Source organism: Tenrec ecaudatus, chromosome 14 (assembly GCF_050624435.1).
Source record: "Tenrec ecaudatus isolate mTenEca1 chromosome 14, mTenEca1.hap1, whole genome shotgun sequence".
Lineage (NCBI taxonomy): Eukaryota > Metazoa > Chordata > Mammalia > Afrosoricida > Tenrecidae > Tenrec > Tenrec ecaudatus.
In genome coordinates, this window is record NC_134543.1 from 27,620,342 (window position 1) to 27,681,289 (window position 60,948).

The 60,948-nt window shown below is 52.9% G+C and overlaps 1 protein-coding gene across 1 annotated transcript; it reads right to left on the reverse strand.

Annotated features, from left to right (window-relative positions):
* Positions 1-25,995: 25,995 nt before the first annotated feature.
* Positions 25,996-60,682, reverse strand: LRRC74A (leucine rich repeat containing 74A). The gene is made up of 14 exons (XM_075531655.1): positions 60,646-60,682; positions 59,256-59,384; positions 54,983-55,155; positions 51,910-52,017; positions 50,248-50,344; positions 46,945-46,994; positions 46,465-46,546; positions 43,845-43,930; positions 43,188-43,382; positions 33,627-33,722; positions 30,714-30,860; positions 27,892-27,999; positions 26,967-27,052; positions 25,996-26,074 (listed from the first exon to the last, which is right to left on the reverse strand). Exons 1-14 carry the CDS (start codon positions 60,680-60,682, stop codon positions 25,996-25,998), a joined length of 1,473 nt encoding a protein of 490 aa, XP_075387770.1.
* Positions 60,683-60,948: the final 266 nt, after the last annotated feature.

Genomic DNA, 60,948 nt, shown 5'->3' on the forward strand with positions numbered 1-60,948 from the left:
GATCAGATGGCAGGCCAATGATGACTTTCAAGTGCAAAGAAGCAGAGGCTGACAAAACAGATATGCAGGATCCAGACCCAGCCAAAAGCAAGCAAGCTTTCCCACAGCAACCATTTATATGGGAAGCAGGCCATGCCCCTGAGGATCTGTCCCTTCAATTGATTGCATCCGGGCTATGATCTGAGCGAAGGTGTTGAGTCCCATCCTCATCTAACAACTGCCGGGCCGCTCATTGTCGTTGGGTGCTGTCGAGTCAGTCTGGATTGTGGTGAAACTCCATGCAACAGCGGGAAACACCACCCAGTCCCGAAACCACCTCCCAAGTGTTAAGCTCCAACTCCTCGTTGCCGTCTCTGCATCACTGCATCTTGTTGAAAGTCCTTCTCTTTTTGCTGCCTCCTCGACTTTACTAAGCATCATGTCATATTTTAGGACTGGCTTTTCCTGACAACACGTCCAAAGCACACGAGTCCAAGTCTCTCTCATCATCCTTGCTTCTAAGGAGCATTCTGGCTGTACTTCTTCCAAGACAGATTTGTTTGTTCTTTTGGCGGTCCATGGTATTTTCAATATTCTTCACCAGCACCATAATTGAAACAGACGGCTCATAGCACATCTCATTATGGAAGTAATTGCATGGTATTAGATCATATCATGGGGGATCACTAGGTCTGAAAAGCCAAACCATTGAGAATCCCGGCTCAGCCAGGTTGACACAAAACCCAACTATCACAGGACACAAAGTTCAAGACAGACTTTCTTTCTTTACTGTTCCAAACTGCTGTTTATTTTTATTATTTTAATTTCATTTTCCTCCCCGCCCTCCCCCAAACTGTTGTTTATTTTAAAGATGACTTTGTGAGATCACTTTGGCTTCAAAAAGTGTTTCCTGGCAAAAGATTCAGCGCTCTCTCCAAACTCAGTGTATCCACTCAGTCTGGTTCCCAATAAGAATTTGAAATCCCGCTCCTTTGTTTTTCTCCACTTGGTCAAGCTTCCTCTATCAGGTCCCTGATCAAAGTACTCAGTAATGACAGGCAGGCACCATTGGTAATGATAGCCGGGTACTGTCCATTTCATCTGGTCTCCTGGCAAGTCATTCTTCTTTCTTGCTGATGCCCTGCTTCCTTGATGCCCAAGTCAGAGGAGAAACTGAAAATGTCCAGTGATCCAACAGCTCTCTTGTCCAGAGAGCAGCCACCCTGAGCTGGAACCTCCCCGGGAAGAGCTTCATGTTGTAGGCAAGCCAATGAAACAGACGGTATCCATGGTGACATTTATATTGAGGGCCAAGGAGGACACTGAAGCAAGCCCCTCACAGATGGAGTGGGAGAGCGCCTGCCTGGGGACGGGGGTGGGGTTGGGTGGGTGTTAGTCCGGGTAGATAGAGAAACAAATCCAGGGAGACTCATATGTGTGTAAGAGAGAACTTTATTTCAAAGAGTATTTGTATATGAAGAAAACATTCCAGCCCAATCCAGATCAAGTCCATAAGTCTGACACTAGCCCAAATGTCTGATACCAGTTAATAAATTCCTCTTCAGACTCATGCAGCACATGTAATGACACCAAATGCAGGAAGATCACAGGCCAGTGGGTGGAATGTCTTGTGGATCCAGTGGTGGTGGAAGCATCTCAGCACTGGCATGGGTCTCCACGTGACTCCTGTAGCTCCAGGGCTCTGGCTCAGTCAGCATAACTCCATGCAGCTTGTCAGCTGGAAGATGAAGCAGAGAGAGAGAGTGTGTGTGTCCTGCCTCCAGGGAGGAAGACAGGAGTTCCCAGAATCCTCAGGAGAAGGTCATGCCCACACCGATGCTTCATTGGCTATAACCTGATTGATAGGCTAGGCCCCACCCCTTTGCTCAAGTTGACAGGAGATGATGTAACTGCTGCAGGGGGGATGAGATATGCTCGCAGGGCTGGGTGGATATGAAATCAGAAACACACACACACACACACACACACACACACACGCACACACGGCAGGGAAGGATCCTTCAGTCCAGGAATGGGGCCAGAGGAGGGGCTGGCTTCATTCTATTTACCCAACACACTTTCATGGTGAAAATACAGAAGAACCTCTTCCTTTGATGAGGGAGTCAGAAAGCTAGACTATGGTGTCCCACAGGACGATTGGCTTCCCTGACGCAGAGCAGGGAAGGGAAGGGAAGGGCAGAGCAGGGCAGGGCAGAGCTACTCAAAGGACGGACTCTCTGCCCACCTCCCCCATTTTCATTGAGCTCTTACAGATATTATAACAATGCATAGTTCAATTAGATCAAGCACGATCGTACAGTTGCTGCCACCATCATTTTCAAGACATTTTCTTTCTTCTTGAACACTTAGTGATCAGCTGCCCACTGCCCGCCCTAGGACATGCTCTTTGCGTGGAGTCTGGAGAGCTGGGGCCAGCAGCGGGTTGGCAGGCAGAATGAAATGGTGGGTGTCACTCGGACCCTGTGCTCTTGGAAAACAGATGGTCCAAGAAATTCTCCCACCCTCTGTGTTCAGGAAAATTGCAAACACTACCTTTCCCATCCCCTGCCTCCCCCCACCCCCCAAGACAAACCCTTGGCCACCACTGTAGGGCCGAGTTGTGGCCCTGCAGAGGCTGTGCATCTTCACTGGGGTTTAGAACCGTGGTCCTTGGGGTCGGTGGCACTTACTCAGCAGTGCCACCGGGACACTTTACCCATCACCTAGGTCTTAGAGAAGTCCTCTGTTTCCCTGTGCCAAGGCCACACAGAGCGGCCAAGTCCCCACGCCTTGTCTCTTGAAGAACCAGTGACATCCATCTGTCACCCCACTCCCCGACACCTGGGCCTTTTCTCACCTGTTTTCTTGATTGCTGAACACCCCCCTCACCCACAACCCCCCCCCCCAAAAAATCCCCTTTCTCTCTATCTCTTTGAGACGCTTGCCAGAATGTCCTTCCTATGCCAACCTCTCCGCTGAGGGGAGCAGTCCCCTCCCGGCTTTTGTTCTGGAGAAAGTCGGTCCTTTGCCGCATCTGGGTGGGTTCTTCATTTGGCAGATGGAGAACGGCATGCCTGGAGCTGGTAGCATGTCCCAGAAAGCCAGGGTGACTCCGGAGATGACGTCCTCCAGAGGGGGAGGCGGGCGCTCCGCTGCTCACCCCTCCCGTCAGCCTGGCGGGTGCATTTCCTTGTCCCCCGCCTGCCTGGCAGCTCCAGACAAAGCGGACTCACCCTCTCTGGGGGCCATAAGTCCCAAAGAGTCTCTGCAGGACCAACGCCAGGCGTCGCCAGGCGGCTTCTGCTGTTCCTTCTGGAGGCTCCAGGGGACAATCTGCTTCCGTGCCTTTTTTAGCTTCCCCCACAGACCTCTCTCCTTCACTGCTCCTGGGCCCACAGCCCGCCCCCCCTCTGCCCAGCACCCCCCTCCAGTCCAGGCTGCTGCTCCTTTGCTCACTCTCTGCCTTTGACCTTCTTGCCTCCCCGTGGAAGCGCCCACCTGCTCAGCAAACCCAGGACCTTCTCCCCACCTCACTGCCTTTTCCTGCCACATGAAAGGGACACATGTCTGGGCTCGGGGGACGTGCTAGGAAGCGGACTTCTGGGCTCAGACTCGGGATCACCGCACACAGCAGAGCAGAGCCATGCCGGGTCCTGCCCTGGATGGCGGGTGTGAGGCATCAGTGTGGCAGCCCCTGGGTGCACTTTTTGTGCCTTATGACCTGGGGGTAGGGGCGGGGGTGGGGGGCAGCCCTGGTGGTGCCATGGCCGAGCTGGGCTCGACCAAAAAGGCTGGCAGTTTGAACCCCCACTGGCTAGCACCTCGGGAGAATGTGGCAGGCTTGCTTCTGTGAATACTTCTAGGCTGGACACCCCCCGGGTGGTTCTCCCAGGGTCCTGTAGGTTCAGGTGGGTCTCAGCAGTGGAGTTTTTATTGGGGGGGGGTAGGGGGGCGGAGAGTGAGACACTAAGGGCTCATCCCCAGCACTACCTGTTGTCCTGACCCACAGGGTTTTCATGGCCTCGTTTTCAGTCAAAGACCGTCTTCCTAGTCTGCCTCCGTCCGAAATCGCCACTGAGACTTGTCCACCTTAGGCGACACCTTTGGGGGGTCATCGTTTAGCTTACCCCAGGCTCCATTGCCCCCTCTCAGTCTGACCAGGGAGATGGGGAAGAACCTGACTCTTGTGGGTCGGGCACCTCTAACTAGGGGCAGAGTTGTGAGGGCTAAGTGGAGTGGGGCTGGTGCTCTGCTTCTCACTTCCCTTGGTTGATGTGATAGGTAGGCTTATTGTGCCAACCTGACTGATGAACATATGTGGGATTAATTGAAGGGCGGAGAGATAAATGGCTCAGTGAGCCTCACATTTCTGATCTCTTGTTTTCTGATGGCCGGATCAGGGTGCAGCTGCCTTAGCCAGTTCCCTGCTTCAGCTGGAAAGGCTCACTTTCTGCAAGACACCCCTGAGGAGAAGCCGCATAGACTTACCCCGATGCAGCCCTGGGTGCTGGAGCAGCCACGTGGAGACCTCTGCCAGTGCTGAGATGCTTACACGTTCACCGATTCGGCTTTCCTCCTGCAGTTGGCGTCATTGTGTGTGTTTTGTGAGATGAAGGAGGACTTTGTGGATTGGTGTCAGACATATGGGCTAATGTTGGACTTATGGGCTTGGGCAGCACTGGGCTGGGATGTTTTCTTGATTGGCACTTACCCTTTATATACAACTCTGTCTTATAAAATATGAGTGTCTATGAATTTTGTTTCTCTAGTCTACCCAGAGTGACACAGTTGAGTAGACAAAGTAGACACCACCCAAAGGTCTGGTCAGGCCCCGCTCCCTGGGTCTCAGTTTCTCAGGCTGTGACTGGGACACATGTCAGGGGTGGGAGGGGTGTGCAGGATGGAGACCTGAGGAGGGATGTTGGAGGCCCTACCACCTCTTTCCAACCCCACCCCCATATTCTTTTCTTTTGTTGCTAAACCATTTTGTTAGACAGCATACCATAATTCAACAGTTTTTATTTCACGACCCAATCTGTTATTTAGCCAAGAGATGGCCTCATGAGATCATTTCAGTTCCAGGTTTCAAGAGCATTTTAGGGCGATCAGTTTAGAGAGTCCTCGAGTCTCAACTGGTCCAATGAGATTGGATTTAAAACAAAACACAGCAAAATCTGCATTCGGTTTCACATTTTTCTCCCAGGGTCCCTCTGCTGAGACCCTGATCAGAGTGGTCAGTAGGGCTAGCCAGGCACCATCTAGTTCTTCTGGCCCTGGGATAGATGAGGCTGGGGCTCATGTGGGCTATGAGTTCTACTGACCAGTTCCTTCTCTGAGTGAGTCCGGGTAGACTAGAGAAACAAATTCATAGACACGCATATATATATGAGAGAGTTTTATATAAAGGGTAATTGTAATTGTACATTAAGAAAGCATCCCAACCCAGTCCAGCCCAAGCCCATATGTCCAACACCAATCTATAAAGTCCTCGTCAGACTCATGAAACACATGCAATGACGCCTAATGCAGGGCGACCGCAGGCCAGTGGGTGGAAAATCTTTGGATCCAGTGGCAGTGTAAGCATCTCAGCGCTGGCAGGGGTCTCCACATGTCTTCTCCAGCACCCAGGGCTGTATCAGGGTAGATCCATGTGACTTCTCCTCAGGGATGTCTCACAGGAATCAGCCTTGTCAGTAGTGAGTCTCCAAGGGAGTGAAGAGAGAGTCTCTCCGGCCTCCCAATGATGGAAAAACCAGCTATCGCAGAATCCTCAGGAGAGGGCCATGCCCACACAGAGGCCTCATTGGCTATGGTCTGATTACAGACTAGACTCCACCCCTTTACTCTTCGTCCTCTCAAGTCCCAAATTGACACCAGATTATGTAACTACCACGGCTTCCTTCTCTCTCTTTTGTTCGGGTTGAGTACAGACCAATAGCTGTGTCTTCCGTGGTCGCTTGCAAGCATTTCAGACCCCAGATCCTTCGCACCACGTTGAGAGGTGGAACACACACTCTGTGAACTGGAGTCCCCAATTCATTGACTTGTTCTACAGAACTACGGTCCTAAGCCCTCAATTCCAGAGAACCAACCTCAGCAGGTGTTTGGTTGTGTCCAAGATGTATCCCTAATGGTGCCCTCCTGTGTGTTTTACTGTATATTGGGGATACATCATGCACACACATACCAACATGTAATATGCCTATAGTGACATCTATCTGTGTACACATATCACCTATTTATTCATTCCCACATACATCAATGCCTATAGTCACATCTGTGCAAGCACCCGCGTGTTCTCGGGTGGGGTTGGTGCTGTGGCAAGCTTTTATTTTTCATCTTTCCCACCAGTGTCCTGTTCTCTTGTGCGTGTCACCGCGACGTCATTTGCTGTGATCAAGCTGTGTACATGGCACCTACCTTCAACTCTCCCTACCTGTGTGAGTCTGGGTACTTTAAAGAAACACATCCACAGGAACTCAGGTATAAGAGAGAGTTTTATATAAACTGTAAGTGTACACCCAGAAAACATCCCAATCCAGTGCTGCCCAAGCCCACAAGTCCAACATTAACCCATTAACCCATATGTCCGACACCAATCCACAAAGACCTCCTCTATCTCAAAAACAGACACAATGATGCCGACTGCAGGAGGAAAGCTGAGTCATTGAACGTGTAAGCATCTCAACGCTGGCAGGGGTCTCCACACGGCTGCTCCAGCACCCAGGGCTGCATCGGGGTAGGTCCATGTGGCTTCTCCTCAGGAATGTCTTGCAGCTGAAGCAGGGAACTGGCTAAGACAGCTGCACCCTGGTCTGACCATCAGAAAGCAAGAGACCCGAGAACTAGAAAGACGAGGCTCGCTGAGCCATTTATCCCTCTGCCTTTCAATTAACCCCACATGTGTTTATCGTCCAGGTTGGGCACAATAAACTAACTACCTCACTACCTTCGTCACCGCCCAAAAGAACACATGTCTCCTGTCTGGAGAGTGATTCCCCACGTCTTTGCCAGGCCCAGCCAGGAGTGCATACCCGGTTCTGCCATTAGTAAAGCCCACCTGGGCACTGAGTCCCTTCCTAGCTGCTTCTGGATGGGCCTCGAGTCCTAAGCGGGTTGGGGGGGGAGTGATTGCAGAGTGGCCCTCTCCCTTCCAGAGACCACAAAGAGGTCTATCAAGGGAGTGAGAGCAGGCGGTCCAGCACCCACTGTCCTCCACGTTAGGGAGACACAGTGGAGACCTGTGCTCCATCCTGGGGCTATAGTTCCAAAGCGTCACCCAAGCAGACCCTGCGAGCCCGTCCAGGAGCAAGGAACTAGAAACGTCACATGAGCAATTATAGGAAGCAAGAGAAAAATTAACGTCTGTTGAGTGTCTAAAATGTTAGGGCACTTTGCTTAAAGGTCTCTAATCACCCCAGAAGCCCTTGAGAAGCACATTTATCCCGATTAAACAGATGAGCACACAGGAGCTCAAAAGAGTCAGGCAGGTTAGGAAATTATGGGCGGGACAGCACAGCATGGTCTGTCTGACCTTTCGAGTTTTGCTCCCAGGCTGCTTCTCTGCAAAGGCGTTTTGTCCAGAGAGAGCTTTTGAAGTAACTGCTGGCCGCTGACCCAATACCTCTTCTACATTGTCTCCTGTATCAGTGGCAGTGGCATCATTCTATTGGAGGCAACGTCCTGCCCAGATTTAAACAGACCAAGTTAGCCGGTCCTCTGGTGCAATGGGAGGCAGCCATGTGACAGTTCTGTGTCTTAGCTTAAGCGGCCAGCCCTGGCTGTGGCTGCCACGCTCAGCCTCATCCCGCGATCACACTGCCGTCTCCCCTTCCGTCAGTTACAACTAGCCCTCTGCCTCTAACAAGGAGACTCGGTCCCATTTGGGCCCCAGAGAATCCAGCATCATCTTCCCATCTCGAGATCGTTAATTTATGGACATTCCCTCACAGAGGGTTCCAGGGAGGAGATGAGCCTGTCAGGGTGCATTATAGCACCGTTGAAATATACAACTTTTTTTCTCTAGTTCTTTAATGCTGCACCCCCTGCCCCCCACTGTCATGACTAGCTGGCGAGATCAGAGCATGTACACAGGTTCAGATAGGAACTGGAAACACAGGGAATCCAGGACAGATAAACCCCTCAGGACCAATAATGAGAGTAGTGATACCAGGAAGAAAAGGGGAAGATGTGGGTAGAAAGGGGGCATGGGGAGGACCACACCTTGAGAAACATTCGTTCAAGATGGCGAAACTTTCAGAGAGGAGGGGCAAGGGGGTGGGGGCTTGAAGCCCCACTGCAGGGTCCCACCCCTCACACTCCCCGCTTTTGGGTTTGCCTCCTATGGTGGCTCTCTGTAGAGGAGGACTTTGGGGAGGCAGCAGGGCCGGGGGGAGGGGCATGCACCAGGTGTTCACAGTCATGTTCAGAACCCACAGTGTCCACGGCCAGTGAAGCCCAGGGGCTTAGTCCCTGACCGAGTGGTTGGAGGGCACAAATCCACCCAGAGGCGCCTCGGAGGAAAGGCCTGGCAACCTCGACCCCCAAAGCAGCCGCTGCAGATGCTGAGGAGCACGGTTCTACGCTGAGCCATGAGGTCTCCCCAGCAAGGGGTGCTGGTCACGCTGGGGTTATGTAAGCACCAGTCCAGCGCTTCGTTACAGGGAGGCTGAGCCCTGCACAGGGCGGGCAGGTACAGAGTGGAGGAGGGGAGGGTGAGTCCTATACAAGGTAGGTGGCATGGGGGAATAGGGTTGGGAGGGGCAGGGGGAGGAGGGGAGGATGGGCCCTACATAGAGTGGGGTGGAGTGGAGGAGTGGAGTTGGAGGGTTTAGGAGCAAGGAGGGGAGGCTGAGCCCTGTAGAAGTTGGGGTGTGGGGGGGTACGGGTAAAGGAGGGGAGAGTGAGTCCTACAGACAGTGGGATGTTGGGGGGAGTAAGGTTGGGAGGCTTAGGGAGGCGGAGAGGAGGGTGAGCCCTGCACAGGGGAGGGATCAGGGGTGGAGAGGGGCTGGCAGGAGGCAGCCTATGTTTCTTCTCCTCTACTTTCCTGGGCAGTTTGGCTCGAACCCCTCTCTGTCACCCCCCTTCCCCCTGCCTCAGGGGACCCAGCATCCCCTTGGAAGGCCTTTTGGAGCAGCTCTGGCTGTGAGCATGTCCCCTGGCAAAGGTCTCCATGTCCTCCACCCGCTAGTTAAAGTGGGCCCTCCCGCTGAGACAGTGCTCTTCCAGGGCTGGACAAGTGCTGGCAGACAGAGCGGCTCTGCCTGTCCCTGGGGGTACGGCCTCCTCCTGGACCGGTGTCCCAGGCAGCTGCCCAGTGGCCTCCCTGTGAACTAGTTCTCTGCCATGCTGGGGACAGTGATCACCAGGCAGACACGGACTCTGAGCCAGGCGTGGCACCCAGCTCTCTGCCCATTCTCATAACCACCCTAGGGAGGCGAGGAGGGGCTGTTGGTCCTGTTTTATAGAGGAGCAAGCCATGGCCCCTAGTGTTACTCAGCCTGCCCAAGGTCACACAGGTGGGAGGTGGTGGAGGCAGACCCGCCGAGCCCATCATACTCAAAGCTTGTGTGCTGAGCCAGGCCGTGCAGAGTCCAGGCAGGGCCCCACGGAGGGTCTCGGCAAGCAGGGAGCTGGCAGGCAGGGGCAGGACAGCTAGGCAGCCCTCAGGCCTTTGGGGAGGGGCTGAGCCCCAGCTCTTTGGAAGACAGTGGCAGGTACTGAGCACACACAGGGGTGACTTCTGCCAGGTGTTTTTTCACTCCGTCCCTCTTACTGCTCCTTGTCACCCTGGAGCCGCTCAACGATAGAGAAAAGTCACAGATTAAGGATCAAGGACTTGGGAGACATGGTCCAGGGGTCTTTAGGCAAAGGGCCCAGATCACTAACATTGTGGCGTTATAAACACACCTTCTCTTCAGAACCTGAACACACACCCACTGCTGTCAGGTCAATTCCCACTCCGAGTGGCACTCGTAAGACAGGATGGCAGAGCCCACCCCGGGGGTTCCACGGCTGCCCCCTTTGTGGAAGCACAGTCTCATCTTTCTCCTGTGGAGAGGCTGCGGGGGCTTGAGAAGCCCACCCTGCTCAGCTGGCAGCCAAGTGCTTCCACAAGGAGAGTAGCTTTTTACCAGATGCCAGAATCAGATCGCACACCACAGGAAACACGCCGTCACCACCAGCCGCCAAACCAAACCAACTCTGCCCTCTGACTCATGGCGACCTTGGAGGACGGAGCAGAACTGCCCGTGTGAGTTTCAGGAATGGTAGCTCGTTATGGGAGTAGAAAGCCTCATCTTTCTCCCATGGAGCAGCTGGTGGATTTGAACTGCCACACCACCAGGGTTCCTCCATCGCCAGCAGCCCCCCTCAAAAGCTGTTTGGGCAGAGAAGACTGTTCTTCTGTGCATGCCCCACTTTGTGTCATGGGAGAGGGGCCTACATGGGACCCTGCCTACTGCCAGTCTCTCTGGTCAGGCACGTCCTTGGGGAGAGGGACTAGAAGGGTCACTTGCCAAGAGCAGAAGAACCGGGACACACGGCTGGCTTTACTCGTGGGCGGAAGGGTAGGGAGCAGCTAGCGTAAGAGAGTTCCCTGTGCTACTGTGGGTTGCATTAGTGATGACTGCAGGGGGCCTGGACAGAGCACGTCTTAGACTGGTCCTCAGAGAAGCAAATATATGCATATTCCTATCTATAGACATCATCACAGATATATATTTCTTTACTTCAAGCAAAAGGTTCATGTGGTTTGAGGGTTGGGAAATCTCAAATTCATAGGTCAGGGGGCTGGTCAGAGACTTTTTATTTTGTTCACCATCCCCTGCCCCTCCCCCCCGACCTTAATTCTATTGTTGTGTTAGTCCAGGTTGACTAGAGAAACAAATTCATAGACACTCATATGTGTACGAGAGAGCTTTATATCAAAGAGTAATTGTATATTAAGAAAACATCCCAGCCCAGTCCAGTTCAAGTCCATAAGTCCGATACTAGCCCATATGTTCGATGCCAGTCTGTAAATTGCTCTTCAGACTCAGGTAACATGCAATGATGCCCAATGCAGGAAGATCACAGACCAGGGGGTGGAAAGTCTTGTGGATCCAGTGGTGATGGAAGCATCTCAGCGCTGGCGTGGGGCTCCACGTGGCTTATCCAGTTCCTGGACTCTGGCTGCATCAGGGTAGCTCCATGAGTCTTGTCAACAGGAATGTGTAGCAGAGAAAGTGTGCTCGCCTCCAGTGAGCTATTTATCTCTGTTTCACCTCCAAATGAGGTCATCAAGCTGTGACCTGATTCACAGCTAGACTCCACCCCTTTCTCAAACTGACTGGAGATGACGTAACTGCCACAATTGTGAATTGGGTGAAGGTTTACAGAGCAGATCCGTGTTAGACAGGTACTTCTGCAGGAAGTCCCAGATCAGAAGACTTAAGGGTTGAGGGAGAAGAAACATTGCTAGAGCCACCATTTCTAGATTGAAGGCAAGCCACACCCCTAAGAAGGCTCCTCTCAACTGCTTGGCTGTTCCATCAGATCTCATCATTGAATGTCATTACATTACACTATATGAGTGCATAACCCCCTCCAAACTGGAATTTTTCTTTCAAAGCTATGTATTTAAAATTGTTTTACAAAACAACTTTATTGCCTTCAACGTATTCTCCATTACACTTAATACATTTGTCAAATCTGTGATTCCATTCTTGGAAACAACTGTTTGGATGGCTGACAGCCCCTCTGTGGTAGTTACATTCTCTGATGTCAATTTGAGGATTAAGAGCGAAGGGGTGGAGTTTTTAGCCTGTCAATCAGATTGCAGCTTAATGACCTCATTTGGAGGCGCTAAGGTGATAAATAGCTCACTGGAGACAGGATACTCCCTTTGAGACATCCCTGCGGAGAAGTCACGTGTAGAGAGGCTGATAGAGCCAGGCCTCTGGAGCTGGAGAAGACAGGTGGAGATCCCTCCCAGTGCTGAGATGCTTACAATGCCACTGGATCCACAAGACTTCCCACCTACTGACCTGTGATCATCCTGCATCCGGTACCATTGCATGTGTTTCGTGAGTCTGAAGGGGACTTTATAGATTGGTATGGGACATATGGACTAATATCAGACTTATGGACTTGATCTGACTGGGCTGTGATGTTATCTTAATGTTCAATTGCTCTTGTATATAAAACTCTTTCTTTAAAAAAATCATTTTATTGGGGGCTCATACAACTCTTATCACAATCCATACATGCATCCATTGTGTCGAGCGCATTTGTACATTTGTTGCCATCATCATTTATAAAGCTCTTTCTTACACACATATAAGTATCTATGAATTTGTTTCTCTAGTCTACCCGAACCAACAGCACTTCCCTCGTTTTTTTTTCTTCCCCTCTTTTATGTTATCATATCCTTTCATGTCCCTCTTCATTCTCAGAAACAAAAAGAAGTCCATGGATTGAGGTCAGATGAGTCAGGTGCATGGGGCAAGAGAGGCATGCTGGGTTTTTGTGCCCCAAACTGGCACACTGAGATGACTACATGAGCATGTGCAGTGTCATGGTGGCAAAACCAGTTCCCCTTCTGCCACAAACCAAGCCTATTTTGTTGCACACTGTTACACAATCTTTTCAGAACTGCTAAATAGAAAACTTGATTGACAGTCTGACCTGGTGGCGTGAACTCTAAATGCTCTATCATCGTCTTGATCTTTGGTTTCACTTGATCTTTAGCAAGGTAACAATGGTGTCTTCCACTGGCTTGATTGATCTTTGCTTTCAGAGTCATAAGAATGGCACCATGTCTCATCACCAGTAATGACCTTGGGAAAAATGTCTGGATCACTTCGGAGCTGTTCTTTCAAAGCACAGCATGATTCCACTCAATGTTCTTTTTCCTGATCAGTCAGAACCCAAGGCACAAATTTCGCAGTGACCCTTCTCATTCCCAAATCTTCCATTAAAATTCACTGAACGAAGCTCCAAGATAGTCCAGATAACTTCCCATCTCTTCAATGGTCCATCGCCACTGTGACCAGAAAGAACCTCCCCAGGCGATGCCACTGGGTGCACTCACTAACTCAGAGCAAGTTGCTCGATGCTCGCCTAGCAGGGAAAATGCATACTATGAAAACTCTGCCCAGTAGAGCTTTTTTCCCTTGCTTTTTCTGGGGGGGACCCCTCATATTATGAGAATCACAGCCTCACCAAGTTGACACACAGCCATGACAAGAGGCTTGAGCAGTCCCGTAGGAGGACTGCCCACCCCCCCACTATGGGCCCCAACCAAAAGCCTTCAGGTGCGTGGACTGTGGAGGGCCAGAGGTCTCCATGAGGGAGGTGGGCTGGGCATGGCCATGCAAACATGCACAGGAGAGAGTGAGACCCAGTTGCAGACCCTCCCCACACAACACCCCTCTGGAACAGCATCACCCCTTAGAGTCAGTCCCAGGGAGGAGCCGGGAAGCAGAGAAATCTTGGCTTTAATAGGGCATGAAATTGAACTAAGCTCAAGCTCTCTGCAGCAGACTAAGATCGTCTGGAAGTCATGAGAATAGCATGTGTGCTATCAGACAGCACACGGGGGGTAGATGTGGCTTAGGATTAAAAGGAAGCCGTAGGGAGGGGAAAGAAGCTACGTGTTGGCATGTTAGAGCGTGAGAGGGCTGTGGAATGGTGCCCCAGGGCACCAAGACCAGCCTCCCCCCCAAACATTTTCAGCCAGAAACACCACAAGAACGGAAATTCATCTTCTCACAGCTCTGGACCCTTCTCTGCAAGGTCCAACATGGGGCTAAATCATCTCCCGGGGGGACAGGCTCTGCCAAGGCTGGCTTCTAAGAGCCAGGCTAGGGTCCAGGCAGGCCCACGAGCTGCATCCCAACCTCCTCAACACACGCACAGGGATGGGTGGGCCTCCCTCCACCCTCTTGATGGAGCCTGGGTCTTCCTCAGCCTTGGCCCAAGACCAGAGCCTGGTGTCCCCCCACTGCCAGCTTCTTTCCCAGCACCTCCTGACCCTGGACCAGCTGTGAGCCACAGGGGAGGCAGTGGAGCCGCTGGCTGGCCCCGAGGAGGAGGGGGAGCCAGGAGGCTGGAGCCTGAGGGGCAGGCAGCAGCATCCTGGAGGAACAGCTGGCTGGCGAGAGACCAGAGGCTGAGGGGGCCAGGGCCGGCCTGCTAGCCAAGGGCCTTTCTCCTGGCTCGCAGTTTCACTCTGGCTCGCAGCTTCACCTCCCCTCTAGCAGCCTGCTCCTTCAGGCCAGGGGGGGGCATCCGCTCTCATCCCCTCCCCACCTGGTGGAGGCCTGTCTTTCTGGCAGCCTGTGCCGCCGCTCAGGTCAATGCTATTCCATCGCTCCCCTCTGCCACCAGGAAGGAGGTCACCTCAGAATTGGGGGCAGGGAGGACGAGGGAGAGACCAGATCAGTGGGGGTGCCATCGGCTCCCACTTCTGGCTTGGGAGCCCTCTGTGACAATGCCCCGAATCCGGGGCAGAACTGGCTAGAGAACTTAGGGGTGCAGGACAAAACGGGAGGGGCCCCTGGCAGCACAGTACTGAAAGCCCCCCACTGTGACATGAAAGGTTGAGGGTCCGAATCCCTCAGTTGCTCCCCAGAAGAAAGACGTGGCAGTCTGCTCCTGCCAAGATTTACAGCTCTGGGGACCCGGGGGCACATCTACTCGGTCCCATGAGTCTCGAGGCGCCAGACTCCACTTGAAGGCCGTGGGCGTGGGTTAGCATAGGATGGCTACCAGGAGCCCCTTGTTTCAAACAGGAGGATTTCAAGACGGGGGTGGCGGAGCACTGAGCCAGCACAGGCCCTGTGTGATGGCAGGTGGCAGCCCCGTGCGTGTGGTCATCTGTCTCCCTGGACATGCGATCGCGTCTTGGCTGCGGGCGAGCCTGAGCACACACGGCCTGCGCTCCTTCACTTACATTGTCTTTGATGGCGATTTCTCAGGTTCTTTGGGAGGCCTGGAGCCTCGCCACGTTCAGGGGCTCCGCCCCAGCTTCCGTGATGGGCTTCCCTGTGTTCTGGGAGGGCGGTCCTGGCTGCCTTAGGATGTCTACGCTGCCTCGGTTGTCCACCGGCACCCTTTCTCTGTGGAGGAGGAGCTAGCTACCCTGAGCTGGGGCCACGAAGGCCTGGGAGCCAGAGGGCAGGTGGGCCCTGGTGTGAGAGGGGGGTCACAGAGACCTGCATTTCTAGAGGTTTTCCTCCCACCTTGCCCTGTGGAGTGGTCTAATCCTCTCTGTGGTGGTGCTAGCGAACTGCCTGCTTTCCTTTCTGACCCAGAGCCCCGTCTCTGGCCCACCCCCTGCCTTCCCAAGCGTCAGTGGTTGGTGGGTACTTTTGCACATGGGTGCCGGCAGGCTGCCTCGATGCCCAGTCTGACCCAGCAGCTCTCTGGAAACAGCTCAGTGGGGCTGCTTGGAGCAGTGCCCCCCTCCCCACTCCCCCCACACCTGTCCTTTAAATGTGTCCTCCATGCATCTCGGAAGGCCAGGCAGGGTGCCAAGGGTGGAGAGCCAAGGTCAAGGCTGTGCTGCGCTGGATCCAGGTGGGAGGACAATGTACATCACCAGGTGTATGGGATTGGGACCTGCAGCCCCTACGGTGCTTGTGGCGTCAAGCCACAGGGATGCAGCTCAAGTAGCCGAGACTTAGGGACAGTTACTGATTCGTTTCACTGGGAAGGGCTGGGCCAGCCCTGGTCAGGGACGCTGGCTTGCCCTCTCTCTCAGCTCTGCCATCCGGGGTGCCACTGATGATGCCACACCCAGCCCACCTGATGGCGGTCACAGAAACGAGCATCCCCATGCCTACCCCCCACCGGACCTGTGTCTAAACCCAGAGTGAGATGGTGTTCTTCCCATGCCTGGTTCCTTTTATGGAGGAGGAAAACATTTCCCAGAAGCCTCCAGGAGATGTGCCTTTACATAGCGCTGCTCCAGTGGGTCACGTGACAAGACTAGCTGCAAGGGAGTCTGGGAAAAAGAGTGCCAGGCTTTTTTTTCTGTTCTGCCTGGGGTGGTGTTTCCCAGAGTGGGCGATACTGCCCTCTGGGAGTACTGGAGTGACCCGGGGAGGGGCTTAAAAGTAGATGCCCACCCTCTCTCTTCGACTATGGGCTATGGTACAAAAGTCTATCATTGCCAAGGAGGGGGAGGGAGTGGCCATTGGGTGGGAGGAGACTCCTGCACCTGCCCTGTCCAGAGCAGAAGTTCTCAACTTCGGCACCAGGGACATGCGGGCTGGGTCAGTTTGTTGCAGGGACTGTCCAGTCACCACATTGCGGCATCGCTGGCTTCTCCCCACTCGATGTCCTCCTCCCCTGGTTCTGACAACCACACTGACACCAGATGTTGCCTGATGTCCCCTGGGGAGCAGCGTTCCTCCTGGTGCAGGACCAACCTCTAGAACAGCAGGTCTCCACCTTCCTCATGCCTCTTTCATACAGTTCCTCGTGTTGTGGTGACCCCCCCCACCATAAAATTATTTTCTTTGCTACTTCACCACTGTCACTTTGCTACTGTTATGAATTGGGCGACCCCTGTGAAAGGGTTAACCCCCAAAGGGGCCGCGACCCACCGGTTGAGAACCGCCACTCTAGCCACAGGGAGGACCTAGGAAAGGCTTTCTGGGGAGCGGCCACCTGAACCTCACTGTGAGCTGGACAGTGAGTCGTCCTGGGGAACCCCCCTCTTCTCTTTCCAGGTGCCGATCTTTCAGCCAACACTGAAAGATGTTACAGTTCTCGGACAGCTGTGGAGTTCAAAATGTATTCTTCCTGAATCTTTTCACTTACATAGAAGCACTCAGCTGCTAACCCAAAGGCTGGCGGTTCAAACTCACTCAGCCGGCCAGCTGGAGCAAGGCCTGGGGTCTGCTTCCTGAGAAATCAAAGCCCAGGAAGCCGGAGAGGCACAGGGCTGGGTGTTAGCTAAGCAATCGCTGGGGCAGATCTGCATTGAGTGGGTTTCCCCAAGGAGTTGGAATCAACAGGGCACAGCAGAGCACAGCCCTAGAGAGAGATGCTAACACCCCATTTTATAGGTAAGAAAACCAAGACCAGAGACTTGCTGCCTGGCTAGCGAGTGGGGGCTCCGAGGGCTGATCCCTGGGGTTCGAAGCTCTCAGGGCCTTTTTCTGGGCAGTTTGGGCTCAGGAAGCCAATTGGCTCCCACATGAGAAAGGCGCCTAAAGGTGTCCAGGTGGCTGAGGGGCTCATGAGCGAAGCGGGCTGCAGGGACCCTCCCTGTCCCCAGTGGGTCTGAGTCCCCACGGCACGCCAGCTTTTAAATGCGCTGTCCTTTGTTGGGATTGCTTTCCTCGCCCTAAGTCAACATCCGCTTCCCGAACATGACCATGTCTTTGTACTCGAGCGTGTGTGTTTAAAGAGGACCACTCCAATTCTAGGCGCTCAGGTCCCACAGGAGCGGGACCTGTCCCCGAGTGGGATATGGGCACACAGGTGGTCCAGAGCTTTGGCCCATGCTCCATGCTGCGGCCAGGCTCCTCGAAGCCGGCTGCGTCACACCTGTACGCGCCGATTTCCCCACCTGGTGTGGGCTCCTGCCTTTTTCTTGGGCTTCCTCCAGCCTGGGCCTCAAGCTGCAAAGCTGTGTGGAGACGGAGGACTTGTGAGGCCGAAGCCCCCTCTGCTGGGCAAACGTAGGCTGGCAAGCCTGGGACGTGTCGGGTAAGCTGATCCTCTTTTTGGGGAGGGAGTAGACTTTTGCAAAGGCAAAGATGCTGCCGGCTTTTCTTTATTATTATTTTTTTCTTTTAAAAAATAGTGGTCCACTTAACCAGCCTGCAAGATGTGGCTGGCCACGGACTTGGGAAACCACAAAGAGTGCCATTATTGGGGACATGGGCACAATCTAAAGTTCTTTGCATAATGATGTCATTGTTCGATGGTCTCAAGGTGGTCTGACTCACAGCCACCTTATGGTCAGACGTCACACTGCCTGGTCCTCGCCATCCTCACAGTTGTTGCTGCGTGAGCCCATTGTTACAGCCTCTGGGCTCCTCCATCTGCTTGAGAGGCTTTCTCTTTCCTAGCGACCCTCTGTTTGACCAGACGTGATGACCTGCTCCAGGGACTGGCCCCAAGCACGGGACACGAGACTTGCAGCCTCATTCCTAAGAAGCCAGCTGGCTGCACTTCTTTGCAGATCCAGACCAGACTCACCACCGGAGTCCTGCTGACTCACTGCGACCCCTAGGACTGGGTAGACCTGCCCCTGTGGGTTTCGGAGGCTGTCATTGATACCCTGTCTAAAAGCCAGAAGAGCAGCTGGTGGTTTCAAACTGCTGACCTTACAGTGAGCAGCCCAACGAGCAACCCTAGTTGGTTAATAACGTGTCTTTGTAATTCAGGTGAACATGCGTTGGTTTGGCACTAGAATTCGTGTCACCCATCCGGGTACCAGCCTGCCAGCTGTCCCCACACCATTTCCTCCAGACTCCTTAAATAAAGCAAAACAAGCCCTCTGAGGGGCATACCATGGTCCCTCCACACAAGGCACCAATCAGGGTGCTGGCACAGCCCTGCCACAGCTGCACTCAGTGCCTGCTCCCTGCCCAGTATCTGCTGCCTGAAATGAAAGCCCTCCCTCGCCGCTTAGTCCCTGGCCTCCAGTTCAAGGCCACTGGGCAGCGGCCAGGCCAGCACTTAGGACATAGGCTTGCTTTGTCAGCTGTTGCTGCCTTTGGCTATCTAAAGATCCCAACCCCCCAGTTGGCAGGGCAGGCCTGGTCCCGGGGTCACTGCAGCTAGAACTGCTGCCCCGCAGGCCCTGGCGCTGGCTCGCGCCGCCCACATCACTGCCAGCACTCCTGGGCTCCACACAGCTTCAGTGCTCCAGCCGTGGAAAGGAATTCTCGGGAGTCTTTGGTTTCTGGAGACAGCAGCTCCTGAATCTAGGAGGTCTGGTGTGGACCTGCAGTCCCCGATGCAGGGGCATGTGCCTCTACCAAGCTCTGAGGCTGGCACTCTCCCACCCAGGAAAGGGGTTGGCTCATAGCAACCCAGTGTTGACTGTGTCCCTGGCTTAGCTGGCTGAGGACTTAGCTCTGCTAGTACCCCACACACCTGTGCTGCTGGCCCTGGGCTCTGCCGCTGCCTTTCAGCGACAGACCTTTGTTTTTATCCAAGCTTTAAGCCTGAGCCAGGAATGGGAAAAGGAGTCCTGGTGGCGTAGTGGTTACTCAATGGGCTGCGAACCACAAGGTCAGCAGGTTGAAACCACCAGCCACTCTGTGGGAGAAAGACAAGCCTTTGTCCTCCCAAACCCACAGGGGCCATAGGGTTGCTATGAGTTGGTAGTGAGTTTGGAGAGATTGGAGCATCTCCCTCGTTGCACCTGTCGTGCCATTGCAAAGGTCTAGGACTTAGGTGTGTTAAAGATGGTTGTTGAGTTAGGGCCCCCGAGCCACAGCCCCCCAGACCTCATCTGAGGGGTGGAGTGCTACTGCCACGAGGTCACGTTTGTTTGCAGCATTGATGTGCCAGGTTCGGTCTCAGTGCTTCCCCCACAGGGTCTCCTGGGAGCCTCACCACTGTGAGCTAGCTCCAGCCGGGTTACCGAGAAGAGACAGAGCTTGGGGAGCTTGCTTGAGGCCACTGAGCTGGTAATTGTGACGGCAGGCAGAATTCAAACCTACTGTAAGTATGGCCAGTGCCAGGATTCACATGCTTCATCACTCTCTAGTTTCCTGGTGGCGCCAACACATGCTCCATTGGAGGTTCGGGCCCACGCAGAGGCACCTTGAAGGAAAAGCCTACAGTGATGTCACTGCCCAACCCAGCCCTCGAACACCCATGGGGCACACTGCTAGCCTGACTCACATGGGGTCACCCTTAGCCAAGGTGGGCCCACTTCTTGGTTCTGGCCTACCCATCCTCCTTGCCTCCTGTCTGCCCAGGGCAACTTCTGAGCAAAGGGAGCGGAGGGCAAATCCACACGACCTTCGGGATTTGGCCCCATGAGAACATCAACCATCTCTGCCTGTGTCGTTGTTGCTGTTAGATGCCGTCGTGCTGGTGCCAGCCTGTGATGAGCCCAGGTACATCAGAACCAGACAGACCCCTGGTCCCGCGCCATCCTCACCTGGTCCCTGCGTCAGACCCCGTGGCTGCGTCATCGTGTCAGCCCGTCCTGTTCACTCACCCGGCTGCTTTACCAAGCACGACGTCCCTTCCCAGGGGCCGGCCTCTCCGGTCGCATGTCCACCGTGCGTGAGATGATGTCTCGCTGTCTTTTGCTTCTAAGGAGCGTCCTGTCTGTACTTCTTTTGAGACAAACCGGTTGGTTCTTCTTGGAACCCCCAGCACTTTCTCTGCCTTCTGCTCCCCAACCCCCATGAGCCGGTCCAGGAGCCCCAGTGCCGTCGTGCGGGTGGGAAGGTGGTAGGCTGCTGAGCTTGAGGTTATCCGTTTGAAACCACCAGCTGCTTGGGGGGCAGAGGGGTGTGTGTGTGCAAAGAGGAGGCTTTCTATGCCAGGAACGAGTTAGAGTCTCAGAAACCTACAGGGGCCGTTCTACCCTGCCCTCTAGATGGGGCCATGAGTCTGTTTTTATAGGTCAGTCTGGTCTGGGTCCCAGGCTTGCTGCTCCCTGTAGTATTGACTCCTTCCTGGACTGCACCAAGCTTGCAAACAGGTGCACATGCACTGAAACTTGTCCCTCCCCCTCCCCCCGCCGTGGATGCAAAGCTCACTGGAAGCCACACAAGGGCAGGAAAGCATGGTGGGCAAGGTCTCAGGGAAGCCAGGGCCCCACCTCCATCTTGCCTTTGACATGCCATGGGGCCAAGGAGCCCTGGTGGCACAAGGTGAAGGGGTGACAGTTCAAACTCACCCAGTGGGTCCATGGCAGACTCCATAAAGATGACCCCCGAGACACCCTGCGGGGCAGTTCTGCTTGGTCACATGCAGTGACTGTGAGTCGGGATCAACTGGACAGCACCCAACAGCAGCAGCCACTGTGGGGCCTTGGATAAGCGGTTTCACCTCACCTTGCTCCCACGACCCGGGGACAAGCGAGGCTAGCAGATCTCCGCCCAGCAAGGAGGTCAAGCCAGTGTCTGAAGCCAAACTCAGCAGGACACAGAGGAGGGTGAAGGCCAAAGTGTTATTTTCCAGTTTCCCAGGCTGCAGCCTGACGCCATTCAGAGACTGGGTGTGCCTTTGACCTTAACTGTACCTCTTTCTCTTTTTCCAAGCACCTCCTGCCTCCACCTTGGTCTGTGGCTCCTGCCTCACCCTCCTGCCTTCGAGCCTCCAGACGTAGCAGGCTGAAGGATGTAGCAAGGCTCCCCTTGGTAGGGTCCTGTGCAGTCTGCCCCAATGGAGCCTCCCCTTTGTGGCTTTGTTGCAAGGTGGGAGAGGACTGCACGTGGCCTCAGCCCTTCCTCTGGGCCAGACAGTTCTTCACAACATGTGAACCGGGCAGCTGCAGTGCCCCAAACCAGTGGCTTCTGCGTCAACTCCGCTCCACATGTCGGACTGGGATTCAGAGGCCATTCAATGACTGACTTTGGGCATAAGATCGCCAGGCCGTTCTTCCAGGCACCCTGAGAACACCAAGTCTTGGAGATCTCTTAGCCAGGCGCAAGGCTGCTGGATCCTGGATCTCAGGGCACGAGCTACCCTTTGGGGCTCAGATGTCATGCCAGGTTCTTTAGACGGAGAAGGTTGGGAGATCAGAGAAAGGGCTTGGCAAGACTCCATAGACATTCAGGAGTGTCTCTAAGAGGGCTTTGACCTGGCTCTTCCTGCTTCAGTGGTGGCCCACAGGGTAAAACCAGAGGGGCTACATTTGTAAAACGTGAGCAGAAATAACGACAGGTCTATGCTCTGCTAGAAACGGGCCTCTCTCCTAGGACATGAGGGCGGCATTGCGTAGCAACCAAATCTCAGCAGCGCCCTACTCAAAGATGGTAACCACCGTACCACAGTCCCTGTGGGTCACGCTCCGTGGGAAACCCTTCTCTTGATTGCGATCCTTGCTCCGAGTGTCCCGTTCCAGAGCTTTGACCCATAACCCCCCTGTTCTGGGGATTGTTCAAGGGCACTCACACACTGCAGATTAAACTCATTCTGGTGTCATGTCCATGGGCCATCACTGAATGTGGTCAGACCAGTTTGAAGTCCCGGTCTCTAAGCACTGGAAGCATGACTCTCAGTAAGTCTTTAGGAGCTGACCTGACACCTAGTGGCGACAAGCAGCAATAACCCATTCACTTAGTGTTGGTAGTGTTGGAGGTTGGAGGTGGTGGGTAGATTTTGGCTTCTCCATCATTTCCAGCATTCCCCGAGAGCCACCCAAACAAAAAACACATAAGAACATGTTGTCCTTTCAACTTTACACAAAAGATCAATAGAAAACATCTTGAGGAAAATCTGTTGTGTGGATTCAGACCCCTGCTCGGTTTTCCTGGTCTCTGTCTTGGGGGGCTTGAGGGTTTTAACATAGGGGTGGCTATTCAAATCCAGTTCCAGATCTGAAGGGTGACGGAGGCCCATAGCCTTGGCTTTTCTGGTCTCTCTCCAACCAGCACGCTTGGTTTCTTTAATGATTTGGGGTTTTGTTCCACACGTTTCCTCTCCCGCTCTAGGACCATCCTTTGCGGATCAGTGAGCAGTGGGCGCCGAGGCTGATGTTTCCAATGGACCCACCTGTCCACTGAACTCTAAATGTTTCCATAGGTCTTTCTACGCTCACCATTCTTCCCTCGGGACGGGGGCAAGACCGAGACTTGCACTTTGAAGGCTGTTCATGAGTTTTGAAGACCCGAGTTAGTACACTCACTGAAGTAGGATGTCGGACAGTGTCTTTGTGAATGGTATTGTATCAACTTGACCTTGGTGTCCCCGAGACTACGGAAGGACTTGACTCTTGTCGGAATCTTCTACCTTGGCCTTAGACCCCACTGAGATGAAGATATTGGATAAAGAGAATGGGAACATATGGGGGGGGAGGGGGACGACACACAGATTCTTTCAAATCAGTCTCCTGCCACTTGTGCAGGGGCCTTCACGGTCACCTCCCACCCTGCCTTCGGTGAAGCAGTATGGAACACACAGAGAGGTGCCATGAACCCTAGAACTGCCTCTGTGACCCCACGAGCTGCTCTTGGATAGTGGTCTTCCTCTCTCTTTCCAGACTTCCCCATCGTTTCCCACCACTTGTCAACACAATGCGCCAGGCCCACGATGTGCTCACACACCAGGTATTTATTGTACTGCAGACAGTGCTTGAGCTCCCGAGCCCGGGGTTTAACAAAGATATAACCCTGGGGGATTCCGCCTACCCACCTGGTCTTAGCTATTCCTCTTCTGCTTTTGCTGAAACCTTTGTCTCTCCCTGTTTCCCCACAGGACTTACAAAAGGAATTGAGAGAGACAGGCTCTGAGAATAGATGGGGGTATCTGCCTTTAAACATCTCTGGTTTTCAGGTGAAGCCAATGAGGTCCCAGCACGAAGCCCTGGCCAGTCATGGTCTTCCCTGCAGCCCTTGACATTGGTCTCCAAAGTGTCCACTCCTTGTCCCCCAGCCACTCTGCTCTCTGAATTCTCTCCCCTGCACCCAGTTTCCAATCACTCTGGCAACTGCTGCTGCCACTGACCCTGTCCCTTCAGTTCTAGCAACCCACTGCACCCTCAAATTGTCCCGACAGCTCTCCACAGGGCCAGAAGAAACGCCCTCCCCGCCAGTGGTCACCAGCACCCCCGGGAAGGGCCACCTGCTGAACCGAGGACCAAGCCAGACTTTATTTGCTTGCGCACAGCCCGGGGCTTGGCAACGGTGAGCCAGGAGCTTCTGCCTTCTTTTAGCCTTTTTCTCTGCCGCCGTCGGACTTCTCTCTGGCGCCCGGCGGCGATTTCCTTCCGACCAGATCTGTGGTTATCATGTATTCAGGGAACTGTTGGAAAGGTAAGAAGGTAACCGTGAGCACCCGTCCAGGACGAGAAGGCAGCTTCAGATTCCCACCAGCCTCTGTAAACCGACATAGCCTCTCGGCAGCAGCGGGTGGAACGAGGGTCTGGGTCCCTCGGCGGGGCGCAGGGTGGGGGGTTGGGGTGCAGTTGTACGGGGTTTACACGGTGGGCACAGGTGGAAACTGGTTAGACCTTTTTGAAGGGCAATTAGAAGGGGTTTGCTTTTCCTTCTGGCAAGTTTTATAATTTTATTATTTACATTTAAATGACATTAGCGTTATGTTGTTGAGTCTATTTACAACAAGCCGACCTACTGATCATGCTCTCAAGCCCCGCCCACTCTCCTGAGCTGGCCCGCCCCTCCCTGATAGTAGACCGCAGGTACTGTCCCCTTAAGCCTCTTCTCTACTTTTGAGGACTGCCCTTGTCACTCAGTCCCACATGGATGGTTTTTAAGAGACCACAACACTCAAGGCAGACTGTCTTCACTAGTTTAGCAGAACTATTACTTGGTTTTGCTCTGTTTTCCAAATATTTTGTTTTAGGTGAAAGCTTACACAGCAATTCAGTTTTCCATATTATTTGGATTGAAGAAGACATCCGGGGAGATATTGATATCTATTCTAAAGGTTATCTCTCAGGCAAGAGAGTCACCCAGCCCCCGGCTCCAGCAGTCTTAACTCTACAAAAATCTGAATGTCTGTTCTGTAGTTTCTCCCCTCTTGATCAGGATTCTCTGACAAATATCTGATTAAAATATTCAATAACAGTCACTGGGCACCATCCCATTAAAGGTCTCTTAGAAAAAGAGAATTTTTGTGGGGGCAGTTAAATATTTTTTTAAATAAAAAAATCTTTCAGATTTAAAGTGTAAGTTTCAAAATTATCTTTCAGTAGTTGCGATGGGGCAGTTCCTCGGGGCCTGGTTTAGAGAAATAATCGTGTGTGCAAATATTTATGAAGAGGTTTTCAGATGGCGCCGTCGAAACCCACACTTTAGAAACAGCATGCAAATCCCTAACTGTGAGATTTCAGTAGACCCTGCTGTCCCTCCAGGGTCACCACACAGCCGTGTAAGAGACTGAGGGAGAGCAGAATCAGCATAGAAAGGCCAGGCAATCTACAGAGGAACATGAACGTGTGATCTCGCTGCCGGTACATAAAAGGCTCTGCGTGCACGCATGTGGGTAGAATCATAGGTAGCAAAAACACACACGTAGTGTGACTGCTACTGGCTACATGGTGTTCTAAATGCGTTCCGGGCATTAACCCATTTAATCCTCAAACATCCCTGTGTCATGGATGCTACGATCAGCCCCAGCATACAGAGGAGGCCGCTGGCCCTGGGAGGCTGGCCCCCGTGCCCACAGCTCTTCAGCAGGGGAGGCTTGATGGGAATCTGGGTGTTCTGCACTACAGCCCTTATTTTCAGTCCTCCTCTGGCTTCATTTCTCGCTCCTCCACCCACCCACCCACCCACACACCCACGCATGCACGCATGCGCAGCTCCATTTGATTGAAGCGCATGGGAAGAAGTGTGGCAATGCACATGTGAGTGCGTGGGGCAGGGAGCATAGGTTGTGGGGAGACCGAAAAGGACCTTGGATTTTTCTCCTTGCTGTACCCTTCTGCCGAGGACTCGGGGCTTTAATGAACAGAGAGTCCTGGTAACCACAAGGAGCAACACCGACTCTGGCATAAATCTCACAGTTCAATTGAGACCCCTGCTTTCAGACTGCCAGCAGCTGTAGGGGGCCACACGAACTGCCTGCCCAGATCAGAGATTTAGGGCTGCCGGCCTCAGTTCTGCCTTTGAACTGAGGCTCCTTGGCACCACTGCACCACTTTCAGGTGGGCAGGAGGGGGTACAGGAAAGAAGCACCTGAGCAGCACAAAGTGGTGGTGGGGGGGCTTGAGGAGGCGCCCCTTTGTCTGGATGGCAGTGTCACCCTGAGGGACCCCAACAAGTGCCTGTCACTTTCCATGTTTGCCCCACAGGACCTTCGCTAACCCTTTTGAGTGCTACCATCAAGATCCCATGCCAACACAGGGCGTGGGGCTCAGACCGGAGAGCTCCTCAGCAGTAATAGGGCAGGGCCTCTTACGATGACTAGCCCCTGGTCGTCCGTGCCTCCTCCACTGAAAGACATCCAGAGAGGCAGAGGTATGGGGAGTAGGGGATGTGGGGCAGGGGTACCTGGTGGGAGCCCCCTTCCCCTCCAGCCTGTGCTTGGGTGCCAGACAGCTGGTGGCAGGAAGGGGGTACAGGGGTGGGCTGTGGGGCCACTTGGACCCGGGCTAATGGCCAGTGTTGCACTGTTCCAGATGTGGGACTCAGATGTTACAGCTCAGCAGCGTCCTCTGCCGAGTGGGGGGATTCCAGTGGGGGTGATCACTGGGTACTGCGGGGTTGGGTCCCCTGCCGGTGACTGAAGAGCAGAGCTCTTGGCACATGTGAGGGGCACCATGGGGGCTGGTTGCTGTGGTTCCTGCTCTGCTGGCTTTTCCATCAAATCAAGGCCATCCACGTCACCACCCAACCCTGCCCCCAAACCACACCAGAGGTCAATGGCCTTTGGGTCCCCACACTCACGACTTTGTCCTTGCTGCCCTCTGTCTGGGCAGTCACCCCTGTTGTCTAGGTCTGTCTGTCCTGCCAGACTCGGCTGAAACAGCTCCCCTCCCACCCAACTGCTGGCTCGTTGGGCTATTGTTGCACGTGACCACCCCTCCTTCCCACGGCCTAGCAGTCTGCTCCCCAGGCTCCCTCCTCCAGGCGTGAGTCCTGGGCTGTGCCTCCCTCTGTCCAGCACATGGCTGGGGCTCACTAGTTCTGCTAAATGAGGGTATTCAAGAGGGGAAGGTGAGTACACATTGGGGTTCAATGTGGGAGCCCGGAGAAGGCAGCCACTTGCCGCAGGGCTGGGGGAGGGCCCAATGAGCTCAGGCTGACTTAGCCAAGCCCTTTGAACCAAGACCATGCCCGAGTGGCCAGGAGATCGGTGGGGGCCGCGGGCGGGCCTGGGCTGACCTGAAGCTCACCATGCCTGTACTCTTCTCATCCAGCTTCTTTACCAGCTCCCGGATTTGGTATCGGTTCATCGGCACCTTGTTTTGCTGAGGGAATGGAACGCGTGCACTTAATGGGGCGTTGTGCCCAGCCGCTCTTTGGTGGGCCTCGCTCTCACGGCCACACACGAGTGCCTCGCTTGACTGGGCACCACGGTTGCCAACCGAGGTCCCACGGGAGATCGAACCCACACAGTGGGGGAACAGGAAGAGGCCCTGCCCATGGGTCACTGCCTGATTCCAGAAGGTCTCCCTTCTGTGAGCATCACTCAAGGCGAAGGAGGACCAGAGGTCAGTGAAGTGGGTGGCCTGGGGTGGATAGGAACTGCCCTTTGCAGCTTGGCGAGGTTCACTCTCTCTTCCTGCTCCCTTCCCCTGGTCGACTCTCCTCCCCATGGGCATGGACACTGAGTGGTCAGTCTAGCTTGGTCTGAATCCAGGCAGACTTTCCCCTCCTGGGTCCTCTTCCTGCGGGTCCAGCTTTCTTCTGGGGCGTCTCTGAGGGCCCTCTTTAAGAGTGCCTTTCTAGGGCCTCCTCACGTGGGGCGGGGAACAATGCTAGGACCACAGTTGGGAAAACTGGGGCTTTGCGATGTGGTCTCCCTCCCTTTCTCAGCTGCCCAGCAAACACAATGGGGGAAGGACCTTTGAAATGAAGCATGTATGTTCAGGTGGCATCTTGGGGCCACAAACCATCCAGGGTACAGAATGGCTTTTAGTAGGGGTGTCGAGGGTGGGCTATGGTTTCTGGCTTCCCTTCTGGCCAGATAAATGAGGTGAGCTGCCCACAGCACCAGTCCCTGGAGGCGTGCACTCTCTCTCCCTCTCTCTCGTGCCCCCACCCCCCACCCCAGCCCCAGTACCCAAGCACAGAAAGACCAACATACCTGCAGCATCATCTTCCTGAACTGCCCCACTGACATTTTCATTGCTCCGGTGGGGCTCAAATTCTTGAAAAAGTCCAGGATGGTGGTCTTTTGCTGGTCCGCATAGCTCTGAGAAAAGTAGGGAAGGCCAGGAGCAAACCCTTGATCTTCCAGCGAATCTAACAACTCCCACTGCCTGTCCAATGGTCACCCGAGATCCCAGACCAGAAAAGGCCGAGGAGACGCTAAGAAAACTTGAGTCTCCCATACGCTAGCCCTTGTGTAGTATCGAGCCCCCAGCCTGGCTCAGGGTGTAGCTTTGCTGCACATCTTGACGGTCCTTCTGCATTTTGTTTATTTATTGTTGTTTTTAATATTTGTATCATATCGTTCCATAGTTAATCGTGTCGAGCAGAATTGTACAATTGCTACCATAATCCATTGCTCGTATGTGTGTTTTAAAAACCAGTTTTATTGATGTACAATTCATTTTGGCGTATAATTCAATGGCTTGAATATATAATTTAAAGAGTTGTGTAATCATCCCTATAATCCATATTAGATCATTTTGTTTTTTTTACCCATGATTATTAGCTCCCCATTACCACCAGCCCAAAACCTCCTGCTACAACCCTAAGGAACTATTAATATTGTTACTGTCCCTATAGATTTACTCTATCCTGGGTTTCATATAAAGAGAATCATATCAACCCCATCCCCCAACAATGATGATAGAACAGAGAAAAACCTCCATCCAAGGGAAAGCAGAACAACAAACGAAAAATAGACCCCAAGGGAAAACAAATGATACTACGTTCAATTTAAAACTAACCGTTTCTGCAGTAATCCACTTGCCAGTGCAATGCACCTGACAGCAAGGTCATTCACGCGCCTGACCAATGAATGGTCTGAGGAAACTAAATGGAGGTTGAATCCCCGCGGGGACTCTGCAAATGGGTTTCTGGCTTTCCCAGTCATCCCAGGCTTGCGATCAGCTGGGTGCTCAGAATGTAAGCTGGAGTACAATTCCCTCATCGGATCTTGCCTGATGGTGTGGCACCGCCCTATTGGGTGTGCTAGGCTGGCATCGTGACAAGAGCAGACCTCCAGCGTGTTTCTCCCCCAGAGCCTCTGGTAGCACTTCGGTTAGCAGCTGAGCCACCGCAAGTTCCCTGTAGATGTCCTGCTCACACGGAATCTCCAGGGGTTAGCCCCGGGCCTCTGCTCTTGTTCCCCACCCCTGCATATTGACTCTCACCCTTCTGGGATGGTCCCCAAATCTGCGTGTCCAGCTCTCCATCCTGACCACCAACTGAACGTGCCCATGCCGGCCTCGCAGGGATATCGCCATCCATCCTATCCACAGCGAGCCTCATTCACTCGGCTCTATGAGGCGTGCTGAGTGCTGTGGGGGACCCTGTGGGGGACCCTCAACCCCTCCTTCCTTCCAGTGGGTGCTGGCAGGATGGAAATGGGCCCTCGCTACTGGGGGTTGGCGTGGGATGGACTGGCCAGGCAGTGTGTGACACACAGGTGTGAGGCTTGGGGAGAGTCTGGGGTGCAGAGTGTGGGCTTGGGGAGTCATGCCGGTGGGTGGCTCCTGGCGGTGGCAGAAGCAGCAGCCATTTGGGCAACCATTTTGGGTGTTTTATAAAACAAGCTTCCCCACTTGCTTCCAGGTGAGATTCTCTTACTTGTTAAAAACCTTGACACTCCTTAGCCTTCTAGAACTTAGCACACAACCTGCAGGGGCCCTGGAACCAGAGGCATAGAATTGGGTGGTGGGAGCAGGGGCCCAGACCTGCCGAATCAGCATTTTCACAGCAATCTCCCCATTCCTGGTCTGCAGCAGGGGGTGGGGTGGAGGGTAGGGGTGTGGAGAGCTGTGAGCTGCCATGCAAGGTGAAAGTGGTCATCCTGGAAGCGCTGGGACAGCCCTTTCAGCTCTCGTGCTCTCTGGTCCATTATCCTCACTCTTGCTTCTGCCTCCCACCACTCACTGAAACCACCCCGCCAAAGACGCTAGCCACGTCCAAGTTACCTAGGAAAGGCAGGACTCGGGTATCCCTCATTAGCTGCAGCCACCAAATACCTAGCTCGACCCTAGGAGTGTGCAGGAGTCCTACCTAGCCCAGTGTTGAGAAGAGCCTGCGTGTGCGGGTTGCTGACCATGAACCCTGGTAGTACAGTGGCTCAGTGCTCGGCTATTGGACCCAAAGGCTGGTGGTTCAAAGCTGCCTTGTGTCTCCTTGGGAGAAAGGCCTAGGAACCTGCTTTTGTCAAGATCCCAACCAACTAGCCCCCCTGCGGGCTAGTCCATTATGACACATACTGCACCCCACGACACAGTACAACCCTTTCTGGGGTCGTTGCCTTCACAGAAGCACACCGCCTCATCTTCCTTCTATGGAAGGGCTGGTGGGCTTGAACTGCCCACCTTCCAGTGAGCAGTTGAGCCCTTACCCACCAAACCTGAGGGCTCCTTTCTGTATAGATTCCAGCTTAGGGGACCCACTGTGAGTTCTACTCTGTTGCACTGAGGCGCCGTGGGTCAGAACTGACCCCGTGACATCTTGCAGGTAACAAACTTTTACGAGGGGGCACTGTGCTTTGGCGCCTGCCTTTGATGGGTGGTGCATTTAATATGTGGTGGAGCCTGGGGGGGGGAGGTTGGGGGCAGGGTGGGGGGCTGTTGCAGACCCCCTGCACCAACCAGTTCTCAGTTCTTCTCTTCATGGAGTGGAGAAGTCTTGGTGGAGGGGCGCTCTGGGTGGCCAATGGGGTATCACAGGTCAGCTCTTGGCAGGGGACCTGGAGGCTGGGAGAAGAAGGTAGAGGCTTACCTGGATCAGTTTCATGGGGTTTGTCCACAGGTAGGCAGTTTTCTTGGCGGAGAGGCCTTGCACTGACTTGTAGATCACATCCAGCTGGGGGTGAAGGGCATACACCCCATCCAGGGTTTTCACGAACTGCTCAGATACCTGCACATTCTGTGGTGGGGAGGGAGGGGAGCTCTCTCGGGAAGGGTCCTGCTACTGCCACTGTTCTACCTTCCCGCTGGCCCCGGGGGTGGGCGTGGGGGCTTCCACCCAAGCCAGTCGGCGTATTCCATCTCTTTGAGTTTTCTCAGTGGGGTACGATTTGACTTGTCAGCTCTGGGCATGATTCGGGGTAGATGTACTCATGTACTGTCATCTGGTGACGCTGTGCCACACGGCTGGCTCAACTCTGTTCTTTCTCAGGTGGCCACTGACAAGCTGTAACTTACAAACATGCTGACACCACGCAAGGGCTCTGGGGGAGGTGGCAGCCTATTCCAGCCATCCCGTTGTGGCCCAGCATGAACGGGGAAGTCCTCTTTCGGAAGTGTCCTCCAAGCTGGCTTACGGGTCACCAGAAGAGCAGACTCTGTGACTGAGAGCCTGGTAACAGCTGGCTCCACTAACCTCGTCCACGGGCCTCCTCCCTTAGAGGTCCCTCTGGGTAGCGTTTGGCTTCTCAGAGAAATCCTTCCAGGCTTAAGGGCTGAAGTCCTACTCCCTCTGTGGACTTTCTAGAGAACATGTAGGGCTGCGGCAGAGCCGTTGACAAAAGGGAAAGAGAAGCCAATCCAGACCTCCTCCTGCAGATGGCAGTGTGCTCATAGCTCAGGGTTCATACGCCATCTAGTGTCAACACAGCATCACTTCCATGGCGTACCCAAGCGCCCCAAGGCAGTGACTCGTCTGAGCTGCCAGCCTGCCCTGCAGGGAAAGGAACCACTGCCCCCAGACTCTGAACGGGTCAGTGGCTGAGGCTCAGAGGCAGGGTGGACCCGGGGGAGCGGGGTGGAGAGAGGCTCTTGGAGGAGACGACACAAGCTCTGGAGGAGGAACCCAGTCGCGCGAAAAGCAGGTGTTTTCCATCCTGTTTTCTAATGGCGTTCTTTCTAGCAAGGGGGGGCTTCAGAAAGGTCCTGCAACTTGATGGGGGCTAGCCCAGAGATGACGAGGGCGTTCTTGGACGCCCTTCAGGGCTGGACAGCAAGAGCTGTTCAGGTGCCTCCCATGCCCCGCTGCCTCCACCTGGCCCTGGTTCACCACACCCTCTGCCATAGAAGAGGAGGGGCCAGTGCAGGCCACGGGGTCTGTTGCTGGCTCCTGGGCCTGGGTCTTTATGAAGAAGCCACTTCACGAACATTCCTAACCATCTTGTCACCCATCTTCTTACTCGGCTTTTATGTGGGATTGGCGGTGGCCTGGCATGACCGACTGTCTAAGTGGATCACATGAGGGAGCAGGCCACAAAGCCTACAGCGCTTACAACTGTAGCAAGCCAGACTGCAGACCCCACTGTTTCAAGCTGGCCTCCGCTCAATGAGGCCACAATTTTTTAAAGGGGATTTGAACTCATCCACTCAGCTGGGGCTTTGGATAGGAGTTGGGAGGTGTGATCAGTCTCTCCCACCTCATGGAATCACAGCTGGTGCTCACCCCCCTTGAAACTCAAGTTCATATTGCCACTGTGATCTGGAAATTCCTCAAACCGGTCACTCAGGCTGGACGAAGTGCACTACAAGGCGGTGTGGCCCTCTGTGTCCTGTCACATGGCTACTTCTGCCCTCAGCCAGGACCTAGAGGGGACTCGGTTGTTTTTCTTTGGCGGCCATAGCTTTCTTGAAATAAAATTCACCCATTAAAAATATGTTTTTTAAAAGTCTGTGTGAAAAATCCCATCATCTTCTCTTTCCACGTTCTGTGAACTTTGTGAAGCCCTTTGGTCTAGATGCACATTTCACTTCCGGTTCCGCTTCAAGAAGCTTGAGGTCCAGTCTTCAAAACACCACCGAAATCGCCAGCCAGTAAAATCATCTCAACCAAACTTCCTATTTGTCCACAATGGACAGTAGGGATGACTGCACAGCCCCTTTTTAATATGTTTAGTCTATCGAACTGGGTGAGATGGGAAGTATCTGTTAACCAAACTGTTAAAATTACAAAATCCAAACTTTAAGACGCACAAGCATCCTATTTGGGTAAAACCCTGCAGGAGGGCTGGGACACTGCCTGGGTGGGGAACTCTGTGCCCGGGAGGAGCCCTGGGTCTACTCCCTGCCTGCTGTGTACCTAAGCCCCAAATCTCTCTGCTTATTTCCTCTTAGGCGCAAAGGAGAAATGAGGAGCAGGGCGGGGCCTGCCTCTCTGAGTGCAGAGATCCAGTGAGCAGACGGGCATGATATCACTGACGGGGTGGGGGATGTGTACACATGGCAGGCAAGTCAAGGACCAGCTTCCATCTCTGTGGTCACTTGAGGCCAAGGAAGCCAGTACCTGGCAGCAGCCTGCTCTCCCCTCCTTGGCACCTCCCCCCTTCGTCAAAGTTAAGGCTCTGTCACCCTTACATGATGTTTTGAGCACCACAGGCCAGACTATGGGCAGGAAACATAAGGAGGTGTCAGCTCCCGTGATTCCGAAACGAGTGGGGACCGCAGGAGGCTGTAACTGACTCCTCTTTCGGGCCCCCTGCTGTTCTGTCTCCTCAGACCCATCCTCAGAAGGGGTTCGTGGCTTGGGACCTGTTCCGCTGTTTCGCACGGCCACGTTTTTAACTAAGTAGCTCTCTCCAGGAATCAGACCCTGGAGAAAGCAGAGCGATGCCCTGCAGAGCGGCTTTCTCATGGAGTGCTGGTAGGAAGGCCTGGGGGGGGGGGCAGGGTGCTGGCCCTGGCAGGCTGAGGGGGCCATGACACGCTGCACTTTCTGCCTTTGATGACTTACGGAAATGTCGAGCTCCTCCATCTTGGACTTTGGGTTCTTCTTGATGGCCAAGATGAGAAACACAGCTCCCTCCATGCTCAGGGGGTTCAGAAAAAGCTGTGGGAGGAGAGATGAGACAGGAGGAGGTTGCTCAGACCATGGCTTCATCTCCCCCACCAAATCACCATCGCTGCCTGCCTTCCAGACTTCTCTGTAAGCTCTTAACTCCCTGTTCATCCTTCCTTCCTTCCTTCCATCCATCCATCCATCCATCCATCCATCCATCCATCCACCCACCCGTCTACCTCACTGCTCATCCATCCAGCAAAGGTAAGTGGGGCCTGCCAGGTGCCCACCACTGGGTTAAGGCCCCAGGGCTCCCAGACAGGCATAAGGTCTTGCATCCAGAGGGCGTACACTGTAGCAGAATCAAAGGTGTCAGAAGTGTGACCATAGCAGTACGGGGTACACCTGGGTCACAATGGAAGCAAGGAAAGGGGCACCCAGCACAGGGGGAGGAGGGCTGTGTGAGTTCAGCCTTGGAGGACTAAGGGGATTGGTCAGGTCTAAAGAAGGGAGGGGTGTGGGGTGGGCGGAGCATGTCAGAGGAGAGACTAACACATTCCTGAGAAGAGGGCGGCACAGGAGGAAACATCTGGAGGCATTGGGGCAACAGCAATGATTTGTGAGGCAGGAGCAGAGAGAATGAGGCCCCCAAGCTGGGGCCAGATCACAGGCCTGATAGGCTTCCAGTGGGATTCGGACGCTGGTCCAGGGGTGCGGGAGCTGCTGAGGGCTGGAACCGTAGGGACATGCATGGATACTCCAGAAAAGAGAATTTTAAAAAGTGAAAAAAAAATGGAGGATTTAACAGGAGATTGTTTTTGATTTCATTTCTTGAGATGGGCTGTGTAATGTATATCGTACCCTGTTTCCCCAAAAATAAGACAGTATCATATTAATTTTTGCTTCCAAAGATGTGCTAGGTCTTATTTTCAGGGGATGGCTTATTTTTCCATTGAGAAGAACACGGTATACATTTATTATTTATTGTTTTATTAAAAGAGACCTTGCACTTCCTGTCTGCTCCGGCTGCTCTGTGGCCAACAGTGAGCTGCGTGGCGGCACCCGCCGCTATGGTCCAGAGTCACAGTAGCTTTGTGGGCCTTATTTTTGGGGAGGTTTTATTTTGGGGTGGATGCCTTATGTTTCAGCGAGGCAAAACAGTAATGGGTCTTATTTACGGGGGATGTCTTACTTTTGGGGAAACAGGGTATGTTTATTTTTTTTAAAAATCCCTCTGGAGTCCTGATCCTTCCAGCCTAAACAGTGATTTGAGTGACTTAAAAAAATAGGAAAAGTAAAATTAAAATATACTTGGAGCCTTCAGTGACAAACAAGTTCATCTCAACAAACAAGAAAAAAAAGTGTGTGTGGGGGGGAATTAAATGAAACAAAACCAAAAATCTTGGTTTTACTGGCCACTGAGGGCAAACCACTCCTAGCCGGGGCTAGTCTCTTCTCTGAGTTACGCCTGGCCCCATCCACCCAGGCTGGAATTGCTCCAGGGCCCCTGGCCATCAGATGGTTGGGCTGGTCTGGTTGGGCTGGTCTGAGCCAGTCACTGTGTTCTGTCCACCAGCCAGAACACAATTCCATCTTGTCACCTTGCCAATCCCAAGGTGGCTGTCCTCTCACAGCTGACTCGTCTTTATGAACTACGAACTCTCTTCTTCTATCAAGTCCCCTTGTCAGGGATCCCTGGAGTACCTCCCACCCGAGGGGACAGGATGTCAAAGCAAGGCCAGTTGAGCTGCCTTCCTTCTGCCTCTTGCTTATTGTGTGACCCAAGCAAGTCACAGCCTGCTTTCTCATCTGACAAGTGCCACTGAAAGAGCCCACTCTTTGGGGTTTGGGCCATGAATTAAGAGGCAAATGGCCTGGCTCCTGGTAGGCGCCCCCGAAAGGAGAACTATTAGCAGAAGTCCTTATCGTTCCTCTGTTTCCCAGCTGCCCGGAAGCCTCTTTATGATTAACCAGCTCCACAAAGCAAATTAATTTATCATGAGACAGGCACGTGTGCTTTTAATAAATATTCACTGGGCATTTAATAAATATGCACTAGCCATCGAGTCAGGTGCCCTGGTGGTGTCATGGCTTACATGTTGGGTTGTGAATGGCAAGGTCAGCGGTTCAAACCCACCATCTGCTCCATGGGAGAAAGATGAGGCTTTTTGCTCCTTTGAAGATTTACAACCTCCGACTCGGCCTAGAGTAGATCAAGCCACCAGTGCAGGGGGCTGGCGGGGTGGGGGTGGTTGTTAAATGAGGCGGCCATGTACCCTAGGATAGCAGGTGGTATTACTTGACACTGCCACCTGTCCAGTCAGCCCCGAGAGAGAGGCACATCCCCTGGTGGTGTGAGGGGTGGGGAAGTGGGAAGGGAACTGGGATCCTCCCTGGGAAGGGGAGCATTGCAGTGCCCGCCCCAGACAGTAGTGAGGTGGTGGCGGCCACAGTATGGAAGATCCCCATAAGAGCAACACCTCCGAGACAGCAGGTCAATCCTGATCAGAGAGCGAGGCGTCTCGGGCCCCATCTGACTGCAGAGGGGTCCAGCACAACGCCGTCTTACAGGAAACATTTGAAAGACTTCTCTTCGGAAGCTACATGGGGCAGAAAAGCCCTGGATTTCCTACTGTCCTTTCTACATCTCTTCCAACTCCCATCTCTCAGACTCGCACTGGACAGGGCACTGCCATTTTCCCACGTGGAGCCTTACGGCTGGCCAGGGCAGATACAGGGGGAGTACAGGGGTTTTGGACATGAGCCAGGGCAGATTCCGGCTGTTCTCAGCAAGGTACAACCTGGCCTAGTATGCGCAGACCTCTGAGGGACAGCGGACACTTTGCTCAGCAACCAAGTGTTTGCACCAACTGCTTCCAGAGACACGCAGACAGACCACTTCCGGACCACCCTGATAGCCGCTTCACTGTCCCAGATGGTGGGATGACAGCTCCTGCGACTCGTACATCTTGGACAACATGACAGACCAACCCCCGTTGAAGAGAGAAATAAGGCGGATGAAAAAGAGTGTCGCAGAGAGAAGAAAGATCAGGTCAGATGCTGGGAGATCGAGTGCTGTTCTGGGAAATCAAACTCCAACTGGAGTAGAAGAGCAAAACCCACTGAAGGCATCTCCCCCAGTCAATAGATCCACTCCTCACTGCTGAAAGTATGAATTCACAATCCACACCTGAGCAGATGAGCCAAATTATTCAAGTTGATATGCCAGGTCAGGCTGCATCAGTAGCATTGCCTGAGGGAGATGCCTTACAAGATGTTGCTGAGAGCACCCAGGAAACACCCTCACCACCCATTATTTCCCTTAGACCCAAGCCAATTTACAGACCCACTAAGGAGGATGTATCAAAGACTCTAGATTCATTGGTACACTATCTGCATACAAGAGGTTGGGAAATTAACTCAACGAAGATTCAGGTACCCTCCATATCAGTAAAATTTCTAGGGGTCCAGTGGTTTGGGGCATGTCGAGATATTCCTACTAAATGAAGGATAAGCTATTGTATTTGGTGCCCCCAACGACTAACAAAGAGGCACAATGCCTAGTGGACCTTCAGATTTTGGAGGCGACATATCCCTCACTTGAGTGTTCTACTTGGACCTATTTATCAAGTGACACAAAAAGCCTCCAATTTTGAGTGGGGCCCAGAACAAGAAAAGGCTCTTCAACAAGTTCAGGCTGCCGTGCAAGCTGCTTTGCCACTGGGACCATATGATCCAGCTGACCCAATGCTGCTAGAGGTGTCAGTTGTATATAAAGATGCAGTGTGGAGTCTTTGGCAGACCCCTATTGGTGAATCACAGGGTAGACCATTGGGATTATGGAGTTAAGCCCTGCCATCCTCTGCAGACAACTACCCCCACCCCTTTTGAAAAACAGCTGTTGGACTGTTACTGGGCCTTGGTGGAGACTGAACGCCTCACCATGGGCCACCAAGTCACCATGAGGCCTGAACCACCTATCACAAACTGGGTGTCTGACCCACGGAATCATAAAGTTGGACATAAGCAGCAACACTCCATTGTTAAATGGAAGTGGTATATACGCGATCAGGCCAAAGCAGGACCTGAAGGGACAAGTAAGCTGCATGAAGAAGTGGCCCAAATGCCCACAGTCTCCACTCCTGTCACATTGCCTCCTTTCTCCCAGTCTGCACCTATGGCCTCCTGGGGAGTTCCTTACTATACTTTAACTGAAGACCAAAAAAGTCATGCTTGGTTTACGGATGGCTCTGCACGATATGCAGGTGCCACTCATAAGTGGACAGCAGCAGCACTACAGCCTCTTTCTGGGATCTCCTTAAAGGACAGTGGTGAAGGGAAATCTTCCCAATGGGCAGAACTTCAAGCAGTGCATCTGGCCGTTCAGTTTTCATATAAGGATAAATGGCCAGATGTGAGACTGTATACTGATTCATGGGCTGTGGCTAATGGCTTGGCTGGATGGTCAGGGAATTTGAAGGACCATGATTGGAAAAATTGGTGACAAGGAGGTGTGGGGAAGAGGTATGTGGATAGACCTCTCTTAATGGGCCAACAAAGTAAAGGTAATTGTATCTCACATGAACACTCACCAAAGGATTACCTCTGAAGAGGAGGATTTTAATAATCAAGTGGATAAGACATGCGCTGTGGAGACTGGTCCTCCTCTTTCCTCTGCCACCCCTGTTATCGCCCAATGGGCACATGAACAAAGTGGACATGGCGGCAGGGATGGAGGTTATGCATGGGCACAGCAACATGGACTTCCACTCATCAAGGCTGACTTGGCCACTGCCACTGCTGAGTGCCCCATTTGCCAGCAGCAGAAACCAACATTAAGTCCAAGATATGGGACCATTCCTCAGGGAGATCAACCAGCAACTTGGTGGCAGGTTGATTACATAGGACCACTTCCATCATGGATGGGACAGCGTTTTGTTCTTACTGGAATAGACACCTACTCTGGATATGGATTTGCCTTCCCTGCACGTGATGCTTCTGCCAAAACTACTATTCGTGGACTTACAGAATGCCTCATCCACCGCCATGGCATCCCACATAGCATTGCTTCAGATCAAGGAACTCACTTTACAGCAAATACAGTGCGGCAATGGGCCCATTCCCACGAAATCCACTGGTCGTATCATGTTCCTCATCATCCTGAAGCTGCCGGCTTGATAGAACGATGGAATGGGCTCGTAAAGAGACAATTATGGCGCCAACTAGGTGACAACAACTTGCGGGGCTGGGGCAATGTTCTCCAGGAAGCTGTATATGCTCTAAACCAGTGGCCAATATATGGTGCTGTGTCTCCAATAGCCAGAATTCATAGGTCCAGGAACCAAGGGGTGGAAGCTGGAGTGGCATCACTCACTATTACTCCTAGTGATCCCCTTGCATCATTTTTGCTTCCTGTCCCAGCAACCCAGTATTCCTCAGGCCTGGAGGTCCTGGTCCCGAAGGAAGGAACTCTCCCACCTGGAAACACAGCATGGATTCCACTGAACTGGCAGCTGAGAATGCCCCCTGGCCACTTTGGGCTTCTCATGCCTTTGGATCAATAGGTCAGGAAGGGTGTCATTGTACTGAGTGGTGTGATTGATCCTGATTACCAAGGAGAAATTGGACTGGTGTTACATAATGGAGGTAAAGAAGAATATGTCTGGAATCCAGGAGATCCCATAGGCCGACTCTTGTGCTACCATGCCCTGTGTTTAAAGTAAATGGTAAGTTACAGCAACCCAATCCTAACAGGACTTATAATGACCTAGACCCCTCAGGAATGAAGGTCTGGGTCACCCTGCCAGGTAAAAAACCACAGCCAGCTGAGGAGCTTGCTGATGGCAAAGGTAATACAGAATGGGTAGTAGAAGAAGGTAGTTCTACCTATCAATTATGACCACATGATCAATTGCAAAAGCGAGGTTTGTAATTGTCAATGTATTTTCTTTTTATGTGCTTATTGCATATCTTTCCTTTGTTCGGGTATGATATATCAGATACAATTGGACTCAGTGTTTTTTTCACTTATATGTATGGCAGATGATTGATGTTAAGTATAAGTATGATTTCATCAATGTCCGGAAATTATATAAGTATATATGGCTAAAGAATTGTGTACAGGTGCCAGGTTGGTAAGGGGTGGATTGAGGTAGTTTATTGTGCCAGCCTGACCAATAAACACATGTGGGATTAATTGAAGGACGGAGAGATAAATGGCTCGGTGAGCCTTGCCTTTCTTGTCTCTTGCTCTTTGATCATCAGACCAGTGTGCGGCTGCCTTGCTTGTATGTGCCTCAGTTTTCAAGCTACACAACCTGTGAATTGTGTCGCTTTAATTTGAGGTTCCTTTAAGACCCCCTTCACCACACAATTGGAATTTACATCTCTTGAACTGGGGACTGACTGGCAGTTGGTGACCTGGCTGACAGTTGGTGACCTGCCTTGCTGTTTGCTGCCTGTGCTGGGATAGCCTGGATCTCTCTACATAGGGCTACCTGGTGGCCCTCAAGACTTGAAGGATTGACAGTGTCTCACAACTGTCTCATGGAGTGAGTTGCACTGAGCCATTTGTACTGCTTTATGATTTGACTGTTCATTTCTTGTATTATCTATCTCTCTATCTTATGTAATTTAACAGTTCATTTCTTGTGTTATCTATCTATCTATATAATTATTGGCAATCTGGTTTTGTCTCTCTAGAGAACCCTGTCTAACACAGATCTTTATACGGATAAGAGTGTGACTCTTAAAATATATATATGGACTTGACCAAAAATTTAGGCAGATTTCTTTTTAATTTAATGGAGTGTATAAAAGGTAAAAAATTAAGCTTTTTATCAAGGCTTTTGCAACTTAGAGATCAGTATCTCCTACAAGAACTCTGGTGAGAGAGGATAAAGGGGAAATGACCTCCAGCAGGCTTCTGTCTTAATTAGAAGCTCAGTAAAAAGTGAACCGACTCAGACACAGGCCATGAACTTCCCGCAGTCCGAATTGCCTAAATTAACAGCAGTCAGAACTACCCCAATGGCAGACAAAATGAAGATTGGGTGAATTGCCTTTTTAAAAAACATAAATTTACCCTCAAGATTTGCTTTTCTTACTCTGTCTTTGAATCCACCTTTTGAGGAGCCTGTGTGTGTCCATGTCCTTGTTTCTGCTAATAACTTCACATTACCAAGGCACCAGAAAAATCAATGCATAAGTAAATGTGTAAAGTATGCATTCTGATCCTGTATACTTATTCTATGGCCATGCCTTGTAAGTGGGTCATTAAAGTTATTGTACTCGAGAGTGGGGTTTTTAGAGTGCCTTTGAGCCTTGGGTAATAATAATAATAATAATAATAATTTTTAGGATGATTATTTTTGAGGTCTTGTCCTAAAAGGCACAGAAGGTACCTGAATGGAGCTGTGATTTTTATAAGTTTTTCATTCGAATGCAAAGAGAATTACTTAAAAGTTTGGTAGTTTTAGCAACTTAAAAGTTTAATGGTTTTAAGTTGTCTTTGATTATTTTGGAAATGGTGATTTTCTACAAATACATAATAGTGTTTTGATTTTATATTCTCTACTCAGTTGAATTATCCATTACTTATTCTGTTGTGCTACAATAGAATGGGATGTTACAGGGCCTTAAAATGTTAGCAGATTAAAAAAAAAAAACCCAAATTTCTGAACATGCTTACCCAGGTTTTTTCAGGAGGATTTTGTGCATGGATAGTCGTTTGTAGTGCAATTTCATATTAGAGACTCTTGTAACAAAGTGAATGGTACCTTTGTAAAAGTGACTGCCAATATATTTTTATAGCTCATCTTTATAAATTCTAAAATTTTGATGATTTTAAATGTTGATGTAGTTGATTTAGTAAAAAGATGAATATTTTGCAAACCAGAGTATCGCCTTTGTATTATGGAAAGTAAAGTTTTCAGATGGGCTAATATTGGAATTGTACATTTCTGGTATGCAGTTTCTCTAAAGCTCAAGAATGCTGGCAGGACTCCGTGCTTGACTTCTGCATTCCGGTTTGTATGCACTTTGAATCCTACTGCAAAGGGACTGGGTGTTCCTATTACAGTATGTTTCATGTTGTCTTCTATGGGAAGAAAGGACACTTGATTAAAACACAATGTCCAGCCTCACAAGTCCACCAGGGCAGTCTTACTCTGGCCTATAGGCCACTGTGGGAATTGACGAGAGGCCAGTTGAGTTTGTTTGTTTGCTTGGCTTCAACTATATGAGGAAGCTACAAAATGTTCATGGAAAAAACGGAATTAAAAGCAATGGATTTTCCCCATTGTTTTAAAGCCCCTCCTATGTCCAGCAGGAACCCTGGTGGCACAGTGGTTATGAGTTGGACTGTAATCCAAAGGGCCAGAAGTTTGAAACCACCAGCTGCTCTGAGGGAGAAAGGCGGGGCTTTCACACTATGGGGCGAGGTTTGACATCAACCAGTCACTCAGTGAGGGCCCTTAGAAAGTGCAGTACGATTTGCCTGAGTAGAAAGCTGGGCCTGGTGAACTCCAGAGGGGACCCCCCCCAGCATAGCTGTGCGAGCTGCGTTCTGACAGAGTAGAACAGCTAGTAGAGGGGTTCCGGAAGAGGAAGCAGCCTGGGCTGAAGCCACAGTGGGCTAAAGACAGTGGTAGGAAGAAGGAGATGAAGAGATCAGGGAAAGCCTGGGGTAAACTGAGGCTGGAGCAGCATCCTGAGAACTGGACTTGAACAGAAACGGCAGCAGTAATGGGAAGCTCAAGGCTGTAAGATGGAGGGAGAGGCAGGGTCAGATTTGGGTCCAACAGGAAACCTGGCTTCAGGTGGCCCAGAAGGGGGGAAGGAAGACCAGCTAAGAGATGGTATCAGGACACTGGGTGACCTTGAGTGAACAGCAAAGAGTTGAGAATATAGACATCTCGAAAGGATGAGACCGATTTCTCTGAGGAGTCCTTCAATCAGTGTCTGGCAAAATCACCTGCTGTCTGTGTTGGCCCAGGTAGACTAGAGAACCACATTTCAAGAGCAATGGAATATTGAGAAAACAATCCAGCCCAGCCCAGATCATATGTCTGATACCAGTCTGTAAAGTCCTCTTCAGACTCACACAACACATGCAATGGTGCCGAATGCAGGAAGACCACAGGCCAGGGGGTGGGAAGTCTTGTGGATCCAGTGGCAGTAGAAGCATCTCAGCGCTGGCGTGGAGCTCCATGTGGCTCTTCCAGCTCCAGGGCTCTAGTGTAGCTCCCTGTGTCTCGTCATCAGGAATAACAAGCAGAGAGTGTGTGTGTCCTGCCTCTAGTGAGCTATTTATCTCCGTAGCACCTCCAAATGAGATCATCGAGCAGTGACCTGATGGACAGGCTAAACTCCACCCCTTCGCTCTTAATAGGCCCAAGTTGGCACCAGATTATGTCACCATGACACGGTCTCTCCTCCAACACGCATGCATGTGCGTGCGCGCGCTCTCACACACACACAGGCACGCACGCCGTTGTCCGCTCAGGGAAAGGGTACCTTCAGGATCTTGAGGGTGTCATTGACCTCCAGTCCTTTGCTGATCTTGGACGCTCCGTCATTGGAGATGTCATTGCTGCTGACGTCGATGTAGATCAGGGAGCTGTTGAGACGGATGACCTCCCCTAGGGCCTGAGCCCCTTCATTGCCAAATCCATTCATGGAGAGGTCCAGTATCCTCAGGGTTACGTTGGCCTCCAGAGAGAGGGGAGAAGAGCGCTGGCATTAAAGTTGCATGTGGCTTCTCCATCCACACCGGCCCCGACTTCTGCCCCCTGCTGGTGCCCAGGTTGGGCACTCTATGGGAGAGGCAGCCAGTCAGATCTTTCCAGAGCCCAAGTACAGGGGCTCCCTTTGTTGCTGGTCATTCCTTATCCCCTAGGATGCCAGCAAAGGTTAGTCTACCTGGATAGGATAGGATTTATACTAAACAGTAAAATGCCCACAGAGATTGGGAAAGAGAGACCAATAACATGCAACACAGCTGATGAGAGCTTGGCATGCCCTCGCCAAGGGGGCCCATGAGGTCCCTTCCTTGTCACCCTTCTGGGGCGGGGGGGGGGCTGTCCAATTGATGCGGATTCCAGATGACACACACCAGAGTGCCCTGGCCATCCCCACTGGGACGCAAGCTTCCACTCCCAAGGGGTGCCTTACCCGGAGACCATTGCACAACGCCACAGTTCCCCGTGTATGGATTTCATTCCAACTCAGATCCAGCACCTGGAGCCCGATGTTGAGGGCTGGAAGGAAGGGGAGTCATCTTAGCACCCCGATGTCCCAAAGCATCCGAGTTCAAATGCACACTCTGATGCCACCGATCCACCGCCACCCCCTCCACATACCGTCACTCAGCCCACCCCACCCACCCCTGTGTTTCCTATGGCCATGCCTCCTGCTTTTCTTAGCTAAGTTTTTTGTTGGTTTGAAATGAACTTGTTTGCCACTGAAGACTCCACATCCATTTCAACGTAGCTTTTCAGGTTTAAGGGTCGAGCCCATCAATACCCACTGGACAGGGCCTTCTTCTTGTTCGGTGTCACCCAGTCGGGTCCAAGCTCATCCAGACCACATGTACAGAGTGACCCACTTCCCGGTCCTGCACCGTCCTCCCAATGGCGGTGATGTCTGCAGCCACTCGGTCCACATCCTCTTGGATACACAGCTTGGACTTTTGGCAGCTCCCTGTCGGTGGACCGCGGAAACCGCTGTTGAATTACATTCAGCAAACTTTCACTTGTCTGTCACATTATGATACCGTTCGATCATTTCCACCTTCTGTTGGGTCGCCTTTCTTTGTCCTGGGCACTGGTAGGAGTCTCTTCTCATTGGTTGGCTGTGTAGCTGTCTTGCAAACATCTTGGCATAGACTCGTGAATGCGTCATCGGCTTGCAGGAGCTTTTCAATTGGCCTTCAGTCTATTCCTGGGTCATTGTTTTTCTCTAACGCCTTCAGTGCGGCTTGGATTTCTTCCTCCAAGTCCATTGGTTCTTCTTCCTCCTTCTTTCGAAGCTGCCTGCCTGGTTCAGTATTTTGCCCATAGGGTTCTTCAGTAGTTCAACTTGAGACTTGGGTTTTCTTTTTCATTCTTTCATCTTGAGACATGCTGAGCGTGTTTCTCCCCTTTTGGCCCTCTAGCTTTAGGGTGCAGTACCTTTAATCATATAACTCGACTTTGTTTCCTCCCTCCAAGTGGCTGGGTTGGGGGCTTCCAGCTGCTAACCTGTGGCCAGCAGCCCAGTGCTCGCCTTCCTTGGCCACTGGGTCTCCTTTCGTGGATCTAGACAAAATCCAAGCCAAACTCAATGCCAGCAAGTCGATTCCGACTGAGAGCAACCTTAGAGGACAGAGGAGAGCTGCCCCTGTGGGTCTCTGAGACGGCTCCCTCTTTAAGGGAGTGGGAAGCCTCATCGTTCCCCTGAAATCGATGTCTAGCATTTAAAAAAATTGACATTTTTGAACATGACTTTTCAATGTGTGCAAAGGTTGCAAATATTCTCTCCCTTCGGTTGCTTGTCTTCTGTCCATGGCATCTTTAATCATCCATGATGTGGTAGTTACATAATCTGGTGTCAATTTGGGATTTGAGAGGATTAAGAGTGAAGGGGTGGAGTCTGGTCTGTCAATTGGGTCACACAGCCAATGAGGCCTCTGTGGGCATGGCCTTCCCCTGAGGATTCTGGGAAAATTCTGGTATTTCCTCCTTGGGGACTGGAGACACTTTCTCACTCTGCTCACTCCCTGAGAGACACTCCACTGACAAGGCTGACTCCCTGCGAGACATCCCTGAGGAGAAGCCACAGGGACCTATCTTGATGCAGCCCTGGGTGCTGGAGAAGCCACGTGGAGACCCCTGCCAGTGCTGAATGCTTACTCTGCCATTGGATCCCAAGACTTTCTACCCACTGGCCTGTGATCGTCCTGCATTAAGAATCATTGCATGCGTTGTGTGAGTCAGAGGAGGGCTTTTACAGATTGGTATCAGACTTATGGGCTAATATCAGACTTAGGGACTTGATCTGGACTGGGCTGGGATGTTTTCTCAATATTTAATTCCTCTTGTACATACAACTCTTTCTTCTATATCTGCGTGTTTATGAATTTGCTTCTCTAGACCACGCAGACTAACACACATGAGTTTACGATTCCTTGTGAAATGTATCTTTCATCTTTGTTGATGCTGACCATGCTGCATTGAAGGTCCGCATGGCACACTCTGTTTACCCTCAACTGCCAGCCTAACGGTGGTTCCAACTCACCCAACAGAGCCTCGGAAGAAAGGCCTGGCATTCTGCTTCCATAAAGATGATTGTCATCGTCACATGTGCCCACTCACAGCCGCTCCGAGTGGGCAGAGAACTGTGCGCTGTAGGGTTTCCGAGGCTGCGACCCTTGGTAGTGCCTTTGGGAGGATTCAAACCACCAGCCTTTGGGCTAGCAGTTGACCGCTTCAGCATGGGGCCACTCAGGGACTGGGTCACCATGCGCTGGAGTCAACACAATGGCGGTGGGTTTGGGCTTCAGGCTGCATCTCACCATCTGGAGCCTTCTATAGTCAAGCCTCGCACTTTGCCTGTACTGTCTTCTAATCCATTGAAAATGTTAACATCCCACTTCCAGGCGTTAAGCCTGCTTAGGGGGTTGTTCTCACCTCTTCCAGGATCTGAACATTCAGTAATAGGTGGAGGAAGAGAAGCAGCCTCTCTGATAGGGGACCCGCCCCTCTCAGGCACTGGCCCTGCCTCTGGGGGGCGGGCGTGGGGTGGGGGGAGTTACCCAGCATCTGTCCCAGCTGCTCGCCTCCCTTGTCAGAGAACTGGTTGTGGCTCAGATCCAGGTTCTTAATTCGGTAATTGGACTGGGGAAAGAAAACAGTGGCATGAGAGATCCTTGTTCTCTTCTGCCTGGAAAAATTTCGCTTATCTTAGGCAGGACCAGGAAGGGCTCCCGCACACCCAAAAGCCCACGAGCCACGGAGCTCAGACTGAAGGCAATTTCCGATTCTTTGTTGTGCCCCTTTTCACTATTTGTGCAGCGGGTGCGGGCTGCCGGGAGGGCCTGGTGCCATCCAAACACGCCCTGTGCATCGCCGCCTGTGACTTTTGCCAAGCGCAGCAGGTCCAAACCCAAACCGGTTCCCCAGAACCATGCCAGCGGCCTTCACTTCTCTCTGTCCACAGCAGCCCTGAAGACTCCGCCCCAGGCCTCCCAGGGATGCCCGCCCCCTCGGGGCTTCCCTACAGCCCCTGTTCTTACCGAGAGGGCTTGGCAGAGCAGTGTTGCAGCTTCCTCCTTGAAGTTGTTTCCTGCGGAAAGGGAGGTGTATTAGCAACCCACCTCTCCCTGCCTGGATCCCAGCCCTCGGGTCTGTTTCCTTGCAACGATCTGATTAGGAAACAATGCCGTGCAGGTGACACACAGAATATACAGACACAGAAGACACCAGGAGGCCAAGAACAACAGTTATTAAGAGAAATTGATTTCTCTTCTGTCTCTGCCAGTACTGCCCAGGCAGTTCCAGGAGCCGGCTCACCATGCCCTTCATGTCCATTGGCAGCACTGACTCCCAGCCTGAAGTCTGAAGCATCTTCACAAAACTCCCAAACGGCATCTTAGCAACAGGGCCAGGACCAGGTGAGCAGAAGTGGACCCGTGGGTGCAAAATTTGAGGGATGCCCCCACACTCAGGAACCCAGACCAGTAATTTCTTAAATGGTATTCTTAAAAAACAAAAGCAGAGCCAGAAACTTGGGGTGAGCAGGACTTAAAAATTTTAAAATAAGGACAGAATCTGACTTTGCCCTGGCCCAATTTGGTCTTGCTTACCTCATCGAAATCTCACCCCTCCCAGATCCTGGTTCTGCTTTAAAATTGGGTGTTTTGCTTATCATTATTTTTTTTAAAGTTTTTTTTTTTATCATAGTGAAATCATAGGACCAAACCGTTCAACCATTTTACAGGTACAAGTCAGTGATGGGAAGGGCATGTCGCATATTGCACAGTAAGGACCACTATCTTTCCAAATTGTTTTGGTCACAATTAAGGAGCCCTGGTGGCATAGGGGTTACTCGCCGGGCTGCTAAGCACAAGGTCAGTAGTTTGAAACCACCGGCTGCTCCTAGGGAGAGAGAGGAGGCCTTCGATTCCTGTAAAGTGTTACAGTCTCAGAAACCCACAGGGGAGCTCTCTTGGGCCCTATCGGGTTGCTCTGAGTCAGAATCAACTTGATGGCAGCGAATTAGAGTCTGTTGACCTTTACCCTACAAGCCTTGGAATGCTAACCACAAAGTTGGAGTTTCAAATCTTTAGAGGAGAAAGCCTCTTTAGAGGAGAAAGATGAGGCTGTCTGTTGGAACCGACTCAATAGGGGATTTTCACCTTTACCTGCATCCATTTTATAATGATTTCTACTAGAAAATGTAGCTTTTCTAGGTAGTGGGGGCGGTGAGGAGGGATGAGGTTGGCAGGTGGGGGGAGGGGAAGATCTCTTAAATGGGATTTCTTAGAAGGCAGAAAAGGAAGGATCATGGTTTAAAACCCAGCTAGCCTAGCTGTGGACTAGCCCAGCTTTGCCACGCCTCTTCCACGAGCCACCGGGCCATGAGCTCTCCAGAGCAGGAACCACGGCACAATCGCCTTTGTATTTCTAGTGCCTGAACAAGGCTTGGCCCGTCACGGTGTTCACCAGACGCACGCTGAGAGAATGAGTGCATAAAGAGATGCACCCGTCCAATCACAAGTACTCCTTTGGCAGTGCCTGGCACCCGTGCCATTAAAATAAGAGACGGAGTTCCTCAACGTCTGAAATGAGACATTCAGCACTGGGAACTGCTGTCTCTGCCTCGGAGATCACAACAGCACGGGGTTAGTGAGAGGCGAGGGAGCTGGGAAGTGTGACGGGCCACGGATTCCTGGATGCTGTCCTCCAGAGTCTGATTCCACTAGCTCCACATTGCTGTCGAGGTCGGAGGCAATGCAGCTCAAAGCCATCTTCAGGGGCTGTGAAGACCAGCAAAGAAGAGAAGCACTCTCATGGCCTGCAGATCAGCTACCTGGATACCCCAAGAGCACTACCTACCAAAGGTTAGAAGTCATAAGAGAAGTCAATCGGGCTCTGGGTATAGGATCCATGTACAAAGATGTAATAGCTTCCAGACACCAGTACTCACCAATGAGCAAACACAACAGCAATTGCATTCCCATAAGCAGAAAACGTTAAAAGACCTAGAAGCCTAATATGCAATATGACCGGCCTACACTGAGTAAAGCTCTCAAACTTTATCCAAGTATTTTAGAACATCTGAACAGAGAGAGATAAGCCAGATAAAGAGACGCAGCCCCGTGACTCTGTGTTAGGCAGCATTCTCTAGAAAAATAGGACCAGGACAATTATGATTTTGTATATAAATAAGAGGACAGGTTTATACAGCGAGAAGGAAGATAACAGCTAATTAGTCCACACAGCAGCACAGAGGTTCAGTTCAACTCACTTCTGTGAACAGTTAATACACTGGAAGTCCTTCAACTCACATGGGCTGTCAGGTCCAAGGTCAAGGAAGCAAATAACAGAGTCCTCCTTGGGACAAGGCAAGCAGAGTCTGCCCACAGGCAACAAGCAGCAGGTGGGTCACCAACAGTCAGTAGCTCAGGAGCTTAGTGAAGCAGGTCCTCATGGGATATTGAACACAAGCAATGCAAGGTGACAGGATCCACCAGCCTCAAGCTCCAGTGATGTACACACCAGCAGCGTGGGGAAGCAGGTCTCGAAGGAGCCTCAAGCTCTAGCGACAAGATCCACAGGCTGGTCTGGCCCACAGGTAGTGTAGCTCACAGGTTGAGGCAGAGAACTTAGCTACAACAGTGGCATGAATGCTCCAGCATGCTCCGATCACCAGGACCCCGTGGGTTTCCAAAGACTGACTATAAGAGTAGAAAGCCTCTTTTTTCTCCCTCAGAGCACCTGGTGGTTTTGAACTGGCGACCTTACAGTTTGCAGCCCAATGCATAACCACTCCACCACATGCTCTGAAGAAGCATTGGGAAGGGACGCAGAGTGCTGGGGATGGAGAGCAGCTGTTCCGCCGCTAGGGTGACTGGGGAAGTCCTCTCCGCGGAGGTCAGAGGGCACAGGGATGAAGGAGAGAATGGGCCTTGCAGATGATTGGAAGGAGAATTTCCAGAGGCACGTCCATGCGAAAAGCCAGACAGTGTGTGTGTGTGTGTGTGTGTGTGTGTGTGTTGAGGAGAGCCAAATGGGAGTGGGAGGATGGGGGGCTGAGGGCCAGTGTGGCTGTAGAGTATGGGGCGGGGGATAGGTTTTAGCAGGGGATCAGTGCAGGGCTCTGGTCTCAGTGGTCTAGTTCCCTGAGACCCTGAATTCCCCCCCCCAGAGGAGGATCTGGGGTACAGCAGGCATGGCACTGCCCCAGAGCACCATTTGAGGAGGCACCGGGTGGGTGCAAGTGAACAGCGTCCATGTGCTGTTCAGTTTCCTTGGGCAGTGAGCCAGATCAGCCCCAGTCCCCCAGCCCCCGCTCCCTCCTCCTCCCGCAGGCTCACCTGACAGCTGGAGGTTCCAGAGCGAAGAGACGTCTTTCTGGAGGAACTCTGTGATGACTTTGGCCCCCTCCAAACCAAGGTTGTTTTCGGAAATGTTCTAGAGAGCAAGGGAACACTTGCATGTGGGAGACCCCACTGAAGGATGCTGGGTCACCACGGGGTCAGGTGGTGGCACGGGAGGGAGAAGGGGCTGTGGGGCGTGGGCCTGCAGGATGGGAAGGACTGAGGTTGTGGAAAGAGCATGGAAGACGAGAGCTGGAAAGCAGCTTCCTCGTCTGGGTCTTCTCCTGCCTCAGTAGACCCTCCGACTAGCTATAGTTCCCCTGGGGGAAGCCCCAGCAAAATAAAGCAAAGCAAAAACCCGACCACATGTCCAAACTGACTGCTACGGAATCAAGCTCCACTCAGAGTGACGCTGTGCAATGCAACAGAACTAAATCTTCACAGGAGTAGACAACCTCATCTTTCTTCTGGGGAGTGACTGCTGGGTTTGAACCACTGATCTTGTGGTTAGGAGCTCAATTTGTAGTCTGCTGCTACCAGGGCTTCTGAGTCCCCGTAAAGTCGGCCTCAATTACTCCTATCTTCCTACTTTAGTCCGGTACTTCAACACAAAACAAAACAAATAGCTGGTTGCCACACGGTTGATTCCAACTCCTGGCAGCCAGCATCCGTGGTTCAGTGGCACTGCCCCTCACAACTTCTTTCTGGCTGTCATCGCTCTAAGTAGACCAGGCCTTTCTTCCAACGTGCCTCTGTCTTAACCACGTGTGCCACCCAAAACCCAAACCCACTGCCATCAAACTAATTCTATTTCATAGGGCCCCTGTAGGACAGACTAGAGTTGCCTCCAAGGGTTTCTGAGACTGCAAATCTTTATGGGAGCAGACAGCCTCATATTTTTCTCTTGGGGCAACCAGTGAATTTGAACCACCGACCCTGTGGTTGGCAGTCCAATGCTTAACTCACTGTGCCATCAGCATCCCTTTGGGGTCACCCAAGGAGTCCTGATGATGTCGTGAGTTTCAACTTGGGCTCATAACAGCAAGGTCAGCAATTCAAAACCATCAGCACTTGGCAGGAGAAAGATGAGGCTTTCCACTTCCATGAAGAGTTAGAGTCTTGGAATCCCACAGGGCCAGTTCTACCCTGTCCCCTAGGGATGCTAGGACTGGGAATTGACTTAGGGGTGGGTGGGGGTGAGGAGGGCGGTGGTTGTAGTGGTTATGAGTTGAGCTGCTAATTACAAGGTCAGCAGTTTGAGACCACCCACTGTTCTCCAGAGAAAGATGAGGCTTTCTACTCCGGTACACAGTTTTACAGTTTCAGAATCCCACAGTGGGGCCAGTTCTGTGCTGTCCAATCAGGTTGCTATGGGGTGACATTGAGGCAGTGAGGGACACAGAGAAGCAAGAGGATCTCTTTAGGGGCTTAGAATGGAAAGGATTTAGGTACGAATGGAAAGGATTTCTCAGGGGTTTCCAGGGTCACGGGGAGCATGGTCCCTGCAGCAGCTGTGACTAATGGCCCTCCTCTGAGAGCGCGCCAGGGGCCAGCCTGGGCTTTGGCTGGTATTGAGTAAGTTCTGAGGCCCTGGCAGCGACAGCTGAGGAGACACACACACACACACACACACACACACACCACACACACACACACTACCAGCTCCTGGATGTAGTAGTTTTCCGTCAGCATCTGCACCAGGCTGGTGACGCCCTCCTCCATCATGCAGTTGTCCTCGAGCTCCAGGCAGATGATAGACGTGTTGGACTTCGGTCACCACCAGGGGAGGGGGACAGAGACACATGGAGTTGGCTGGTGACCTAATCAGTCCCCCGTCATGGCCAGAACGTGGGCACCCCCAACCCTGCAACAGCCCAGTCAGCCCAGAGGGCGTGGAGATCCAGGTCAGAGGAGGAGAGGGGCCAAGACGTGGACCAAGATGGCCCGACCTAAGCCGGGGTGTTTTCAATTGCCTCATAAGCACGGGAAGGCAGCCCAATGAGTCAGGGAGACTGCAGGGAAATGGGCGCGTTGGAATTCGGCGTTAGCCAAGGGTATTGAATTCACTATGGACTGACGGAAGGACAAATAAGTCTGTGCTGCAGATACGGAGCCTTGTTCCCGGAAGGGGACCTCATGCTCCGTAAGTGGAGGAGGGTCCTCGACAAAGACCACCCGCAAGGAGATGGCTAACCCAGGGGCACAGCCAGGAGGAGGACGGCCCAGGGCCGGGCGGTGCTCCCTTCTCTTGTGGGTAGGGTCGTTCTGAGTCCGGGCTGACTCGCGTAAGAACAAGAGCAGATGGGAACAGGGGGTTAGTGCAGTCGCCATTCCATCCCCCTCAAACCAAACTCGCTGCCATCAAGTCAGCCCCAACTCCTAGCGACCCAGTAAGCCATGGCTTCTGAGACTCGATCCTTACGGGAGGAGAAAGCCTCGTCTTTCTCCCACAGAGCGGCTGGTGGTTTCAAACTGCTGCCCTTGTGGTTAGCGGCCCAACATGTCACGCGCTGTGCCACGGGGCTCCTCAAGGAGCCTGGCTGGGACAGGATGCCTCTCCGGGCTCCCGGGGGGAATTGAGAAGAGGGGCAGCCAGTCACAAAAGCCCCAAAAGGTAATCGGTACAAAGAGGAGCTGAGCGGGTTGTGTGCTCGTTAGCCTGGCAGCGCGAGCACTGTCATGACTTATTCCAGATGCAGCAATATCTGAGCCCTTTCAGAAGAATGTTCAGCGTAAGACTTCTTGTGGGGCGGCCCCCTGAAGCGTCCCATTGCCTGCGTCCATCCCAGGACCTTTATTTTAGCGATTAGGTCCCTTCTCTGTTAAGCCAGGACCCTGCCTCAGGGCTGTGTGGAAGGACTCACAGCCGTCAAGTCACTGCCCACTCAGAGCGACCCTAGAGGACAGGGTCAAACTGTCCCCTCTGGGTTTTGGAGGGCAAGTGTGCACGGTCTCTGCGTTTCCCCTGGGAGTGAAGAGAGAGGCATGCCATGCATTGCAGCAGGGGGAGCGGGGCTCAGCTCTAAGTCCTCCTTCGCCAAACCAGGTGCTGGCCCGAGGGCTCTGTGTGTGTCAGAGGGAGACAGGCCCCATAGTTCTCCTGTGGCTGGTTTGTGGGAAGGAGGGGCCCCTGTATGCACTCAGACCTTGGATCTATCAGGTCCCATCCTAGCACAGTCACTGCATCACCCAGGGAGTCCGTGGTAGAATTCTCATCTTCCATGCCGGAGGGACGGGGCGGGGGTTGTGGGGGGCGACATAGCACCGGAGAAGGCAGTGTTTCATTCCGTGTACAGCAGGCCGCCATAATCGGGGGCCGGGACCATAGTAACTAGCAACAAAACCCCTTTTCACTCCCTGCCATCAAGTCAGTGCCAACACATAGCGAGCCCCTGTGGTTCTGAGACAGATGGTAACTCTTCATGGGAGTAGAAAGCCCAGTCTTTCTCCCTCAGGGATACCGGTGGTTTTGAACTGCCGACCATGCGGATCGCAGCCCAACTCAGAACCACGCCACCACCAGGGCTCCTTTCCCAGAACAGAAAGGTACAGGGAGTGCGGGACCACGTGTGGCAAGGAGAAAGGATAAACGGCGAGGTGCCAGGGAGTACGTGGTGGATGGCTCCCTGGGGGGCTGCGTGGACTGTTGCTGGCCTCAGCTCCCTGGGCAGTGTTCCCTGATGCTCAAAGGTAAGGTGGGGACTGCCCAATCGCAGCAGGCCTGGAAGTCTAGGTGTTATCAAGCTACGTCCATTTCCAGACCCCCCCTAGGGACCAGCTCACAGCATGTTGAAATGAATGTCCAGTCCCAAATCCATCACAGTCTTGTCACGGCGGCGAGTTCTCTACTCGTTGCCCTCTGTGCTAACCAACCGCCGAGCAAACGGTGATACACTGGGGGACCTAATCAACCAAGAGCAGGGCGTCTCGCTAGCCCAGAGAGGGCTCGTCCACAGAGAGAAATACCAACCTTCCTCCCAGAGTGCTTTCCAATGGCGGGAGCCCAGGAAACACAAACATAGGGCCCTAGATCAGTACAGGAGGTAAGGAGCGGGTCGCAGAGGCCACCAGAGTGTCACAGTGATTGTCCATGGGATGATACAGAAAACAGAGCAGAAACTCCTTCAGGATCAGCAAGCCAGTGCTCCAAGTCTCTAGGACCCTCACTGTGACCATTGTTCCCAGAAACTCAGCCAGCAATGGTTTGTAGCAAAGACCCCGTCCATGAGGATGGCAGGGCTCAGGGCACCTCACTGTGGCTCGCCCCTTCCCCACTTGCTCCTCCCAGTCCCCCTCCTCCAGAACCATGGTGCCACCTCTCGTTTTGGGCGACTTCTCAGTGGGCACATGTGAGCACCGGCGCTGCTATATGCCCATACACAGACACTCTTTGGAACGTCTCTTTACCCGCCCAACTGACCCACAGGCGTGCACCCATCTGTGGCGGTTATGTCGCACGTGGAGGGAGTCGCGTTGTATGCAATTGGTTGTAATTATGTAACATGGTAAGTGCTCAAGGCCAAGTCCTTGTTGGCCCATGTCCACCCCAAAGATACCGCCATTCCCGTGGTATAGCGATGTCGGACAGCGTGGAATACAAGGATTGCAACATTGCAGCAAGCACCGACGTGCATTAGGTGGGCTTTCAAGAGGAAGATCTATCCACCTGTCACCCTCCCCTCTTCTAAGTCTCCAGCGCCCTTCACCCCCCACGCCCTTCCGGCATGCTCACCACCAGGGCTATGGCGATCGCCTTGGTGCCCTTGGGCCCCAGCCCGTGGTGGCTGAGGTTCATGTAGGTCTCCTCCATGTTCCGGATGAAGTAGGAGACGGGCACCACGCCCACCAGTTTGCAGGCCTCCAGGTACAGCTCCGTCTGACCAGTGGTGAAATATTTCTCTGAATCTGTGAAAACAGGCGAGGTAAAGGAGGGATTCTCGTCCATTTTTTGCCATGTCATCCTCAGCTGCAGGCCTCTTCATTTTGGAATGCCAGCCCTTCTGCCCACTTGATTTGCCCCTGTGGTGTGTCTAGAGGGCAACTCCAATCAACCAGAGGTCAAAGGGGGAACCCTGGTCCCACAAAGTCCCCAACAATGGCTCTCTTTGGGTAGGAGATGCAGTCCCTGCCTTCAGAAGGCCTCAAACTTTTGGAGAAGGGAAGAGAGGGCCCCCATCTTCCCAGGTTGGTGGACTCCAGGACTAAGCCCCAAGCATGTGTCAAGTCCCAGACCCCTACTTTAGGACCAGTGTGAAAGCCCTAAATCAGATAAGAACAGGTGGGTTTTGAACTTGGGGCCGGGAGGGAGGCTCCACTTTGGTGTTGCTTTCATTGCTGTCTAGTTGATTCCGATTCATGGCCATCCCACGAGGACAGAGTAGAACTGCCCCCTAGGCTTTTCAAGAGCATGACCACCAGGCCTGTCTCCCGAGGTGCTGGTGGGTGGATTCCAACCACCAGCCTTTCAATTCACAGGCCAGTGCTCAGCAGCGTCACCACCCAGGAGCCATCACCAGTATTACAAGGTGACGGGCAATGGATACAACGTTACAAGAGAGGAAGTCCCCACTAGACGTCCAAGCAGGACAGCATGGGCACCTTGAGACAGGAATCATTGCAAGATGGAAAGATGGCCTGATGAAGGATTGACTTGGCCCGAAGAGGGGAACCGGAGCCCGGGCGGCACAATGGTTAACACTTGGTTGCTAACTGAAAGGCGGGCAGTTTGAATCCACCATTTGTCCTGGGAGGGAAAGCACTGGCCATCGGCTCTCGTAAAGATTACAACCTAGGGAACCCTATGGAGCAGTTCTACCCAGGCCCATAGGGTCACGACGAGTCAGAATTGACCTGATGGTCTCCAACAACAGTGAAGGGAGGCCTGGCCTTCGCCCCCGACCACTGGGAGGATCAGTAGGGCCGTGGGGAGTCCTGCCGGGTAGGTCTAGGTTTACCGCCTTGGGGCTTTGGCCGTTGGGCAATCTAACAGTGTGACCGATGATGGGGCTCGGGGACATGTCCGACCAGGTGTGACCTTCTGAAGAACTGGAGACTAGAGATATTTGCCAGGGGTGGAGACTCAGTAAAGGGCAGCCACTGGGCAGGGGCTTCAATGGATGCTTTTGAATTGTGGCGCTGGCCAAGAGTATTGAAAGTACCACGGGTTGCCGAAGGACAAACTACTCTGTCTTGGAAGAAGCACGGCCAGAGTGCCCCTCAGAGGCCAGGATGAGAAGGCGTTGTCTTACAGACTTTGGACACGTGGCCAGGAGAGACCGGTGCCCGCAGGAGGACATCAGGCTTGGTGAAGTGGAGGGGCGGCACAAAAGAGGGAGGCATTGGGCAAGATGGACTGACATCGTGCCTGGACCGATGGGCTCAGAAGTAGGAGCAGTGGTAAGGACGGCGCAGGACCGCGCAGTGTTTCCGTCGGTTGGGCAGCCGGTCGCCCTGGGTTGGAACCAATCTGATGGCCCCCGACAGCAGCAGCAGCCAGGGGGCTACGAAAAGTGTGTGGAAAAATGGAATGAAAACATAACGGAATTTCCCCTATGAAATTCTTTGAAGCCCCCTCTGATGATTGAAGCGCAGGACAGACACTGGCAGCAGAGGCTCAGGTGAGCTTACTATGTATTGTCACCCACATGGTGGCTGCCCAGGACCCCATGAAGACAGGATGACCCAAGGCTCCTATTGGGATTCCCATCCGCACCCACTCCCATCTCGTTGCTCAGACTCACAGTGACCCTGCAGGGAAGGGTAGAGCTGCTCCGAGGGGTTTCTGAGACTGTACATCGAGACAGGAGGAGACAGACTCGTCTTTCTCCCTTGGAGTGGTCGGTGGGATTGAACCACGGACTGTGCAGTGAAGTAGCCCATGGTGCCATCAGGCCCCCTCCTAAACCTGCCCTTTCTCATTTCTTCCTCCGGCTGGTGCTAACGTGCAGCCTTTCTGCGAGAAAACTGAAATCCTAAGGGCAGCACTCCGACTGCCTTCAGTGGGCGCACTTGTGGTGTATTCTGCCAACTCGAGGCTGGTGTCTGCAGGAAGGGCAGCTGTGTGGGACACCGGTGTGGTGTTCCCTAGTCATTGCGCTACCCCACCCCTCCCCAGCCACAGACTTGCACTTAAATGAAGCTTCTTTCAGAAGAGCCCGGTGACACCAGTTTTTACAAGCTCAGTAGTTTGAAATCAGCTCTGTGGGAGATGGAAGAGGCATCTACCCCCTTAAAGAGTTCCGGTTTTAGAATCCCACAGGGTCAGTTCAACTCGGTCCTACAGGATTGTTAACGCGGTGGCAGTGAGTTTACCTTGTTCTTGTTTGGTTTTCGCCTTTCAAAGGCTTGGATGTCATTTTTCCTCATAAAAGGGATTGTCATTCTTATTTTACCGGCGACAAATCCAGCCCACAGTTCATGCCCGGCTGATCTGTGCTAAAACCAGCTCATAAAGTCGAGGGCCCCACCTCTCCATCCCACTCTCTCCTGGAAGTTCTTTTTGCTTCTGGACAGCCTGGCGCATGGCCCGCGGGCCACCAGCCTTCCTGGAACCGGGCCGCACCAGCAAGCTGCCCCTCACTAGTCCACACACCGTCCATGGCAGAGTTTCCGGGAGTCTACACCTGCATCTGTTTCTCACCTGCAGACCCCTGGGCCTTGGGCCAACCCATCCCAAATGAGTGTAAGGCAGACACAGGTGGTTCCAGGACCACACATGGAGAAAGCAGCTGATTTTTCTTCTTCTGGTGGTGGAAGGTGGATTCTCCACTCGCCACATAGGCTGGATCACTGTCAGTGCCAGGGGCGGGGAGGGGAGAGCGTCTTGTCTTGTGCATCGTTAAGATATTCAACGGGAAATCTGGCCCTGGTGGCGTCGTGTTTACAGGTTGGGCTGCTAACCGCAAGCCCCCCAGTTTGAAGCCACCTGGGCACCTCGGGTAAAAGGGTAAAAACCAAAAGGACTCGCAGTCTCAGAAACTCACAGGGGCGATTCTACGCTGTCCCAAAGGGTCGCTGTGAGTCAGTCTACTGCGTGGCGGTGAGATTTTGTGAGTCTGGTCTCAGTGCAGTAGAAGCCTAGCAACCTGGTGAATGCACACTAGGGGGCAAAATTGCCTCCAGTTGAGAACCACACTTGTGCAGGAAAAACAGCCCCAGGGTGGGTGAGCAGACTCTGTTCTTCTTCCTGTACTGCAGCCCCGCTCTTAGCTTATGACTCCCATTGAGTCATGTCCTTCTTGTCCACCCTCAGCAGCTCTCAGCGCCAGGAGCCAGAGTCAAGGCCAATTGTCTGTTCCAGCACAGGTCTTGAGTTTGGGGCACGTGTCTAATCCACCAAAACAGGGCAGTATTGCTGGGCTTGACCATGGGATTTATTCAGCTCTATCCGGAAGCCAGATCTTTCTCTCACCACATCCCTGTTGGTTATACTTTAGAGGTCGCTGGATGGCAGTGTGTCTATTGCCACCTACTGCGAACGGGCACAATTGAGTGTGGACAGGGGCATCAGTGGGAACATCCCATAGGGTTTCCAAGTCGATGGGCCCCAGAATGCATACCTCCCAAGGAGTGGCTGGTGGGGTATGAACCGCTCACCTTTCAGTTAGCAGCCAAGAGCTCAACCACAGCGCCACCAGGCCAGTATGTGAGTGAGTAAAGACAGAGGGGCTGGAGAATGGCGGCTTCCTGGGACATTGCAAAGGTGACAGAAGATGCTACATCTGGAAACATTTAGATCACACACACCAAAAAGAGGCAAGTGCCTTTAATCGATTCAGCCTGCCTCGGGCTGCTGGGAGGATCGGCCCTGAGCTCAGAGAGGCCAGCCTTGAGGAGGACACAGTGTAAGCTCCACACAGCATGGCGTCCCTGCTTGGGCAGAGCTGTGGCCACTGAGGACAGGAGGGACAGGGTGGCTTTCTCCTACTTTCAAGGAAGGAGGCCATCTTGCTACCTGCCTGCCTGATGCCTCCTTGCCCCAGCCCCCCCGCAAAGGGCAGCCTCACCTTCAATCTCGAGGTCCGTTTCTGAGCTTTCCCAGACGGGTTTCTCCTTTTCAACCGCCAGGGGAGCCTCGGCCTCGCAGTACAGCGTCTCGTCACTGTCCTGGGGCATGGGTGCAGTCTCAGCCTCATCTGGAAGAAACACACAGCTCCTTGGTTCTGGGAAGGACCTGCCGCCGGCTTCCCCCGGCCTCCGCTCCGCACTCTGGCTGTGGATCCCAGGGCCTCCCTGGAATCAGCCCTCTGTGGGCCCCAACCCCTGCCAGGGAGACTGTATCCTGCAAACCCTCGCTTCCTGCTAGGGGATCCTCTATGGCCCGTGGGGTTTTGTGCTCAGCACCCCTGGTGGGCATTCTCAGGAGACCCACAGCCTTGGTGTCTCTGGGTGGGCGGGTGTCAAGAGTTTGCGGCTGTTCTTTCTGGGGAAGCAGGTGACCTTTACTGTCAGGCACACACACAGTGGAGGAGGGGAGGGGAGGCAAGGGACAGGGCAGGTGGAATTCCCGGGGGCAAATGTGAAGTGAACTCCAGGGAGCAGTCAGAGGGGCAGCTTGAGTCTTACGAATTTGACCCCGCTTCTCTTTCTTCCAGTGAAGAAGTCACTTTAGGATCAGGAGGAAAAAGGGCTTGCCAAACCTGCTGTGGATTGAAGCAGGCCCTGGGCATGTTTCCCCGATCTGGGCCCAGCCCAAAGCCCCCACATTCAGAGCTCCCTTGTCCTGCAGGCGGCAGGCTGTTTGGGGGGGGGACTGAGTTTTGATCACCCAGATTCTAGCATGGTGGGGTTCCCAGAGGAATTCACACAAGTCTGCATCATCCTTAGTTCCGGCCCGCAGGTGGGTCTGGCCCTAGCAGTCAGTTCCCAGCCCAGGCGGGCGACCAGGCCTGCGTGATAAGGGCTTGGAGTGGCAAGGGGTTGACAATGAGAATTCCTGGGAAGTGACACGCGTCTGAGCCTCAGCATGCCCAGGAGTTAAGCACTTTGAGACTCTGTGCAGCCAGTGGAGCGCTAACGCATATTGAACACCTGCTGGTGCTTCCTCCGCCCCTCCCTCCCCCCCATTCCCTGATTTACAGTATTAGCCAAGGTACATGGTCTACCCATGTGATGTCAAAAACGAACATGAGAGTCTGCCAGAGGAGGCCTTTGAGCTGGTTGATCCCCAGCTGCGAAGGTGAGCTCCCGGCCCAGAGATACGGAAACAGAACCTACCTGTTCACAAGCTCCCCGGGATTAGAAAGCAGGCCAGGCTAGAGCCTCCTGGGGGTCAGTTCCAACCCAGAACTGCATCTGAGCCAGAATTTTCGAGGCCCCCAGGTGAGGAGAGATGGGGCCTTCCGGGTCCCTGGGGCTGAAAGGGCTTGGATGGAGAGGGATGGGATGCTTTTTCACCTTTTGTCTCTGCCTCCGGAGGCTCGTCCTCATCCATGGTGTCAGGACCCCCGGAGGGTTGCTGCCAGCTTCTTGCCACCTTTCTACCGCTTCCCTAAGCAGCTCACCTGTTCATTCACCTCCTCCCACTTCACCCCCCCCCCCCGGACCTTGGCACAGGTAAAACCTGGGTGGGGGGGTGCCGTTATCCTTCTGTTCCAGCAACCCCCGGGGAGGGTGGGCTGTGGTGGAGCTTGTGCCTACAGGGATCTGACCCCAACTCTGCTGCCTGGGGGAGGGAGCTGCTTCCCACGCTCATCAGGG

Coding starts and splice junctions, on each gene's coding strand:
- LRRC74A (XM_075531655.1), bottom strand. CDS start 60,682: ATGGATGAGGACGAGCCTCCGGAGGCAGAGACAAAAG. Junction 46,547..46,944: donor TGCTCTGCCAAGCCCTCTCG/GTAAGAACAGGG, acceptor TTCTTTCCCCAG/TCCAATTACCGAATTAAGAA. Junction 27,053..27,891: donor TCAGGAAGATGATGCTGCAG/GTATGTTGGTCT, acceptor CCATTCCCTCAG/CAAAACAAGGTGCCGATGAA.